Below are 72,089 nucleotides of genomic sequence, written 5' to 3' on the forward strand. Positions count from 1 at the left end.
CCCTACAAACTATGGGCCATCAGTTTCATAAGATTCATAAGATACATTTTGTTATTTTATTTTATTTTATTTTATTTATTTTATTTTATTTTATTTATTTTATTTTATTTTATTTTTCATCCAAACCTCACTCTGGAGGGTGTGATATAACTGTGGTATTAATATGACATGAATCCCTAATTTGAAATGGAAACATTGAGAAAATCAACCCTGAGGCAATGAAGATATATATATATATATGTATATATATTTATTTTATTTTATTTTTTTTTCCCCATAAAAAAATTGTATACAGATTCTTTATCCCAACCAATGACTATGGGAGCAAAGGTTAAAAAGACATCCTTAGCTGGCAGGTGGATAGTTATGATCATTTAGTTGTTTCAGAAGTCCACAGGATACTCTCTTTCAAGAAATATATTTGCGTTATAGAAATAGGCTGAAAATCAAGGACACTTTAATATGAAATTTGGGGTACTGCTACAATAATGTGCATGATTATTAAAAATAAAGTTAATAATTCAAATAGTATTTACTAATGGTGGATTAAAAATAAAAACTTAAGAAAAAAAAATCTTAAAAAAAAAAAGTAATTTATAAAGGATAGGTAAAGAAAAGAAACATTATAAAATATCCATGACCTGGATAGTGGAAGTTTTGTTTATATAAAAGTTCTTCAATACTTTAAGTGTTTGAGAAGTTAAAAAATAAACATTTATTAGTTTCTTAAAAACTATTGTGAAAAAATGTCAGAATGAGTCTGTCATAATTTGTGATCATTGATCTGTCCTCACCTTTCACGTAAATAACATCTAATGATCTGAAGGAGATGAACACTTTACAAATGTTTAACTATCCATCTGTGTGATTTTAATCCTCTACATCTCAAACAGTTTCCATTTAAAAGCAGAAGTTAAATTCAAAATTTCGCCTCTCCTCTCCTCTCCTCTCCTCTCCTCTCCTCTCCTCTCCTCTCCTCTCCTCTCCTCTCCTCTCCTCTCCTCTCCTCTCCTCTCCTCTCCTCTCCTCTCCTCTCCTCTCCTCTCCTCTCCTCTCCTCTCCTCTCCTCTCCTCTCCTCTCCTCTCCTCTCCTCTCCTCTCCTCTCCTCTCCTCTCCTCTCCTCTCCTCTCCTCTCCTCTCCTCTCCTCTCCTCTCCTCTCCTCTCCTCTCCTCTCCTCTCCTCTCCTCTCCTCTCCTCTCCTCTCGTCTTCCTCTTCCTCTTCCTCTTCCTCTTCCTCTTCCTCTTCCTCTTCCTCTTCCTCTTCCTCTTCCTCTTCCTCTTCCTCTTCCTCTTCCTCTTCCTCTTCCTCTTCCTCTTCCTCTTCCTCTTCCTCTTCCTCTCCTCCCCTCTCCTCCTCCTCCTCCTCCTCCTCCTCCTCTTCCTCTTCTTCTTCCGCCTCTCCATTTAATTTTTCTTTGGCTTGGAACTTGAGGCAATTTCGTCTATCACTAGTTACCTGTGAGAAGAGGCTGACCCCCAGCTCCCCAAACCTTCCTTTCAGGTAGTTTTAAAGAGCAATAAGGTCTCCCTTGAACCTCCTTTTCTCCAGACTAACAATCCCAGTTCCCTCAGCCACTCCTCACAGGACTTGTGCTCCAGGCCCTTCACCAGCTTCTTAGCCCTTCTCTGGACACTCTCCAGGGCCTCGATGTCCTTCTTGAATTGATAGGCTCATTGATGAACACAGTACTTGAGGTGTGGACTCACCAGAGCCAAGTACAGGGGCGTGATCTCCTCCCTGGTCCTGCTGGTTACACTATTCCTCATACAAGCCAGGATTCTGTTGAAGTAACATGTACCCATGTGAACAAGAAGAAAGAACAAGAAGGAGTAATTTTGGCTGAATGGTCTAGATAGAGCTAAAATACAAAACCAAAACCAAAAACAAACAAACAAACAAACAACAACAACAACAACAACAACAAAACAGGTGTATTTACCAGATACTCACAGCCTCTCTTACTCTCTTTACTACACAAAGTTTCTTTTCAGAACAATTATTTCTGTACAGCCCATATAATGAAGAAGATGGAGGATGCGGAATTAGGGTTATGCATGCAGGATAGATACGTATGCATATGCAGGTCAATCAAAGCAGAGGTATACCTGGAGGTATGCCTGTTCTGAGGATTGTGTCCCAAATACTCATCCTGCTTTGCATGTAGGTTACAGATTCCAAATTACAACAGAAACTGAGAAAAAGCCATTATTCGCCTGAGGACTAGAATTGCTACTAGATGTTAGGAACTTCTGACTTACTTTTACTTATGAAATTCTGAGTCACTGAAAACAAACAAACAAACAAACAAACAAACAAAAACTGAAAGTCTGCCTTTTTCTAGGACTCTTTAGAAGCCAGATGACATGTATATATACATTCTGAGGTTACAAAAGAAATTCAGAGAACATCCAGATGAGATAATGAGACGAGGATCTGTCTGCATCTAAATAAAGTATAAAAATTCATATATTGCATTGAAAATGCACTGTTATAAATGTATAAACAGCAAAGTGAGGAAATATGAATAAAAGAAGTTAGTTTTGCCCATTTTTGCCTCTTTCTTTTAGTTTTGTTCCTTTGTCTGTCTAAAAGTTGTTTACTTGCTTGTTTGTTTTTAATAAAGCACTTATTCTCTGTAAGCCTCATGAATACATGTTTAGAGATAAATTGTATGACAACCTCTGCAGCTGACTGATAGCACTAATAACTCCTCCATGCTGGATTCCATGTGTTTTCTTTGCAATTCAACCTCATTTAGTACCAAGCTTTCTCAAAAGACACAAAATGCAGAAGTCTGGTAAATGCATGCATATGTTGAGATGTAAAAGAAAAGGGAGAGCAAGACATGACATTTATATAAGTGAGGGTAGGCATACTTTGTTGTCATATGGTTCATATGGTATGCCTGTGCCAGTCCAGAAAATAGACAGCACCATTGGCATAGATTTTTTTCTCAGCTAATAAACCCCTCCTCTCAGACAGCACAGTGCTGCCACTTGGCTCCTGGATTACAGCCAGAATCCACCAACCCAGATTGGAATGCAGGCAAAGCAATCTCATATTACACTGCACCTGCCTATGGAGACACACTGTCTTCCCAATATGTGTGTATATTCCATTCTCTCCATGTCAGTAGCTGACATTTGAAGATGTCAGCCAGATTGCACTGAAGGCAGTCACAGTGGAAAATGTTTTTTGATATGAAGCTCAAAGTGAGAAATTTTATTCAATGTTTAATTTTTAAATACTTTTAAAAATATTCAAACAAATTATCAGAACCTACTTCAAACTGAAAAATTAGCATCAGAGAATCTCCACATACTGGCAAAAATCTTAATAGATATAAATTGTAATAGCTGAGATATACATATACATATATTTCTCTGAACATTTATACCAAGCTATTTTTATTTTTATTTTTATTTATTTTTATTTTATTTTTATTTTTATTTATTTATTTTTTTTATATCTATGTTTGGTCTGTTTATTTGTTTTATTATATACTTTTATTATATGCTTTTCCTCTTCCAGATGATCAGAGTTAAGGCATTTGAATAATATTGATACTTGCATCAAGTATCCTAATAGAATAAAAACATATACTTCCATATATTTCTGCTGTGACTAAAGCCTGAGAACATTTTTATAATATATATTTACTGATGATAAAACTCTTTCAGATTGCTTCCAGGGGCCTACAGATTTAACCAAAAACACAACTTCATTTATAAAAATGGTGTTTTGTGCTTAAATAAATAAATAAATCCAGGTCCATTAGTTTCCAAGGAAACTACAGTAGCTTCTGCATTTCTGCATATCTTTTGACTAATACATTTTTTTATTTAAAAAAAAAAAAAAAAAAAAAAAAGTTAGCATGACTTTGAATATGAATTACAAATTCCTCTTCCATTTTGTAGCAAAATATTTCACAGATTCACTGCAACTTAGAAAACACAGAATGGTTTTGTAAATCAGCTTAACACACAGAGGTCTCTTCCTGCAATAATTTGTAAAAAGTACACTTATACTACTATATTTTTTTACCAGTTGCATTTACAAAGAAGAAAGTTTAGAATGACGGCAATCAATCAGTGAAACAAACAAACAAAACCCACCACCAACAAATAAAGTTTTGAAAGTTTCTGGTCAAAATAACAGAATAACAAGCCCCCTAAATCTGGTTGAGAGGTATTTAGTTTGAGTGACAGAGTCTTCTCACACCTTGGGGAATTCTTTATTCATTTCCAAGTTATTTCTGCTGAGGTTATATACACCTGCTAAAAATCTTATCTCATACTAGAGCACCAAACAATCTAGAAAAACATTCCAGTGTTCCAGCCCTTGTAAGGTTTAAAAAGTAAGCTAATAAACCTAAACTGAGGTAGGTAATGAACTAATGAATACAAATCAAATGCATACTTTATATTACTGGAAAAAGTTTGCATTTGCCTGTTCAGGAACAAAGATCACTTTTTTTTTTTTAATCAAAATTTTCCTTTGTAATGAGCAGTAGAAAAAAATATCTATATTAAAGGAATAAGTCTCTACAGTCCTTAGATTAAACACAAGTTAGGTGCTTTAATTTAGCATTCTGATTCTCTTCCATACATTGCAATTGTTTACTTGCTTATGTAAATGGGGTGGGGGTGGAAAATAAAAATAAATAAATAAAATTTTATATTGGCAAAACTACACTTCATCTCTAAATGAAATGAGAATAGAGAACATAATAAATAAATGAATATAACAGATAAATTAAGGTACTGTAAACATAACAAAAATAAGAAAAAAGAGGAGGATAAAGTACTACTGAATCTTCAGTTTTATACTGATACAAAAATAATACAGTTCTACTGCAGATATATCTAGAGAAGTCATTAATCTTCAAATATTAATCCTAAATATGCATGCAAAATGTAAGCACTATAAATATAACTTACAAATAAAATTCAAAAAGATTGTAGTGGTTTGATGATTCAAGCCAAAATCTATTAATTTGCTAATGAAGTGAGCTTTAGATGTACTTTACCCAAATCCGTTAACCTTCCCTTCTTTTACAAATTAATTGGAATAGCACCAATCTGCTGACTCTTGAATTTCCATTGTAGTAATGATATGTTGATTTTTTTGAATAGTTAGTGATGTCAGGTCCCTCAATAAAGTCTGATTGCCTGTGACTATTTATAGTTCATGCTATAAATAAATGACACTTATTACTGAATACAGAAACAGCTGCAAAACATCTAGTGTTTTCACAGACAGTAGGCTTATTATTTAAATTTTCTATGGTCATATACCTTTTGTTTTGACTGCACTGAACATAGAGTAAGAAAGAAAAAAACCTGCTTGAGAAGTAATTATCTAGAACTAAGCTTTCTGTCTACAAAATCTTCCAAAGTACTCATGTTACAACCATTCAAATATGTTTGAGTATTAGTACTTTTTTTTTTCCTAAATGTGTTTTTATCAGCTACTTTACATATATTTACATGTGTTTGTGTGTGTGTATTGCTTTTGAAAAATTTGAAATTGAAAATGTTAAAATCATGAAGGGGCATTTGGCTGTGTTGTTTGCAGAACTCACAAGTTTGGTATGAAGCAAAGGACAGAAAGTTAGAGGCAAGCTTTGGGATCTGTAACAACTAGTGTACTGACCAGAGCTCTGTTGCCTGGATTTTAGCATCTTTCCTGGAACAGCAATCCAGCCTCATTTTTCAGTCTGGGATTTTGAGTTTCATAGTCAGTTATATGCTTCATGGTATATATCATTCTTACTTGTGAAATGAAGTTTCAGGAATGAATATTGACATGTGTACTAAAGTCTTTGAGAATCATGGAGACTGTGAAGAACAAGGTGCATGAAAGACATTTGGTTCTGTAAGATTGTTGATTCTGGTGACTGCTTCTTTCTGTGATGTCTTATTTTATTCAACAGTTACCTAAACAGCCTATGATCTCAGGAAACTATTTCCAGCTGAATGCCCCATACCTTCTGGGGTGGAATTATATGTGTGCACAAGACATAGCACTTTAATGTCATAGCTCAATAAATGCTTAGATGTTTATGCAACAATAAAAATGAAAATAACAGTAATGAAGAGTGGTAAGTATTATGCTAGTGTTTTTATTGTGATTCAAATTAATAGGACAGAGGACTTTTACTAGTTAAAAAAAAAAAAAAAAAAAAAAAGGTTCCATTAGTGACAGAATTTTACAAGTTTACTCCACTTTCTCAAAAACAAACAACAACAACAACAAAACACTTTTCAAAGTAGCAGCCCAGTCTCCATTCATAAGTGCAATAACTGCAAGCATAACTGCAAGCAATTAATAAACAACATCTAATAAAATGAAAACTCAGCTTCAACTGTGATACAGCTAATTCAGTGTTGAGAGAAGACTCTGTTTTGTCTTTGATGGGTCCTAAAATGTGATTTAATTGGTAAAAAGATTCTAGATTCTAATATGTGTTCTCACTGTTAAAAAGCAACTTTTTGTTCCACCTTTGTTCTACAATAACTTCTATGGCTGAAATCAATCACTTGAGTCCTGTACTGCTCAAAATCAATCAACCCTGAATGTATTGAGTGCATTCAGAACTGCAATTCAAATATTAAGTAAGAATATATATACCACAATAATTTCTCTCTGTGACCATTTACCCTATAAAATGCATATAAATTATCCTGACTCCTGTAAAGAAATAAAGAGCATCTTTCCACCTTATAGGGAAATTCAAGTTTTTCTTAAAATTGACAGCACTGTTATTTTTAAGTATTATATAATATATTATCTTGCCCATAATGTCTACTGCAACTAATAGAACTAATGTGTGTGAATCAAACAGATGATGCATCCCTCAATAAGAAAAAGAACACTTTTATGTTAATTTTATCAGACTCAGGCTAAATATTTTGACCTCAAGATAGCAGTCTAAACATATCCTAGAATCTTTCATGTTCTTTTTCCATAATACATGATTTTTTAATTTTTTTTTTTTGTAGTAGTAGCAATGTTTGTGGAATTTTTGATTCTTTTACAGAAGAGTCTGATTTCTCTTACAATGATTATTATTGAGAAGATGTTTACTGGAAGCTCCTATTTTCAGTTTAGTTTTGGTACTGAGAAAGAGACACCTTAAAATGCATCTGCCTTATATTTTTATCTCAGGGCAGACTGAGTCACAACATGAAAATGCCTAATTGCCCCCATATGCAGAAGTAGACTATGGAAATAATCTGATTTTTTAGGAAAAGAAGCCTAGCTTTCATAAAGTAAGATTATCTTTTTTTTTTTTTTCTTTTTTTTTTTGTGTAAGAAAAATAAATATAAAATTCAGAACAAAGAAGAATGACAACACAAAACAAACAAAATAAGCTATTTACAAGATTTACAAGTAAATAGAAACAAATTACCAGCAATTCTTCTATTTCCAGCTCACTAGACTCCATAAAATGTTCCCAGTGGCACAATCTTCCTTCTCTTGGACATTCATGTTATTTACTTGGACATCATGAATGATTGGGAATGATTGGGATAGATTGGGAATATGATCTGAGCTATGGAACAGCCCAACATTTAATATCAAAACAGATTTTGAATCTTGAATTGATTTTCTATGAGTATTGGAGTGCTTGGAGTTTGATATGAAGTAAAAACAGTTAATTATTTATTCAATGAAATTTGATAATCAAAACATAAGTCCTTATAAAGTTGTAGAGAATGAAACAGCATGACTCAATACTTCCAATTTGAGACAGACAGCAAAAGGAAACAAACATACAGGTAAGTTAGTGCATTATAATTGAACCTACTATTATCCAATGTTATAAAAAAGTCTGAAGTTACAGTTTGTTTAAATGCATCTTTTATCGGCACAAATAAAAGTGCAAAATTAGGAAAGCAAGCTTTTTTTTTTTTTTTTTCCTCATTATTGTTGTTGAATTCAACTTTATTAAATGTTTCAATGCATATTTCTTCTGAATCAAGTTTGTCTGAGGTTCCCTCCAAAGAAGGATGCTAAACACAAATCACCCTGAAAACAGTATTTCCAAAGAAGTTTCCTTAAAGTGTATTTTTAAAGTGTATTTTCCTCTTCCTCTTCTTTTTTCTTGTTTGTTTGTTTCAAATTCTTTTGAAATATTGCAGTTTACATAAGAAAAAAATATCAATCAATACATACTGATCACAAAATATTTGCCCCCATTTTATAAAAATATTATTCAGGCAGTTCTCTAAAATGGATTTCATTTAAGAAAAATGAACCTGGACAGGTTGGATTGATGGGCAAAAGCCAATGAGATGAGGTTCAACATAGCTAAGTGAGAGGGCCTGCACTTTGGTCACAGCAACTCCATGCAGTGCTATAGGCTTGGGAAGGAATGGCTGGAAAGCTGTGCAGAGAAAAAGGATCTAGGGGTGCTGATTGATGCTCGCCTGAACATGAGCCAGCAGGGTACCCAGCAGTGTTGTTGGCATCAGCAATGGCATCCTGGCTTGTATCAGCAATAGTGTACCCAGGAGGAACAGGGAGGTGATCGTCCCCTTGTATTCTGCTCTGGTGAAGCCTCATCTTGAGTATTGTGTTCACCTTTGGGGCCCTCACTACAAAAAGGACATCAAGGCACTGGAGCATGTCCAGAGAAGGGCTACAAGGTAGGTGAAGGGCCTGAAACACAAGTCCTGTGAGGAGCAGCTGAGGGAAATGAGGTTGTTTAGTCTGGAGAGGAGGTGGCTCAGGGGAGACCTTGTTGCTCCCTCCAACTACCTGAAAGGAAATTGTGGGGAGCTGTGGGTCAGCCTCTTCTCACATGTAACTAGTGATAGGACTAGAGTGAATGGCCTCAAGTTGCACCAGGGGAGGTTTAGATTGGAAATTAAAATTGGTCTTTTCCAATCTTAATGATTCTGTGATGCCAGGAAGTGCTTAGATAGACAGATAGCTATCTGGCTATGTATTGATCTACTTCCTGTAGATAGATTTCATTGACACCACATTTGTAAAAAAGAAACTAAGTATATATGTGGGAGACATTTCCTTTCCTTGTTTTTAATTTCTATAGATTGATATCATTATTTATTTTAGGACCTTAAATTGAATAAAACTGCAGAAAAGAAAAACTGCAGAAGTCTGTTATGCAGAAGACGAAAACAACAGCAACAACAACATACATTATGGTGAACTCTGTAATGTCTCATGCCTTCAAAGCATAATAAAATATAAGTGAGATGAGAAGAAATGACACATTTGCCATTCAAGGATTTTTAATAATTTAAAAGACAGATCAGATTTTAATCGATTAAGAGCACTCAGAAATGAAATCATGAAAATTCCTCCTTCCACTGTGTATACAAGTTCATGTCAGTGTCAAGCCTATATTTTTTAGCTTTTTTTGATCACTTAAAATTGACCAAAAAATCCCACAAGTGTCTTCTTTCTCTAAACTTTCATAATAGGAACTAAATACTTAGTCTTATCGAATCTTGAAACTATAGCTTATTGAGGATGTCTTCATTATGCTCTGAAATACACCTTAATACTCACTGTGAAAATTTGCCAGTGTTCCCAATTGTCAGTTTTAGCTTTGAGAAGCTGCTGAAACACTAATTTTTATACCATTTTAATATATTGGTTTTATTATACACCAATAGATTTTGCACTGCACCATATTAAAATAGTTTTCCTTGCAGAATTCTGCTGATCTTAGACCACTTTCTTACTTCCTTGTTTTTCCTTGGGATAATTACAATTAAAATAAGTCAGCAATGGTATTTTAATACTGCTTGTTTTTGTTGTTGTTGTTGTTGTTTTCTTTCCCAAGGATGATTCCAGTTTTTACTTTCTGTGAAAATCTGCAATTTTATAAGCACAGAATGTAATCAGGAATAAAATACTTCCCCTTTTCAACTGCCATCAAGAGCTGGAAATGGGAAATTGAATCATCTTAAACACAATGCTAAAACAAGATATAATTTGATTGGGACTCCTTAGAATATCTTTTTTATGATATATATTAGATGAAAATTCATATTAATTTTACAGGAGGGACAGTATTTGACAAAGAGGTGTGAAGCATGCTGATATTATGCCTCTTTTGTGTCTGCTCTTTTTGACCACTTTTATTATATAAACAGAAGGCTCATCTAAAATTTCATACTACTGCTAAAAATATAATAAACAGAATAGAACAGAACAGAACAGAATAGAATAGAATAGTATAGAATAAAAACACCAAACACCTGTCAGGACATTTATCCTATCTATTAATGATTTAAAACCAAATATTATAGTTCCAAAGTATTTTGCTCAAAATTCAAAATATTTAAAAAAATACATATATATATTTATATATATGGGAACTTTAAAATGAATGTCAGTTTAAAATGAAAAAAAAAAAAAAAACAACAACAAACAAACAAAAAAAAAACTTTGTTTTAACATTGTAAATGTAGTTTAACTTCAAAATGCAATTGACAGCATAACATATACATAACTGATCCTTACACATACATAACGTAGACAACTGATCCTTAAAGTAATGGTACTTAGTAAGATAAAACTGTGCTTTTAACGTATCATATATACTGTGTTACTGCTGTTTTGTTGTTGTTTCCTTATTAGATTTCATGGATTTCATGGATTAGAACCCTTCTTTCTAATATGAAATTACTTAATCTTTACATAATTATATTTCTTCCTTTCAGGGAAATTTAAAAACAAACTAACTAACTAACTACCAAACAACAAATAAAACAGAAAGAGAGAGAGTTTGGGCTTAGGGGAGGAAGGAGAAGGGTAGAGATGTGAATAATTACTGTAAACACTTTTTTTTTGTCTTTTTATTTTTTAATCATTCCTGTTGCACAAAATCTCATAAAACATCTTTATGCTATTAAATATATATATATATATAATCAACATTATTAGCATATTAAAGGTGAAAGAATTCCAAAGTGCCTTTTCCTTTTGGTTTGTGGAATTCAACATGATTTCATTTTCAGTACTTACCACTCACTCCCTGTTCCAACCTATGCATACTCAGATAAATCTATTTTCTTAGATGCTTTCTAACCTCTAATTGTGCCAAAATTCACTTTCATTTTGGCACAGAATTCAAAGTAGCATTCTGTGCTCAAACATGCAATACTGCTGTACAATAGCAAGCAAGCAGAGTTTTTAAATTCTTAAATGTTCATGATCATTTAATATCCATGACTGTCTGTGATTCAAGCACTACTAACCTCCTGAGATTCATTCTAAGAGTACTGCTAGCTACCACAGCAGATGCTGCAAACTGACGATGAATGTCAAAACATTAGTGCATTTCTTTTGCTGTTCTTACTATTAATGCACATCTCAAAACAGAGAGGGTTTTCTTGTTTGTTTTGTTTAGATTCTCCCTTTCCCCTCTTCCCCTCCCTCCCGCCCTCCCTCCCTCCCTCTTTCCTTCCTTCCTTCCTTCCTTCCTTCCTTCCTTTCTTTCTTTCTTTCTTTCTTTCTTTTTCTTTCTTTCTCTCTCTCTCTCTCTTTCTTTTTCTCTCTTTTCAGGTTAATGTCTCCTAAGGTACCTCAAATTTTACTACTCCAAGCTATTAATACCAGACATTTATTCAGAAATCAATAGGCAGACAGAATAAGGTGGTCAGTATTAGAATCACACATTCAAAAAATCTTGCCTTTGAGAGCAGTAAATTTCTCAGCTGCAGCATGTTGCTCAGGACTGTATTCAATCACTAAGGATGGAGACTCCACAACCTCTATGGGCAACCTGTTTTGGTATTCCAGCACCCTCACTGTAAAATAAATAAATAAATAAATAAATAAATAAATAAATAAATAAATAAATATTTTTTTTAAATCACAGATTTAGAAGGAAATATCTGTTTTTCAGGTTGTACCTATTGTCTTATCCTTTTCACTGAATACTACTCAAAAAGAGGATGACTCCATCTTTTATGCTCATCCATCAGATTTTTATAAATTTGTTAAGATTCTCCTGAGCCTTTGCTTCCACAGATTGAACAGTCCCAACTTTCTCAGCCTCTCCTCTTTCAGATGCTTCAAGCAATCATCTTTGTTCTTTCACTGAACTTATTCTGGTATATCCATGTCTATCTTGTACTGAGGAACGCAGAACAGAATGCGGTACTTGAGGTGAGTGCTGAACAGAGGGAAAGGATCACATTCCTTGTCCTGCTGAGAATGCTGGGCTTCTAATGAGCCCCAGGCGCTGTTCTCTTTATTTGCTGCAAGGACACATTGCTGGCACATGGTTAAATTGTGCAACAGGAACTGCAGAGCCTTTTTCTTCATTCAGTTAGCTCCCAGTTTGTACTGGTGGATGGATTATGTAGCTTACAAACTCAGCACATTGTTTGCAACTCATGTTTTGAGTCAAAATACACCTTTGTAGAGGTATGAATTTTAAATGTTAAATTCACACACATCTCCAGAATATCTGTAAAAGAGGTATGAGTTTGGTTACTTATTTTTAATAATATTTCTTTAGATTATTAAGATTTTTAACAATTACCGTGTAGATATGAAAACTGTTAATGTTTTACTAGGACAAATATTCAAATCAGACAGTAAGAGATTTCTTTCATCACATTAATAAGACTCGTATAAGAATAATTAACTAAAGAGATTTTATTTTTTCTTTAAAAAAAAAGAACAAAAAAAATATAATATATTATACAGATGAAAATTAAACCTGCTCACTTAAGGATATCTTGGGGCCCAAATGTTAAAAGTTTTAGAGAGATATTTATTTATTTTTTTTGTGGCAATTTAAAAATAACCTTTTTTTCCTCTGACCATAACTGTGTAGAATCCTATAGGGAAGAAATATCTTTATTGATGATTTGGATGAGGAAATTGAGTGTACCCTTAGTAAGTTTGCAGATTACACCAAGTTGGGGGGAAGTGTTGATCTGTTGGAGGGTAGGAAGGCTCTGCAGAAGGACCTGGACAAGATGGATCAATGGGCAGAGGCCAATGGGATGACGTTCCACACGGCTAATTGTTGGGTCCAGAACTTTGGTCACAACAACCCCATTCAGCACGACAGTCTGGGGCAGAGTGGCTGGAAAGCTGTGCAGAGAAAAAGGATCTAGGGGTGCTGATTGATGCTCGCCTGAACATGAGCCAGCAGGGTGCCCAGATTTCCGAGAAGGCCAACAGCATCCTGGCTTGTATCAGCAATAGTGTACCCAGGAGGAACAGGGAGGTGATCGTCCCCTTGTATTCTGCTCTGGTGAAGCCTCATCTTGAGTATTGTGTTCACCTTTGGGGCCCTCACTACAAAAAGGACATCAAGGCACTGGAGCATGTCCAGAGAAGGGCTACAAGGTAGGTGAAGGGCCTGAAACACAAGTCCTGTGAGGAGCAGCTGAGGGAAATGAGGTTGTTTAGTCTGGAGAGGAGGTGGCTCAGGGGAGACCTTGTTGCTCCCTCCAACTACCTGAAAGGAAATTGTGGGGAGCTGTGGGTCAGCCTCTTCTCACATGTAACTAGTGATAGGACTAGAGTGAATGGCCTCAAGTTGCACCAGGGGAGGTTTAGATTGGAAATTAAAATTGGTCTTTTCCAATCTTAATGATTCTGTGATGCCAGGAAGTGCTTAGATAGACAGATAGCTATCTGGCTATGTATTGATCTACTTCCTGTAGATAGATTTCATTGACACCACATTTGTAAAAAAGAAACTAAGTATATATGTGGGAGACATTTCCTTTCCTTGTTTTTAATTTCTATAGATTGTTTAGTACTAGATATTACTAGATAGTACTAGAATGAATGGTCTCAAGTTGCACAAGGGGAGGTTCAGGTTAGAAATTAAAAGGCATTTCTCCTCAGAAAGAGAAGTCAGGCATTGGAATTGGTTGCCCCAGGACATGGTGGAGTCACCGTCTCTGGGGACATTTAAGGAGAGGTTGGATGTGGTACTTTGGGACATGGTTTAATGGGTGATGTTGGTAGTAGGGTGATGGTTGGACCAGATGATCTTGAAGGTCTTTTCCAACCTTAAATGATTCTATGATTCTATGAAATGTATCTTCATCATTTAAATTAAAACATATTTAAAATTTACAAAATAACTTTTTGTCCTGCCAAAGTTTAACTTAAAACACTTTTTTTCTTTTTCACAAAAGTTCATAATAATTTAATATATATATTCGAAGAATATCTTCGTTTTTTCTTTTTTACCACTAAAAATTCTATCATCATCCATTGAAGCATCTTTTCCCCCCAGTGTTAGGAAAAGTTCTGCTTATCCACAGGGCAGACATCTCTCAATATATCTGTTGAGACATAAAACATGAACATTTAAAAGAAAAAAAAAAAAAAAAGAGAGAGAGAGAGAAAAAAAAAATCACCAGTTTTCAGAATTCCATTCTTTATAGTTAATACAGAACTGGTTAGTTCCTGGACTGCTATTAGGAAAACAAACACCATTTTCCTTTAGAAGGCTCATTAGTACTGTCCTGTTGCAGAAAAAGTTCAGTGATGACTGAATTTAATGTGGGATTTATCCAAACACAGATATCCTTTCCAAATTAGTTATTTCAACCTCTCTTTATAGTCATTCCTGAGAAGAAGGGCATGTCTTCTCTGACCTATTTTAGACATTCTTCGGATTATGTCCAAAACTTTTTTTTTTTTTTTTCTCTGCTGTTTATGAAGAGATCTGAGAATGAATATATCATATGAAGATGTTCAATAGATGTGCATAAGTGATATATTTTAGAAAACAGGGGAAGACAAAGATAAAGATGACTGGAGTGCACAGTATTTAAAATTGAGGTTTTCTCTTCAATTGAATATTAATATTACATTATACTCAAAACTGCATTACCATATGGCTGTCTTAATACCCCTTAACAGTATTTTGTATGAATTTATTGTGCTCTTCCAAAGGAAAGACATAGAAGAAGGATGTGTCAATATTAATGCTAATAGAGATTAAACAGTTTTCATTAACAAAATGGATTCCTGCTCAGAATAGGACTGTCTGATCAGCAGGTCCCTTCTTTTCTTCTTGTTCCTCCCATGATTTCATTTGCTTCCACTGAACACTGAAAAAACAGAGAATGGGAAAAGTCTATTCTGTCACAACCAAGCATTCAAAAAAACATATTTTTTAATAGGATAAAGTAGAAGACATAAAGAAATTCAAAAGAAAACACATTTTCTAAAATTAAAAATAGAAAAAAAACACATTTTTGTAAGCTTAATTAAATAATGAAAGTGTAATATAAATTGCAGGGCTTATTTATTTATTTATTTATTTATTTATTTATTTATTTATTTTATTCCCTTGATTTTTAATCTAATTTTTCTTTTGGTCTTGACCTCATTGAAATCATTGAGATGCTTCAGTAATCATAATTTGTCTTAATTTGTTAGTTAACTATTTACATTGTAGAATCATAGAATCATTTAGGATGTAAAAGAACTCTAAGATCAGATCATCTAGTCCAATCTTTGCATTAGTCCTGCCAAGTCCACCAATAAACTATGCTACTAATTTATACATTCTACACCTACACGTTTTTTGAAGACCTCCAGGGATGGTGACTCAACCACTTCCCTGGGCAATCTGTTCTAATGTAGAATAGACTAAAGGTCTAAGGTCTTCCCTGAGCCTTCTTTTCTCCAAGCTAAACAACCCCAGCTCCCTCAGCCGTTCCTCAGTAGATTTATTCTCTAAACCCTTCAGCAACTTCTTTGTCCTTCTTTTGACATGCTCCAGCACTTTGATGTCCTTCTTGTAACGAGGAGCCTCAAACTGAAGACAGTATTCAACATGCAGCAGAATACAAAAGGCCAATCACTTTCCTAGTCCTACTTGCTACACAATTTCTGATACAAGCCAGGATGCTGTTCACCTTCCTGGGCACACTGCTGGCTCATATTCATCTGGCTATCAACCAACACCCTTACGTCTCTTTCTGCAAGGCATTTTTCCAGCCACTCTTTCCCCAGCCTATAGTGTTGCATAGGGTTGTTGTGCTCCAAATGCAGGACCTGTCACTTAACCTTGTTGAACTTCATATAATTGGCCTCAGCCCACTGGTCTTACTGTGAAATGTGTTCATCTGATTTGTATCAATATGGAACAATGCTAGGACCACATGGTATGATGAATGTGACCTTCTGTCCTACATACCCTTGTACAACCACAAGTCTAAGAAAAACAGAGTGATTAATGTATATAGTTCTTATATCTTTCAAAGGAATAGTCCAGCAATTTGTGTCAATAAGGGATAAGAGAACAAAGGGGTTTCAGAGTAACTGCTAACTATTATGACTATTGCATGGGACACTATGCAAGTCTCTGATATCTGGCCAAGAGATTAAGGAGAAGGGGAAAGCTGAAGGATGACTAAAAGACAAAGCTTGCAGGGGATGCTGCACAAGTCTCTGACATCCAGCCAAGATGGACAAAGGAGAAGGACAAGAAAAAAAGCCTGGGAGGAAGACTACGAGCCTTCAGCACAGGAGACCCCCAGAGGGACCACCGGAGACTGATATGCATGTGACAGTAGGAGGGTTCAGATTCCCGGAACTAATTATGATAACTCTGCCTTTTCTAGAAGTAATAATGAATATGCAGGAGCCTAGGAGCATAAAAACCAGCCACCTGATGTAACTTGTGTGCATCTTGGTGGAACAGAGACTCCCAGCACACCCAGCACTGTTTGCTTACCTCTATTTGTTTAATAAATTGTAAACTTTGACTGTAACCCTATTTGGGACTTAGCCATTTATTACATTACCTATCCAGTTACCTTTGCAGAGTCCTCCTACCCTCTAGCAGATCAACACTCACACCTAACTATGTGTCATCTGCAAACTCACTGAGGGTGCAATCGATCCCTTTGTCCAGATCATTGATAAAGATACTGAAGAGAACTGGCCCCAATACTGAGTCCTGGGGGACACCACTAGTGACTGGCCTCCAGCTAGATATAACCCCATTCAACACAACTCTTAAAAACCCACCCAGTTTCTAATCCAATGAAGTGTATACCCCCTTTCAAGCCTTGAGCAGCTAGTTTTTTTTTTTTTTTTTTTTTTTTTTTTTTTTTTTCTGGGAGAATGCTATGGGAAATGGTATCAAAAGCCTTACTGAAGTTTAGGTAGACCACATCAACAGCCTTTCCCTCAACCACTGAGCGAGAGCGGGTCACCTAGAAGGAGATCAGGTTGATCAAGCAGGGCCTGCCTTTGATAAACCCATGCTGATCAGGCTACATCACCTGGTTGTCCTGTAAGTGCTGCATGGTGGCACTTGATAACTCCATGAGCTTCCCTGGCACTGAGGTCAGACTGACAGACTTGTAGTTTCCTGGATCCTCCTTCCAGTCCTTCATGTAGATGGGCATCATGTTTTCTAGATGAGTAGAAAATATTCAGTCATCATATTTTCTAGACAACTAGAAAATATTCAGTCGAGTGGGACCTCCACTGATAACCATGACTGCTGAGACATAAGGGAAAGCATTTGACGAGCACTTCCACCAGCTCCCTCAGTACGTCCTGAGGCAGATACCATCTGGTCCCACAGACTTGTATACATCTAAGTGCAGTATCAGGTCTCTAAGCATTTCCTTGTGGATTATGGGGTCTCCCTGCCACTAGCTCAGGGGGCCAAGTACCCAGAGAACAACTGGTCTTGCTACTAAAGACTGAGGCAAAGAAGGCATTAAGCATTTTTCTCATCTCTTGTCACTATGCTTCCCCCCCCCAGTACAATAAAGAATTGAAATTCTCCTTGGTCCCCCTTTTCTTGAGCATATATGTATATATGCATATATGTATATATACATATATATGTATGTATATATTAGCAGCAATAACCAAATTGAACTCAAGCTCAAGTCCAGCCTTCCTGGACTCCTTTGTCCTCCAGGACTGCCTCTCAAGGTACTCTGCCAACCAATTTCCTAAACAGGCCACAGTCTGCCCTCCAGAAGTCCAGGGTGGCAGTTCTTCTAACACCTCTCCTTACTTTTCCAAGAATCAAAAACTATTAATTCCTGATTTTTGAGCCCAAGATGTCTTCTAACCTTCACATCACCCTCAATTCCTTCTGTATTTATGAGCAAAATGTCCAACAGGGCACCATCGCTAGTTGTCTCACTCACCATCTGTGTCAGGAAGTCATCTTCCACACACTCTAGAAACCTCCTACTGTTACCTCTCCACTGTGTTTTAGTTCCAGCAAACATCTGGTAAGTTGAATTCCCCCATGAGAACAAGGGCTAGTGATTTCTCCCAGCTGTTTGTAGAATATTTTGTCTGCCTCTTCACCCTGGTTAGTTGGTCTATATCAGATGCCCAGCAGGACATCTGCCTCATTAGACTTCCCCCTTATTCTTACCAATAAACACTCAAACATATCATCTCCATTTTTAATCTCAAATCAATCCAAACACATCCAAACATACAGGGCTACCCCACCACCTCTCCTGCCTAGCCTATGCCTTCTGAAGAGATTGTAGCCATCTACTGCAATGCTCCAGTCATGCAAGCCATCCTACCATGTTAGTGATAGCAACTACGTCAGTTTTCCTGCTGTACAATGGCTTCCAGCTTCTCTTCTTTGCTGCCTGTACTGCATGCATTGGAATAGATGCACTTCTGTTGGACTAGCAGAAATCCTGGCACCTTTTCTGGGGGAGAAGCCCTAATTCCTGAATGACCATTCCCAGGCACCTTTGTGATTTCTAACCTGTCAAGGTCCTTTGTGCCTTTGCTGTTGCATAGTTCTCCATCCACTATCTCAACAAGGGTGACAGACAGATGGACCTCGCTAGCACATCATCCCGTAAACATTGTTATACCACCCCTGGGTTTGTCTCTGTCAAGCCTAGTTTTATCCCTTTTTGCCTTCAAATCTACTTTGAAGCCACACAATGAAATAAAATGAGCTCTGATAACTCCTGAGCAAATATCCTTTTTTCTTCTTAGAGACAGGTGATCCCTTTCCATTGCCAGCAGGTCTTGTGTCTTGTAAAACGACCCGCGATAAAAAACCCAAAGTGCTGCCTGTGAAACTAGGCTTGGAGTCAGATATTGATTTACTGGCTCTTCCTGTTCCTTGCTTTGTCAATTCCTGCAACTGGAGGGATAGAGGAAAATTCTACTTGTGCTGCTTTCCCCTTAACTACTTGTCCAAAGGCCCTGAAGTCTCTTTTGATTGCTCTCAGACCTTGCCTTGAATCTTCTTCATCAACTACCTGAAAAATCAATAACAGGTCCAAGGGCTGAATGAGGGCAGGAAGTTTTCTCTTCACATCCCTAATGCAAGCCCCAGCAAGGCAGCAGACCTCCTTCTGAAGTAGGTCAGGACTGCATATTGGGCCTTCTATTCCCTTCAGAAGGAAATCTCCCACAACAAAAGTCTATTTTTTTTCTTGGTGGGAGCTGTTTTAATGCAGTGTCTACCAATGTGACCTTAGCATTACCTCCAAGACAGATGTACAGTGTTCCTCAGTATTGTTTAGATCAGCCTGCAAAGCTTCATACCTATTGTGCAGGGGCACCTAAGAAGGTGGGGAAGTCCCTTAGGGAACATGTCTGTAGCACTTGGCAGGGACTTGTTGCCATTGCTCCTTATCCCCTAGGTTAGTGCTTTCAGCTGGGTGAAGAGAGGGAAACCTCTCTAAAGAGCATCACTTCGGCCTGCTGGGCCTGCCTCAGGGAAGGCAGGGAGTGACTCTAGTAATCTGTTTCCTTCTCAGACTCCCAGATATTCCTCACCCCATGCACCTCTGTTACTATGTGGAGGAGTGCCTCCACCTGGGTGCCCTTCCTACAGGTGTGCTTGCTCCTACTGTCCTGACCTGGAGTAAGAGTAGGGCACACCCTGCGGCTCAACACCTGGGTGGCAGATGTGTTCCCCCTGGGGCTCTGCCTGGAAGGCTGTGTTGCTTGTGCTGAGCTCTGACAGGCCCTGGCCTTCTGCCAGGTGGATGCCATTGCTCACTGATCAAGCTGGCCGAATTTCTATGCCCTCCTGCACAAACTGCTATGCCATGCCCTGACTGCAGCACCTTGCCCCATTTGCCCATCCCAATTGTGGTGCCCTTGGTCACTGCGCTCCCTCAGGGCTGCTTTTGTATGATGAAGTGAAAGGGGGTGAGGTGCTCTTGGTTCTACCCAAGCTTTGTCAGCCACCCTTGTGAAGGCTGCCAGCTCCTGGCATCTTCCTCTGCTGCTTAGAGTTGTCTTAATGTAGGAAACCCCCTGCACGCTGCAATCCCCCACTCTGCTTCAGAACACATCTGACTCAGAGCAGATTGCCTCAGTGAGACAGATGCACCACAGTGGCATAAACAATGCCATATAACCACTGATATTACAGTTGAACACCAGTGTTTAGTATAAGGGTGATTTATGTCAGCATTACTATTGTCTTATGCAAACAAATTTAGCTATAGAGTGTCTATATCTGTATACATTTTACCTGGCATCTAATCATAGGTTCACATAGTTCTATTTGTTTTTCTAACAACAACAACAGCGAAATCATAGAATCAACCGGGTTGGAAAAGACCTTCAAGATCATCAAGTGAACGAACAAAATAAAAACAAAGACTTCAATCTGATTAAATACAGGTATATGCACAATAGGTAGCTAGGGCACTTACAAGGTATCACAAGGAAGACAGAAAAGAAGTTTCGGTCTTGCACAGAAGTTGAGTAAAAATTATGAGGAAGGTGGAAAGAATAAATTTATTATTTAAAAAACATTTTGATTTACCATCCATATGAATTTCAAAGTGGAAGAAATATCTGCATGGGAGAAAGGAAAGAAAAAGTTACACTACAGAATTCATGGGCAACATTCCAATGAAACCGGAAAACTCTGGAATGAAAAGACCTGATCTCATTTCTCACTATTTCTGCAACCTTTTTATCATGGATAAGTAATTTTTCCCTACAAGAATATAAGTTCTTCCAACCTGTCTGTAATATGATGATGTTACAATGCTTACTTAAATTACTTTATTCAGTTATTCTGTATAAACAAAAACTATAAATTACATTATTATATTTTAAAGGACTACTAATTGGCTTTCTCGAATGAAATAAAATTTCCATACATAGTAAAGACACTGTGAGTTATTTCCTGTATGAAGAAATGGAGAAATATTGAATGTAAGCAGAAAGAAATAACAGTATATGTGAGTGTAAATTTTAAGTATTGTATTTAGTTTGTTCTCATAATTATCAAAAACATAATGTGGAAATACAAAACTTGTTTGAAAAGTATATGGACAGTTTCAAAACGAATATGAACATTTTTAAGTGTTTGAGCTAACGTAAGTACTAAAAAGTAATAAGGAATAATTCTAAGCTGTAGGGAGTGCTAGTCATCAAACATGTAAACATATATGAAGTTATGCAGGAAGAAAACTGCATCCTGTGTACCTGTGTAACTACCAAGAGTACCCGTGTAAAGGTTTATGCCAAAATGAAATATAGATATTTGCAAACACTGCTATGCCTATGCAAGAACTCTGTTGTAGTCATAACTTTTTTTTTTTTTTTTTTACTTTTATTTTTTTCCCCCTAGGCAATAATAAACAAACTATTCTAATAGTTTATGAAATACAGCCCTTTCTCAGGTATGACATTTCTAACATATTTCACTCAAGATTTCCTATTTAATATAGTTTCAAGTAATATAACTTTCATGCATCAGCTGAAAGTTAATCAACCTGCAGCATGTGCATTTGTCAACATTCAACATACTTTCAATAGAAGAAAGTCAGAAAATCTGGTTTTCTGAGATACAAGTAACATTTCTATTCTGGTTTTACCTTCTCGGAGAGAAAAAAAAAATGTTTTAAAATGTCAACTCTCAACAAAACATAGTACAATCACTTTATTCTTATAATCATAAAAAAAAAAAAAAAAAAAAAAAAAAAAAAAAAAGAGGTTGAATGCAAACACACAGAGACCCCAAATAAATGAAAATCTGTGTTTTTCCAGCTGCAGGGAAAGTAATATGCACAGAGTGACACCAGAGGATACTGCTCATTAACCAAACAATGTACCCATCTCATTTCACTGTTTTTCAGTCTGACACAAATAAGTTCTTCCCATGCTACTTTGAGCTGTCCAAGCAGGATCACAGTGTAAAACTTGTGTTGTGTAATCACAGGGCTATGTGTGAGTTACTAAGCCCTGCTAAAAGACTTTGGAGACCTACCAGACAGATCTGAAGTACTGCTCTGACCATAAATTCTCTTTCAGGAAGGAACCTTTGTTTATAAGTCTCATTTATGTCATATAAAATCAGATGGCTTGTGCAGATCCTAATGAATGCTGTTTAAGGAAAAAAAAAAAAAAAAAAAAAAAAAAGACCCTCAACAACAAAATCCAATGATTTTTAATAGACTATTCTGTTCTTCAAAAAATAATAACTTAAAATTAGCTACTATACAGGTGTTGTTCCACTGAAGAACTATTGAAATTCTTTTCTAAATTCTTTGCTTAATAGGCCTTACCAATGAGAAAATGAGCTGGAAACTTGGTTCACCAACTAAATGTCATTAACCAGATACGTATTCTTCAGACTTAATTGCACATTACAATATCAAGTGTTTGAATGCCCAAAAGATAATAAAATGTAAGTGCCACTACCATGAATGTAATAACATCTTAATAACTTAAAATACATTACATGTGAGAAATTACCATCAGGACGTAAGAATCTACAAGTAGGGTAAATTCATGTATTTGCCAAATGACAAAATGACTTGTATGAAAACACAATCAATCTGTTTCTAACTCTTTTCCCTTTTAGTTTCTACACTTCTCTTTTAATTGAGTATTGAAACTCACTCTAATTATTCTGAAACATACAGGTGACTCCCCATTTTTATAAAAGCATATTTTAGTTATTTTTTAAATCTGTGAATATTCCTCCAACTGTCTACCTTTGTAGAACAAAGCTTAGACTATCAAAAAAAATTTATAGACAACTGTGACAAAATCTCTGCTGTGTATCATTTGTAAGGGTAAAATTCTTCCCTAGTTCTATTATAAAATGTTTCCATGACTCACCTTCAGCAAATGGATGGAATAACATCATTTCTTAAGATGAGTGTGAACTGTGTTTATGTAGATTGAATACATGAAACTGGGTGAAAAGCTGTTTGCCCCAAATTGATCATCTTAAAGAGGAAAACAGCCCTTGGACTGATTAAGCCATAACCAGCAAGTTACAGAGGCTTTTGAAGGAATGAATGAGGCAGCTGTGAAAGAAATCTAAAGAAAGCATGAAATTGCAGGCAGGGGCAGGGGAGAGACCTTACAGTGGAAGCAACATCAGTCAGACCTAGTTTGACACTGCCAGATGCTACCCCTTGGCATCAAAACTCCTGCCCAGGCTGGGCATAGCAGCCTCTTCACAACTTGAGCAGCTGTGTTCCAGCTGGTAGAGTGGCTCTGTGGGGTATAATGCGGGGGCCAACAGCTCACCTGGGTGTTTTGCCTCATGGGAGACTTGCTCTCCAGCTTACGCATTAGCAGGTTGTAGAGTTTACCTGTACAGCTACAGGTAGAGGCAAAGGTGGAGTATCAATGTCTTCCCCCAGGGAGAGGGAGCACACTGTTCTCCCAGAGTGGGTGTTAGCAACTCACAAGGCGTTTGAGAGAGGGGGTATGCATGTAACTGTGTAAGTGTATGTGTGTGTGTGTGTGTGAGGCAGGGAGAATGAAAAAATTGGAATTAGTTATAGAAGAGTGTTTAGGAATTTGATTAATTTATTAACGTTTTTACATGTGTCTAGTATTTGGTTTATCTGATGTATTGCTGATATTGCTAATTACATATTGATAAATTAATAAACCACTTCAATCCTGATTTATTTATTTTACTTGGGGGGGAGAAGGGTAAACAAGGTGAGTTAAGTAGTTCTACTTTGTAATAATCATGTGGTAAGATAAATAAATACTATACAACACTAGTTAGTGAGCTATCAGCAAATAAATAGTATTACTTCTACAAAAATGACTGGTCATGACTCACACTATGTTTTAATTACTTTAAAGAACTTTCACTGGCAAAATTGATAAATACAAATCGTCTTAAAAAATTAAGCACATATTATGTAACCCCAGTTAGTCACCTTAAATTTGATATATTTTAAATCACAGAATCATAGAATCTTATAGAATACTTTGGGTTGGAAGGGGCCTGCCATAGGTAGGGATACTTTCCTCTAGACCATGTTACTCAAAGACCCATCCAGCCTGGCCTTAAACACTTCCAGGGATGGGGCACACACAACTTCTCTGGGTAACCTGTTCCAGTGCCTCACCACCCTCACAGTAAAACATTTCATCCTAATATGTAATCTAAATCTACCCTCTTTTAGTTTAAAGCCATTATCCCTTGTCCTATCACTATACTTCCTGAAAAAAGAGTTTCTTTCCAGATATCCTGAAAGCCCTCTTTAGGTACTGGAAGATCACTGTAAGATTTTCCTGGAGCCTACACTTCTCAAGGCTGAACAACCCCAGCACCCTCAGCCTGTCTTCATAGGAGCTCCAGCCATCATGGTCCTCCTCTGGACTCTCTCCAACAAGTCCATTTCCTTCTTAAGTCAGAGGCTCCAGAGCTGAATGAAGTACTCCAGGTGGAGTCTTCATGAGAATGGAGTATCAGCGGAGAGTCACCTCCCTTGACCTACTGGCCATGCCCAGGATATGGTTTGCTTTCTGGGCTAGAAGCACATATTGCTGGCTGATGTTGAGTTTTTCATTAACCAACACCTACAAGTCAGTCTCCTCAGGGTTGCTTTCAATTAATTCTCCGCACAACCTGTATTTTGCTTGGGATTGTCTTGGCTCAGATGCACTTGGCCTTACTGAAATTCATGACATTTGCTTTGGCCCAAGTGTTGGACTCCTTAAGGTCCCTCTGGATGGCATCCCTCCCTTCCAGTGTGTTGACTGTACAACTCAGTTTGCTGTTGTTGGCACCAAACACTAAATATCTCTAGAGTCTTCTAAAAATACTTCCAAAAGTTTGTAGAAGAGAAGTTTAGCACAACTTGCCAATACTGAATCACCTTTTAAGATGAACATATAATTACAGAATCCCATCGTCTACCAGATGACTTAATTGGCTCTTAATTGAAATAGGTTTTTCCAAAATAGAGATTTAGATTCACAGATTATTAGACCAAAGATGTTGAACGATGTACTGCATTATGGGTTGTATTGGTCTTATGGGAGAAAGCGAAATGGCAAAGACTGCTGAGACTGATGTATCTGAGTTATTAATGAACTCAATGACATGCCATGTCACATAGTGTAGTAACATGGTCTCAAGAGAGAAATTCTTTGAAAGGGGAAGAGGCTGAAATGATTTTCTATTCCAGAATGTGCTTTACAACTTGACTTACTTTTAAGGACTGACTCTAAGTTAAGGGGAAAGTATGGGGTTCTTACTAACATCAACCCATGGAAACCAAAACATTCCAAGGACTTTGAGTTTTTAAATTATTCATGAAATTATTTTCCTTGGAGATTATACAGTTTATTCTATTACTTGAGAACAAAATTAGAAGGATAACAGGAATGCTGCACAGCGTAAAGACAAACTTTAGGAAACTGTCAGGTATAGATGAGGCAGATGGCAACAGAATCCATTAAAAAATGCAATTTATTTGAATTTCTCCTTTGCTTGTCTCATATTGGTGATATCATCATGTCCAATTTCATGCCAATTTAGCCATAGTTTTGTTCTTTTCCCCACTGATTTTTGCATGTTTTCATAATTTTCATGTAGACTTCTGTATTCTGTCTTAGCAGAAGATTTCCACAAAGCCCTAAGGTCCAATGTCATCTGCAGATACTTGCTCCTGTTTCATAGCATCAGATAATTTTACCCTCATGTTAAGTAGGAACAGAAAATATCCCAGAGGATCAAAAAATACACAAGTATTAGCCAAAGAAAGTAAAACAATCCTGCAATAACTCATCACACGGTAGTTCTTGCCTGTAGGAAAGCCAATGGATTTTTCTGTAGGAACAGATATTACTCAGGAGCTTTCCTTCTCTAGTCTGCCTGATCTGAGGGCTAAAAACATCTAGTAGGATCAGATTCTTCCATATTTCCACTCCTAGTGTTGACAGAGAAGTGCAAAAAAATGCATCTAACCACCTAGGTGTCACTTCATCCAGCCCATACTTGATGCCCATGTGGTATCATTATAGTTTTCATTCTTCAAGCACCTACTCAGTCCATCTGGAGTTACTAGTGGGGATAAGACATGTCAAAGCAAATTGTACTGCTTCCTACTGTGGTGCAATTCCAGCCTCCCACTGTGGCACAGTTCCAGTGGGAGCTTGTCTTCAGAGAAGTTCTATATGCCTCAAAGGCAACAAAGAGCTTCAAATTATGCTTCAGTATAACCAGTAGGCTATGCAGACTGGATGTTTAGCTAGTATTCTTTAGATTTATTTATTTATTTTTTTTTGATCATCAATATTTGAGAAAAAAATCATGCAGATATACAACTTATCTTCTCTGATGATAAAGGTATCAGATCAAATAACTGCCCTTCTGATCTTTGAAAACTGTGCAAAAAAAAAGCTTATGGGTTTTGTCTCTACTTCAGAGATAAAGCCTACAATTGTATCATAGAACTTTCATGTTATTGATTATTGGAATGAAAGTGGGAAGGTACAGAGCTTAGTTTTATATAACATTGATTTAAACAATATTTCCATAAAAATCTATTTTCATGTTTAAACTTTCTTTTCATAGATATTTTTTATTTTTTTTTTTATTTATTTATTTGTGTGTGTGTGTGCAGATATAGAGCTGTGGATGGATATTACATAGATAAAGATATAGATATAGATAAATAGAGATATATGCCCTTGGAGACACAAAGAAAATAAAAGGAAAAAAAAAAAAACACAAAGTTTTTTAGCTTTTAACAAATGAAAATAGGCACTGTCCTTTAAAAATATGGTGAGGGGAGGGCACATGTAAAGAACTGAGGAATTCTGATAGCTGAGGCATTTCAAATAGATGATTAATTTACTGATAATATTTATCCAGAGATTTAACTGAAAAGGGAATAAAGGTAAATAATCTCACATTTATAATAGAGGAATGATGCTCACAGTAAGGATTTGACTCTAAGATAAAAGACAGGATAAAATGTTCATGAGCAGTATGCTAACTATCCAAAACCACTGAAAAAAAAAAAAAATATTGGCCATCAGAGATCACTTTTTCAACTAAGGTGCTGATAGGTTTGCTAATACAAATAAGATTCCTGTCTATGTAAGTTTTAGCATCTCCTACTTGAAAAAAATTTAATATACTTGCTCCATTTTAACTTGTGCATTTTAGCTCATAAGGTCAAAGCAACCCTCTTATCAGCCAACAGCAGAGCCACAGCAGGAATAGGAGATGCCATCTTAGATTAATGCAGGTGAAAATTGCCTCCAATTTTTCATACTTCTGTCTCTTGTGTGCACTTTAAAGTTTCATTTTTATCTCAGAGTATTCTCGGTCACACATCTCCTTATATTTCAGGAATATATTTGAATGAATTTTTACTTACAATTATTTTTTTTCCAAATTTTGTGTCAGAATATGAGAATAAGCCCCAAGAATTATCTGTGGATAATGTAAAAATTTAATCTCTTACCTTAAATATACTTTAAAAATTACTATATCTTACATGTGAGATTTACTGTCATAGATGTCAAATCCATGGCAAAGTGTCAGCCATGCTGGGTTTCTGCTATGCTAGAAGTACAGTCAGAAGCTTTCTGATACCCTGATCATTTATGGAGAAGATATTTTTGAATTATGCACGATGCTTGTATATTTTTTATACTGCAATGTACATTTCATAGCTTGAAATTTCTTCATATCCTCATATCTCTCTGGCAATTTGCATTGCAGCCTCCAAAAAGAATGCATCATTCTTTTACCAATTTCAACAGACTACACCATCAGTAAGAAATCCAATATATGGAGGCTTTCGTAGTGCCGCATAAGAGTACTGTCATTAATTAATTTTGCTCAATTTTCAGTTTTGGGGAAAAAAATCACTCCATATGGGAAAGTATAGGAAGTTTATTTTTTTTTATTTTCCTACAAGATTTTTAAGAAGTATTTATATATATATGTATTGCAGTTTACTGTAGGTTTAATTAAAGGTTAATTTACTAATGATCTCAATTGTTGCGTTTCCTCTGTCTTTTCTATTTCTGCTGTTAAAGTGAAAAATTCTTAACACAGACAACTGCACATTAAAATCTACACTGATCTTGTGTTTACTCCCGACTGAGGAGACATTATTCTTTGCTGAACAAAACCTTTTAACAGATTACTGTCTTGTAACGAAATTGTTATTTCAAAAAAGTTACCAGTTTTCATATTACTAGGGTTGGAATGTGAAATATACTCAGAACTGTACCTGAGACATGCCTGTTTCAAATGATTGTGTACCTGAAAAATGTGCACAGTAATAACAATTGTTTTTGTCCATGCCGCATCTCATTAAAAGGATCTTTCTGTACAACCATGGAGGATAACTGTATCAAGCCTAACACCTTCTGAAGTCAGCATAGTTTGAGGCAGTGATAATTTAGCATAGAAGCTACTATTAGCCTGTATAAATTATTCATATTTTTAGCAAAATTCTCATGTGGAAAACAAGAACCATAAAAAAGAGTTAGACAATGTGAAGAATACCAAAGTAAGCGAGTCCAAAGTGCTTGACACAGTCACAACATCATAGGAATATTGTACTCACTTTAAACAACATATGTTACAAACAAATTCCAAAAGAATATTTTTACAATTGTCTTTAAGTATCCATTAAAAAAGTAAGCATAGCTTTTATTATCTTGTAAGGTTGAATTGTTTCCACATTAGAGAATTTTCTCTCCAAAATAGAGATTTAAATGCAAAAACTTGTAGTGTTTTTCTCTGGAACTGAAGGGTAGATTTTTCCCTTATGAAAATGCATTTCAAAGTATTTAAATAATATGTATATGTATAAAAAGTATCACAACAACATGAGTTTCTGGTGGGTTTAACATTGCAAGCAGGTAAGCTCTACACAGCTACCCAGTCACTCTTCAGTCTCTCCCCAGCAGTGCAGGGGAAGAGAGTAAAGAAGATAAAACTGATAGAAAACTTGTGGGTCAAGATAAAAACAAACAGCTTAATAAGAGGAAGGAAGGAAGGAAGGAAGGAAGGAAGGAAGGAAGGAAGGAAGGAAGGAAGGAAGGAAGGAAGGAAGGAAGGAAGGAAGGAAGGAAGGAAGGAAGGAAGGAAGGAAGGAAGGAAGGAAGGAGGGAAGGAGGGAAGGAAGGAAGGAGGGAAGGAAGGAAGGAAGGAAGGAAGGAAGGAAGGAAGGAAGGAAGGAAGGAAGGAAGGAAGGAAGGAAGGAAGGAAGGAAGGAAGGAAGGAAGGAAGGAAGGAAGGAAGGAAGGGATTCACTTAGAGCATCCCTGCAGAGAAGGACTTGGGGGTTCTCTTGGATGAAAAGCTCAGCATGAGCCAGCATTGTGCACTTGCAGTCCAGAAGGCCAACTGTGTTCTGGGCTGCATCAAAAGAGGAGTGGCCAGCAAGTCAAGGGGGGTGGCTGTCCCCCTCTACTCTGCCCTTGTGAGGTCCCACTTGGATTACTGCATCAAGGTCTGGAGGCCCCAGAAGAAGGATGTTGATCTGTTAGAACAGGTCCAGAGTAGGGCCAAAAAGATGATCTGTGCTGGAGCACCTCTCCTATGAAGAAAGGCTGAGAGAGCAGGGGCTGTTGAGCCTACAGAAGAGAAGGCTCTGGTGTGACCTGATTGTGGCATTTCAGTACTTAAAAGGGGCTTATAAAAAAAGATGGAGCTCAACTCTTTGCTTAATCAGATAATGACAGGAGAAGGGAGAATGGTTTTAAACTTAAAAAGTGGAGATTTAAATTAGAGGTTAGGAGGCAATTCTTCACTCAAACAGTGGTGAGGCACTGGAACAGGTTGCCCAGAGAGGCTGTGGATGCCCCAGCCCTAAAGGCATTTGAGACCAGGTTGGAAGAGGCCCTGAGCAACCTGATCTAGTGGGTGGCATCCCTGCCCATGTCAGGGATGTTAGTACTAAATGATCTTTAAAGTCCCTTCCAACCCAAGCCATTCTGTGACTCTGATTCTATGATACTGTAGAATACTTTGGCCAGAAATTAGAACACATTATGTTTAAGATTATAAAAGTTAATTTTTTCTTCAAATTCCCTCATATATTTCTCAAATATTAGTCTGATTCTTCTCTTATGCTTACAATTATTTTAATTTCAAATAAATTATATTTTTTTTATTTATGTAAATTAGAATCTTTCTATCCTTACCAATGTTTCAAAGCTTCATGTTATGCAAAATCAAATAGTTTTATTGTCTAACTTAACTTTTCACTTATTGATTTTATGTCATTAATAGCATGAGAAACCATGTGTTTTCCTCTGATAGTATGGGCCACCTTCTATACGTTTTCAGTTGTGTTTTTTGTTCGTTTTTTGGTTTTAATGTATTGTCATTTTACTTTTCTCACAATTGCACAATAAGCACAGCAATCATAACATTCTGCATTTCATCTCTTGGATACACTGATTTCTACTTATTAAAACTTAAGACTAAATGCTTTTGGTGAGCTACAGATGATAACAGTTCACAAAAGTTTAAATCTCTCTAATGTAATCAAAGTTTTCTTTTTTAATGCCTGCCCCTCTGCTCCCCTGTACTGGGTCTGAATACAATTGCTGAGTGTGCAATAAAAAGTGAAAACAAGAATAAGGGGGGAGGGGGGGTGAGCTCTCGTGAAAACGTCGGTCCTCCTCCCGAACACTGGCTACGTGCACTGAGGCCCTGCTTCAAGGATGTGGTCAAGCATCGCTCATTTGTGGGAAGTAGAGAGTAATTTCTTTCCTCTGCACTTCCACATAGCCTTCATTTGTTTTATTTGTTTGTTTTCCTCCCTTCTTTTCCTTTCCCCCTCCCTTTTCCCCTTTCCTTTTTTTTTTTTTTTTTCTCTTTAGTTAAATTGTTTAGTTCATAATAATCTTTCTTTAATGATGATGATTATTATTTCCCCTTAATTAAATTATCCTTATCTCAACCCGTGAGTTGTTCTTTGCTTTACTTCTTCCCCTCCTCATCTAAGAAGGGGGAGTGAGAGAGTGGTTGTGGGGTTTAGCTGCCCAGCACGGTAAAACCACCACATCCCCTCATGAAGAAGCTGCAGATGACCTTGAGGCCTCCTGTCAGTCTGATCTTGTCTAGGCTAAACAATCTAAGTGACCTCAGCCAGCCTTCATACGTCTTTTCTTCTAGAGTCTTCAGCATCTTTGTAGCCCTTCTTTGGACAGTCTCCAATAGTTTTATGGCCATCTTATATTATTGTGCCCCAAACTGCAAACAGTGCTCAAGGTGAGGCCAATCACCTCCCCTGACATGCTAACTACACTTTTGTATTGAGTTTATGTCACAAAGGGCTTGGTAGCAGGGAGCTGCAGGGGTAACCTCTGTGACAAAAGCCCAGAAGCTGCCCCATGTTAGATAAGGGCCAGTTTCAGCTGGCTCCAAAGGGACCCACTGCCGGTAAGAGCAAAGCCAATAAGCAATACTGTTTGCACGTCTGTGAGAGCAGATTTAAGAAGGGGAAAAAAAACTCCTGTGCCACAGAAGCTGAGTGAGAAGCAGCCCTGAAGACACCAAGGTCAGTGAAGAAGGAGGGCAGGAGGTGCTCCAGGTGCTGGAGCAGAAGTTCCCCTGTGGCCTGTGCAGAAGCCCTTGGTGGAGCAGGCTGTCCCCCTGCAGCCCATGGGTCCCACGGTGGAGCAGATCTCCACACTGCAGCCAATGGAGGAGCCCCTGGTGGAGCAGGTGGATGTGGCCTGGAGGAGGCTGCAGCCCATGGAGAGCCCCTGCAGGAGCAGGCCCCGGGTCAGAGCTGCAGCCCATGGAGAGGAGCCCACTCAGGAACGGGGAGCCTGGGGGGAGCTGCTGCCCATGGGGGACCCATGCTGGAGTAGTTCGCTCGTTATAGATGGACAGACCCTGTGATATGGACCCATGCTGGAGCAGGTCTCGAAGAGCTGCTGCCTGTGGGAAACCCATGCAGGATCAGTTCAGGAAGGATGGCATCCCATGGGAAGGACACCTTGTTGGAGCAGGGGCAGAGAGTGACCATGAAGGAGCAGTGGAGACAAAGCATTAGGGACTGACCACAGCTCCCATTTCCCATTTCCCTGCGATGCTTACCATGACAGGGGGTGATGGACATAGAAGAGTGTGGACTGGGAGAAGGTGTTTTTAGTTTTCTTTTGGTTTCTCACTGTTCTAATCTGCTATTGATAGGTAATAAATTATATTAATTTGCCTATGCTGAGCCCATTTTGCCCACGATCATAATTAGTAAGTGATTTCCCTGTCCTGATCTCAGCCCTTGAGCCCTTTCCATCATATATTCTCCACTTTTTTCTTTGAGAAGAGTGAGTGAGAGGGTGGCTGTGGTGGAGTTCAGCTGTGTAAAAGCACTACAACTGTGCTTAAGGCAGCCCAGGATATGGTTGTCACAATCATTAGTAGACATAATCATTACTAGAAAACAAATAACCAAGAGGAGAGACCTCTTAAAATTAGCTCTATTGTAGTAACAAGTTACTATTTGCACCTTCTTAGACACAAAGTTAAGCACCAGATAATTGCTAATCCATAAAATCACACATCATTAGTTTCAGCATTCATGGAACTGCTTACTTAAAAACTGCAGCATTACTTGCAAACAATAAAGGTAAATTAGGGTAAAATAATGTTAATATTTTTCTTCCTTTTTTTTTTTTTTTTTTTTTTTAATTTAATTAAATCCTTATTAATTTCCAGCTTGCTGACAACCAAATAGAAAATTTTCAGTTACAAGATTAGCTGAATCATTGAATCCTACCTGTTGTACAATAGAAGACTGTTTGTAATCCTGTTTCTATATTGTAACTTCTAAAATATGTCTTGCCTGGAGAGGGCAGTTTTTGGCTTGTCTGTGTGAGCTGCATACAGTACATTTTAAAACAGTGTCATCCTTACTGATTGCTTTTTCTGATTTGCCATTTCTTGTCTTCTGTTTATTATTAGCCTTGTTATTACTGAATGAACTCTTGTATAGTAATGAACCTACCAGCTATTTTTTTTTTTTTTTCCTGTGTGTATTTTTCCATTGTACAATGCTTTCCAAAGACTTAACAGTTTTGCATATTAATGTTTTTCCTTGCAGACCCCTAAGGGACTCATTTCTAAAAAGTAACACCAGACCCTACAGTATAATGCTTGACTTTTTCTATCAACTATTGTTCTATACCTACATAATCTTATCTATTTGTTGCTGTCTAGAGGATACAGTGTTGACCCTGTCTGCTCAATGTACCTCATGCCTTCAAGCAGTGAGGCTTTATAAGACTTATCCCTCCACCTATATCAGCAGTTTCATCTGCAGAAATACATTCTGACTGAGTAAGCCTGGGGTAGACAATGCTTAATTCTCCATTACAAAATCTTCCAGGAATAGAAGAGAGATTTAGCTGCAGGGCATCTACCCTGTCAGCACCCTATTATCATAACACACCATTTACTCTGTTACTGGTTTTAAGTTGGTCTTATTCAGTCTGATTATCATGTTAGAGCCTTTTCCTGTATCACTGTACACCAGTTTAGAGCATAACTTTATTCAGCTGCTTATTGTCTACCTATGACCAAATGCAGTTCAGATTTCCAACACTTAAATTAGATGTTACAAAGTCAAAATGCAGGCCAGTTGTAAACTGAGAAGGAAAATAACATGAAATGAAGTAAATCAAAGAAGAAATAGCTGTTGATAAAAAAGAAATAAATTATAGTTCCTAGATATACATATTTTTGTCATAACTGACAGAATAGATTTATTCTTTGCATTGATATGGAGTACAGCCAAATATAATAGATATCTATGTGTTGGATCACAAAGATCACACATAATTTACTCTTTTCCTCCATACGCTTTATCCCCCAAGGCGTCCAGCACCTTATAGTAAACTTAGCATAACAAATAAAAACATTAGGCCGCAGCATCAATATCCAGCAAAAAGAAAGGAGGAGGGATTAAGGGACTTAACAACCTATAATTTATTAAACATACCTCCAAATTTATAAAATCTTTTTCAAGGTTTTAAAACACTATTTGTCATAGAAATCTATTTTTTAAAAATCGTCTGTCACTATTCTGACTGCATCCAGCTGAAGCTGAGGGAAATGACTGTTTTGGATCTCAAAGGACAAAAAGGCAGAATAAGTACAACATAGAAACTCAATAAAAGTTTATAACTTAAATGTGTTTAGAAAAAATCATAATTCAGTTTATAATAATGTAGTTAGCATTTGGTACCTTTTTTTAGTGTCCAATTATATTCTTCTTAGAAATTATAGTTATGTCTTGAAGCTGCTATGGTGTTAGTTTTTCTTTCCTTCTTTCTTTATCTGTCTTTATCTTCCTTCCTTCCTTCCTTCCTGCCTTCCGTATTTTTTTTTTCTAGTTGTAAAACAACATAGAAATGTACCTAATGCTCTAACAAAGAGTTTGCTTCCAAATTACATTTTCTTTTTAAATTTAGAGAATATTAAATGTCATTTTAGCCAGATAACAGTTTGAAAAAAAAATAAATGGCTTGAGCCAATAAACCTTATGTAATTATGTAATCAGATATTGAGAAACCACTTGCCTGATTAAGATACAAAGATATGGTCTCTTGCTTCCTCAAAGTCGAAAAATAAAGTATCAAATTCTGAAATGACATTTTAAATTTATCACATATCTAGAACCGGTTTAAAATCTTAGAAAAATATCAATACGAAGCTTTAGAGTATTTCCCAGTCCGTGGTCCAAGAACAAGTGTTTGTGCCATCATAGGTTAATAACCATGTCTCGCAGTGCTGATCATGTCAGGCATTATTTTAACACCACCACAATATAGAAAATTCTGATGCCTGGGAATGTTCCTAGTACAATCTAATTTCTAAAATATGCATAATTTCAGTAGCTTCATAGCACTTTGTTTCGCATACTGTTTTACCTCATGGATGTTTCTCCTCATTAATCCTTGTCATTTATTTTACTTATTTTACTTTCTGAAACACTGTACCTATTCATCATTCTGATTTTATTGTTATTGTTGTTTCTTAATTTACAAAATAACATATTAAAAATACAAACATTTTATTTCTTGAAAATGTAAAGGGAAAGAAAATATTAATAATTTAAACATCTTTAACCTTTTAAAAGGAAATGAATGCTCCATTGTGTTTTTTTTTTTTCTGAAAGACTCATTAGTCACAATCTAAATTAAAAAACAAACAAACAAACAAACAAACAAAAAAAAAAAAACAGATTTGCTTCTGATGCCATGTTTACTGCATTGAATCATATTCTAAAAATAACCATTCTTTTTAATAAATACTTCCAGGGGTAATCATATCAGTCAATTACACACATAGATGTGGAGAGAAAAAAAAAAAAAAAAAAGCCTTTTTAAAATTAGATATCTATCCTTTTACTAGTGCCTGGCAGTGCTTCAATAATACATCTTATCTGCTGAAGACAGCCAAGTACCTTTAGTAGCATTCAGAGGATGACACAGAGAACCTTAATTAGAACCCGATTTAAAGTAATGACCTTTAAAAATATTTCAGCTGAATCATAATACCTTTATTCAAATACATTTGGTAAGTTATCTGTATGTTTGAATGGGAGTTTCATATGTTTCACAGTTGCAGCAGTTCTCCAATCAGTATTCAGACCAATAAGCTGGTTTTGAACATAGTCTTCAGCAAAATAACCAACAGATTAACTGACCTTCCCCCAAAATTGAATAGATAGATTTCTATTTCGCATAGTAGAATCCAATTTACAAAGGTATGGAGTGCATTATTTCAATAGCAGCTAGTCTACTATGCAGGCAGAAAAGCAAATGTGTGATGTTGAGCTGAGAGCAAGTAAAAGTAAGCTCACATGGTTGTTCGGGTGCAACATAAGGGTCAAGAAACTTCTTGACTACTTGACAGCACAGAAATTGTAACACAGAAATGATCATTCTATACGTTTATTGTTTTTTATTCTCTCCCCACAGCATTAGATTCTGCCTATTGTCAGAGAACAAACAATGGTTTATTTGGTGGAAACCAACGTGCTGTGAGTTTTTTATATATATATATATATATTTGTTTGTTTTTCTGTTAGAAAAACTTTTCATCCATTCAGGTGTGAGAGGAGGAAGTCGTGGTTCCTATCACTGTTCCCTAGGTATCTTCTGTTTATATCCAATGGTAGTCTGACTGTAAAATGGGCATCTATTTCTCAAGAATAAAGTGGTTCTAACTGGGCATCTAGTGACCTCTGTGTTTTAAAACATTTACTATTTATTCTAAATGTCTTCTGGAATTAGAGATTCAGAAGACAGGGACTGAATGTCTACATGAAATCACTACCTTTGTGGTTTTCTGAACTATAGTTTTTAGATGAAGTTTAAATTTGATTATCTATGCGCACATTTTAAGTTAAACTTTTACACAACTCTGGACAAACTATCATTCACCTGCACAATGTTCACAATTGCTTTTTTCATGAAGCAAAATAAGGGAGGGTTACATTTAGTCATCAGAGTAATGATTCTTTGAAGAGTACAATACTGACTGTGAATATGATTGAATATGTGAATACTCCAGTAAATATGATTTTGAGCATTATTTCTGAAGGCCTTTTCTTAAATTTGTCTGGGGCATCATAGGTCTGAGATGTTTTTAGCTTTAATTTATTATAATGGTTCCTAGTGGTCAAATGAACATCCCCCTACCTGTTGTAATGGAAATCCTAGAAATACATCTACTAAATACCAGATGTCCCCAGCAAGTCAGTCAAGATTGAGATGCTGACCTGCAGGCTCAGACAGACATTGATTAGAAGGATTAATATAGCAACAAATAAAAGAGATTGTCGTTAATGATTTTTCTTCTATAGAAGCTGTAAGGACATTATTAATTAGGTCATTATATAAAGAAAACTTGGACTATTAATGTTAGTATTATTCCATTATACCGTGCTGTAGTTATCAGGTGCAGTAACAGATGCTTCTGATGAGTAAGTGTGGCAACACTGAATGCAAAATAAGTAGGAAATACTGTATCTGATACAGTAATGTAATTAAGTGTAAGTCTAATAAGCAATAAGCAATAGCAATAGAGAGGACAGCAGTGCTGAAGTTGTATTTTACCAAGTCAAAATCCTATGTATGTCAAAGGACTGAATTTTCTGCTTTCTACTTTACAGTAGCTCTCACATGATCTGATACACCTGACTAACCTCATCTCCTTCCATTACAAGATGATCCACTTAGTAGATGAGGCTGTGGATGATGGCTACCCGGATTTTAGTAAAGTGTTTGACATGGTTACTCACAATATTCTAATGGAGAATCTGACTGCTCTTGACTTGGACAAGTATGTAGTTTGGTCTATAAAGAAGTGGCTGGATGGCTGGGCTCAAAGAGCCACATTTAATTCAGTTCAATAAAGTTGGTGGCTGGCCACCTCCCAGGGCTCAGTACTGCGGCCAGTTTTGTTTAAAATCTTTATCAATAATCTGGATGAGAGGATCAAGTACTACCTCAGTAAATTTGTGGATGATACCAAGTTAAGAAGTATTGTTGCTCTGCTTCAGGGAAGGAAGGCTTTGCAGAGGGATCTGATAAGGTAGATCGATGGGAGAAGTCCAAATGCTTGATATTTAACAATGTTAAGGGCTGGGTCTTGCACCTGGGTCCTAACAGCATCATAGAATCGCAGAATCACAGAACTGAAGGGGTTGGAAGGGAACTCAAAAAATCATCAGGACCAATCCCCCTGCCAAAGCAGGTTCCTTGGAGCAGGCTGCCCAGGTAGGCATCCAGATGGGCCTTGAATATCTCCAGAGAAGGAGACTCCACAACCTCCCTAGGCAGCTTGTTCCAGTGCTCTGTCACCCTCACCATGAAGAAATTCTTTCACATGTTGGTGCGGAACTTCCTATGCTCTATCTTGTGACCATTACTCCTTGTCCTGTCCCCGCAAACCACTGCAAAGAGGTTGGCCAAATCCCTCTGTCTCCCACACCTCAGGTATTTATACACATTGATGAGATCCCCTCTCAGTCTTCTTTTCTCCAGGCTGAACAGACCCAGGTCTCTCAGCCTTTCCTCATAAGGAAGATGCTCCAGGCCCCGTATCATCTTTGTCACCCTCCGCTGGACTCTTTCCAGGAGATCCCTGTCTTTTTTTGTACCAGGGAGCCCAGAACTGGACACAGTACTCCAGGTGGGGTCTGACCAGAGTACAGCAGAGGGGGAGGATCACCTCCCTTGACCTGGAGGTGCTGGCCACGCCCCTTTTAATGCACGCCAGGCCATTGGCCCTGTTGGCTACCAGGGCACACCAATGGCTCATGGTCAACCTGTCATCCACCAGAGCTCCTCTCCAGCAGATCATCCCCTTGCCTGTACTGATACTTCGAGTTGTTCCTTTCCAGGTTCAGGACTCTACACTTGCTCTTATTAAACCTCATTTGGTTTCTTCCTGCCCATCTCTCTAGCCTGTCCAGGTCTCACTGAATGGCAGCACAGCCTTCTGGCATGTCAGCCACTCCTCCCAGCTTTGTGTCATCAGTGTACTTGCTGAGGGCAGACACTATTCCCTCATCAAGGTCATCACTGAAGATGTTGAACAATGATGTTGACCCAGCACTGACCCCTGGGGAACGTTGCTAGTCACAGGTCTCCAGCCGGACTCTGCACTGCCAATCACCACCCTCTAATCTCGTCCAGTCAGCCAGTTCTCAACCCACCTTACTGTCCACTTGTCTATCTCACACTTTCTCAGCTTTGCTAGCAGGATATCATGGGAGATAATATCAAAAGCCTTGCTGAAGTCAAGGTAGATAGATCCACTGCTCTCCCCTCATCTACACAGCTGGTGATGCCATCATAAAAGGCAACAAGGTTGGTCAAGTACGATTTCCCCTTGTTGAATTCACACTGACTACTCATCATAACCTTCTTCTCTTCCAAATCCTTGGAGGTGGCTTCCTGAACAAGCTGTTCCAACACCTTTCCAGGGACAGAGGTGAAACTGACTGGCCTGTAGTTTCCCAGATCCTCCTTCTTGCCCTTCTTGAAGAGCAGAGTGACATTGGCTATCCTCAAATCTTCAGGCACCTCTCTCCTGTTCTCCAGGACCTTTCAAAGATGATAGAGAGTGGTTGAGTAATCACCTCTGTCAACTCCCTTAGCACACTGTCGTGGTTCCGCTCAAGTGGGCAGCTGAGCTCCACCTCAGCCGCTCTCTCACTCTCCCTCCTCAAAGAGGAATGGGGAGAAAATACAATGAAAAGGGCTCAAAGGTTGAGATAAGGACGAGAAAATCACACAATAATTATTGTAATGGGCAAAACAGACTCAGCATAAGAAGATAGTAAGATTTATTGCCTATTACTAACAAGCTAGAGAAGTGAGAAACAAAGGAAAGAAAACAAAAGAACCTTCCCCCACCCATCCACCCTCTTCTACCTCCTCCACCCTGAGCGGCACAGGGAAAAGGGGGAATGGGGGTTATGGTCAGTCCACAGCACTTCTCTGCCGCTCCTCAGTCACTCTCGTCCCTTGTTCTGTGGGTTCCCACCCACGGTATACAGTCCTTGATGAACTGATCCAGTGTGGGTTTTCCACAGGCAGCAGCTCTTCCAGAACTGCTCCAGATATGGGTCCGTACCACGGGGTCCATCCCTCAGGAGCAAACTGATCCATCCTGGGTCACACATGGGCAGCAGCTCCTGCCAGATCGCCTGCTCCTGCGTGGGCTCCTCTCAATGGGCTACAGGTCCGGCCCAGAATCTGCTCTAGCAGGGGTCTTCCACAGGATGCAGCCTCCATTGGTGCAGGGCCACCTGCTCCACCGTGGTCTCCTCCACGGGCTGCAGCATGGAACCCTGCTCCACCGTGGTACTCCATGGGCTGCAGGGGGACATCCTGCTTCACCATGGTCGTTACCGCAGGCCGCAGGGGACTTCTGCTCCGGCACCTGAAGCACCTCTCCCTCTCCTTCTGCACTGACCTTGGCACCTGCAAGGCTGTTTTTCTCACTCCTCTCACTCTCCCAGCTGCTGTGTGGTGCAGAGTTTTTTTCCCTGTCTTAAATATGCTCTCACAGACGCACAAAACAACATCGCTTATTGGCTCAGATCTGGAAAACAATGAGGCCCTTACCAAACATGGGGCAGCTTCTAGATCCTTCTTACAGAAGCCACCCCTATGGCCCCCTGATACCAAAACCTTGCCACATAAACCCACTACACACACATGGATGCATCCCATCAGGACCCATGGATTTGTGTGTGTTGAGCCCACTCAGATGCTCCTGAGGAGGAAAGCTCAGACATTTTATTTCTTGTATTAACTTTGCCATACTGTGGAACTTTCCCAGGAGGTGCTGCAGAAACTTGATGTTCAATAAAATCCAAAAAATTTTCAGAGAAGTTCCTGGAAGAATAAACTTTCAAGAGTTCTTAATACAAAGTCACAGTCTCTGGTTGAGAGATCCTCACAAGCCACTGAACCCCTTTATTCTTGTTCTTTTTCTTTTGTTCTTCCTTAGGAATCTGTTTTTGGATGTTGCTACTGTAATGAAACTTTGGTCTAATCTGGTTTGGCAGTCATTATTTCAAACTGTTATAAAGTTATAGAATCAAGCTCAGCCAATATGGAAGTGAAACAGAAAGATCATGGCTTAGTTAACAGATTAATCATTACTGTTTAGTTAAATTAACTTTTCAGTTTAGCAGTCCAAGATAGAATCCATTATATATCAAGGAAAAGAACAGTTGCTCCGATTAGGAAAAAGAATCACAACTCCGATAAGATGGTTACATTAGTACATAAGGAAATGATAACATAATTCATTCAATAAGAGTTAGGTAATGAATCTTTCTCTTACCATTTTGAATGCACTGAAAGACCCACCAACTAGAGCAAGCTTCACCAAAATTTATCTCTGTGACTCTAGTTGTTTTATGAGCTGTGAGTGTATTAACTTTGTTTAGCCAGGCTATATTCACAGTTCTATAAATGCTTATTCTTTAAACAAGCATTACTGAACAGTGCCTCTAAAACCTTGGGTCTTTACTTATGAGTTGTAGGACACTGAGATAAAGTTATCTTCAAAGCAAAAATATTTATAACAGTGTTTGTTTTTGTTTTTGTTTTGTGTGTGTGTGTGTCATACTGGCTGTCATAATCGAAAAAAAAAGGAGCTCTCAGTTCAAATGGTTTTGTAAATGACAGATAACATCAGATAACATGTTTGTTTTAAACTTTGCATCATTTGTTCTTGGAAGCACCCTTTCTCATCTAGTCTTGGTAATGGAAAATCAGGAGATGCAAAATTTGCTTGATATTAGAAAAAAAATGATTATTGGAAAACAAACAAACAAATAAACAAACTTTGATTACTGCAAAAAGGTTTTAAAAAGAGGAGGATTACATACTAGTATTGAAAACAGGAACTGATTTGGAGTCATTAAGAATGACATTAACAGATGTAGTTTCATTCAGGGTATGCAGTACTCATTGGATGTGGGAAAACAGTGGAGGTAACTTCATGGTTAAAGCAAGAAAGTAATCCATATGTACTACTCATACCAGTATCTCTTGCCTCTATTGCCAACACTGCCAGTGTGAAGTCATTCCACGTTAATGTGGTAACATTTACAGAACTATTATGTAGGAATGTGTAGGAATAAAACTATCTCATCCAATTTCACAGTTTGGTATTAGTTAACAAGGGTTTTTGGTTGCTTCTTTTTTTTTGTTGTTTTAATTGTTTACCCTACTTCTCCTATAGTGATGCAACCTACATTCTTAAAAGGGAAAAAGGGAAGTAAGTTTTTGTTGGAGAAGATAATCCATCAGACTCAGCTGTAGTTTATTCCTTCTTTTTGAATAAATTGATATGGCCTCAGAACTGATGGTCTGTATGAAAACTACACGTTATAGGGCAGATTAAAGATTATAGGGCAATGTCTGGTCTTCACTGAGAGTATTTTGCTGCATTTCAGTGATAAATTTTTGTGTGAACAAATCACATGGATCATAGACACATAGAATCATGTTGGGTGGAAGGGACCTCCAGACGGTCGTCTTATCCAACATCCTACTCAAATCCCATCCATTTAGAACAAGTTGTCTAGGATATTTTAACTATCTCCAAGGACAAAGGTTGTACAGACTCCCCAGGCAACCCATTGAGTGTCTAATCATCTTCAGGTTAAAAATTTATTTCTTTATGCTGAGTTGTCACCATTACCCCTCATTCTTTCTCTGTAGATGTCTGAAAGAATCAAGCTCTGTCTTTTCTCTGCTCTACCATTAAGAAGTTATAGACAACAGTAAGGCCTCTCCTTGGTTTGCTCTTCTCAACGTAGAACAGGACCTGCTTTCTTATCTTCTCCTTACGTCATGTATTCCAACTCCCTGCCCACTTGTGTGACCTCTGATGGATTTGCTCCAGTATATTCAGTCTTTCTGGTACATGGGAGCCTAAAACTGAGTGCAGCATTCCAAGTACAGTTCCACCCATGCCAAAGAGAGGGGGGTGAATAACTTTGTGATTCATATAAGTATATTTATTGATGAAAACAGTGATTTTGCAGGGTTCAACTGTGAATGAGACAGAAATGTAACATTTAGATTTTAAGTTCTAAGGGTAAATGTAGCATTAAGAAGATGCATGATGGCAAAGTCACTAGATTATTTACTGCACAGAGGACAGAGTCAGATTAAAAATGTCAAGGAGACCCTCATGTCGAGTCATGAGGTTCAGGATAGTGTCCCTTTTGCCATACAAACTCTGAGGAGTCTAGCCACAACCACACCCTATCCCAATCCCACACTTAAGGGTTTATGCCTAAAGGATTATATGCACAATCAATCCTTTATATCACTTAGCTGTGATTAGAAAGTTTCAGTACACTTAGCAAATTGAAAAGTTTCAACAAGCTAGCTCTTAGTCACTTGCTAAGTATCTGTCTCTGGTAAGAAATCTCTCTACCTTGAGGAATAACCTTGAGAGGTATTCCTGCTTAAGAGAAAAATCCTGACATGCAGCTTGCTGCAGTACAAGAATGTTCAATGGGCTCTAGGCTGTCCTCTATTTATGGGGTAAGATGACTACTAGTCATATTTACATACCAGCCATATTTTGTTGGTGCATGTTCCATAAAACCTTGGATCTATTTCCCCTGAAATGACCTGGAGTCTGGTTCAGCTATGATAACCAGACACATGTATCATGGCTGCCACTGACGGTTATTGCCTGAGCATGGTTACAGGTAAAATGTCAAGTTAGGGGGCCGAAGAGGAGTACACTACCACATACCAGCTCAAAAACCTGCCTAAAGTCAATTCACTAGCTCAAAAAAATGTGTGCACATCCTTTTGCTTAAAGATATACAGTTAATTTTGGGGGTTTTACTTAGATGAAACTTAAAATACACACCCATTTTCATGTTTATCATTCTTGAAAAAGAGCTACATGTAATGATCAGCAAATCTGGATGGAAATGGTTTTAAAATTAATTCAAGAATCAGTGAGAGAAAGATTTAGGGCATACCTAAGGTATTTTCATGGGACACTTATAAATTTTAATGCTTACAAAAAGAAGGGCTTGGGAAGGAAGACCAAATCTCAGAAATATTTCAATAGCAACTATGTAAATGCCAAAATACATGACTTAAATAGCACTGACGACATTGATATGTGTTCTCTTTTCAACTACTTTTTTTTTTTTTTTTTTTTTTTTTTTTATAAGTGTGCAATAGGGAAGGATAGCACATAAAGTATAAGGCCTATAATTTAAAAATTCTTTAAAAACATAATACCTTCAAAGTCTTACACCTATTAAGCATAGTTCAGGGGAAATAAAACTGTGTCTGGTCTGAAATAGTGCCAATTAAAGATATGTAAAAGGCTAATATTAAAGTCAAAGGCAATTCTACATGTTAGGTAAAGTTTCACAGGCAGCATCTGGAGAACTGTCTTCTTTTGCCATGGTCCAAAAAGGATCAGTTCATTGGGACAATGTTGAAAGAGAATTAACATTGTTGCTTGTCTGAGGAATAGACCCAAGAGAGGCAGAACGTTTGAGTGCTTCATGTTTTCCAATGACTCCCTTGCTGCTATATGAACTATAGCCCATTGCTTCACAACACCCTTATAAGGACTGCCAAGCTAATAAAGCAAAATGTTTGCATGTACTTAACCCACAGGGGGTTGAGAAATAATCTGGCCCTCAAATATAAAGAAAATTATTCTAGCAGGAGCAAGTAGTTTCCCCTCAAGGTAAAACAAAGACTACAATTAGAAGGAAATTTGAGAGGAGAGAAGGACACCAAATCTCTACCCAGTCCACTCCTTCCAAAATAGGATGACATGTAAAGTACTTAAAGGGTGTTGGTGTCTTGAAGGCTAGGTTTGCTTTTTTTGTTTTCTCCAGGAATAAGATTTGTCATAATGATATATATTTTGTAGTCCTACAAAAGTCTGTTAAAAACATGATGACAGAAGAAGTATGAAATTAGTATTGAATTTATCTGCAGAGAGGGATGTGGGAGTCCAGGTGGACAGCAGGTTGACCATGAGTCAGCAATGTCCCCTTGTGTACCCTTGTGGCCTAGAAGGCCAACAGTATCCTGGAGTGCATTTGGTAAAGTGTTGCCGGCAGGTCAAGGAAGGTGATCCTCTGCCTCTACTCAGCCCTGGTGAGGCCACACCTGGAGTATTCTGTCCAGTTCTGGGCTCCCCAGTACAAGAGGGACATAGAGCTCCTAGAGCAAGTCCAGAGGAGTGTCACAAAGATGATTAGAGCACTGGAGCACCTGTCATATCAGGACAGGCTGAAAAGACTGGGCCTATTTAGCATGGAAAAGAGAGGACTGAGGGGATGTATATCATTGAAGTGTATAAATACCTGAGGGGAGGGTGTCAAGAAGATGGGGCCATATTCTTTTAAGTTGTGCCAAGCAATTGGACAAGAGACAAACTGAGGCACAGGATGTTCTGGCTGAATATGAAGGGGCACTTCCTTGTGACTACTGTGAGAGTGACAGAGCACTGGAAATGGTTGCCTAGAGAGGTTGTGGAGTCTCCTTCTCTTGAGATATTTAAAACCTGCCTGCATGCCATCCTGTGCAATGTGCTCTATGTGATCCTGCTCTGCAAGGGGGTTGGACTAGATGATTTTCAGAGGTCCTTTCCAACCTCAGCCATTCTGTGATTCTGTGATTGAAGATTGTTTAAAAATGTTAATTATATAAAAACATTATTTTAGAAATACTTTATATTATTGGCCACTCACGCATCAAAGTAGGAGTTTTTTTTAAGTAAATAATAATAATAATAGTAATTAGGTGTAATAGCAGTTAATAATGACATATAAAGGGATACCACCTCCAGAAGTCATATAAGAGTTGTAGTCTGATAAATGCACTACAATATACGCCAAAATTCGTTAACTACAGCCTTCAAAGTAACTTACAAACCAACATCTATAGCATAAGATTGATTTTTAAGCATGAGGGAAAGAGAGAGGAAAATGAATACTTACAAAGAATAAATCATTTGCCCAAGATTTCACAACAGATTAGGACTATGATGTGCTAAAATAGGTTAAATAGGACTGAAATAGCAATATAAGAGCAGAAGTATTTGGAGAAGTTTGTATTCTTTAGAATTAAGGATGCTCATAAATGGCAAACAAGCACCTATCTTTGTCTAAGGGCATCTGAAATGGAGTAAACAGGCTTTGTGGCATTTCAGTTTCCTAAGAAGATTGATTTAGTAATCAATGATGTCAGCCCTTGAAATTTGTGATGCAGTGACAGTCTTGTTTCTTATATAATATATCTGTGTTTAGCATACTCACCCTAGAAGTAAACAAAATGCATGGCACTTCTCTCTTTCTAATTGTATTTGAAAGAAGAGTTCTGTCACCTCAAACACTTCTGCTAAATACTAGACTACTTGTCTCCCTCTGAAGTATCTGTTGACTTCTGTACTAATATTCTTTGCTTCTTTTGTACAATATCATTTACTTTTAACTCTTAGCTCCTCAAATAGTATGCTTTGAACTCCTGTTATAAGCTAAAATTTGACATATTTAATGTGTCTATCTACATGAGGATTGCAAAGAAGATCATATTCACTTGCTTGAAGGGACAGGCTTCACAAAGAAAGCTTAAGGAATTGAGAAAATAACATCAGAGGACAAATATTTCCTTAAAATTGTCAGCCTCCACACTGAATCAATATGTTAAATCCAGTTATCTGACCTTGACTAAGCTTTAGGCATAGACGCATTATCTAAGTGTACCCTTACAATGTGGAGTGCAAGGACAGGATTTGAATTTTACTTAGGTTGTTAATAATGTAAACATTTACACTAGATTTTTTTTTTTATATACTGGTGTTTGTTGTTGTTGTTGTTTTTCTCCATTGACTCTAAAGTCTAGACAGTTAGCTTAGAAGTTAAAACTACCTTCTAGATTTTTAAGTATGCTGAGATAAATTCCACCTGGATATTGCAATCACACCATTTTCTGTTCCTGATCTGTTTACCAGTGCCATCCTGTATCACTCTTCCTGTAAAGAGCTACCCACTTCAGAATTGTTACAAAAAAAAAAAAAAGAAAAAATCTCTCAAAACAAAAACAAAAACAAAACATCTTGAACAAAGCATTTTCCACTTTCCTTTGTTTAGCATTAGACTATTAGACATGCTGGTTCTGACTTAATACACTTTGTATTCTAAGTGATCAGCTCCCAAATCCAAAGTTGGAAGGGACCCACAAATATCGTTGAGTCCAACTCCTGGCTCCATACAGTATCACCCAAAAAAATCAAACCATATTTAAGCACTGGTCAAATGCTTCTTGAAGTCCAGCAGACTCAGTGCTATGACCACTTCCCTGGAAAGCCTGTTCCATTGCCCAACTACCTTCACAGTGAAAATTAATTTATTGCCAATTAAAATGCAATTACTTATTTAGGTAGCATGAAACAAAAAGTCAAAAATATTAAACCAAGTACTTTCCTCCCCTCTGTCCCAGGCTTCACTCCTTCATTCCCAACTCCTCTACTTCCCTTTGCCTACCCTCAAGCGGCACAAGGGGAATGTGTGCTGCAGTTCTTTTGGGAATATCTCTTTGGTCTACCATGGCCCCCTCCAAATGTAGCACTCTCACTCCTTCTGCAACCTTGGAGTCTGAAGGGTCTGAAGGGTCTCTCACATTTTTCTCAGTCCTTTTCATCTTGTGCTCACCATTTTTAACCCTTTCTTAAACACACATTCCCTGAGGTGCTGTCATCTTGACTGATGGTTCCAGCCATGCCCTGCGGTAGGGCTGTTGGAGCTGTCTGGAACAGGCTGTGTCCAGCACAGGGCAGTCCTGGCCTCTCCTCACAGAGGCCACCCCTACAGCCCCCTACTGCCAACACCTGGGCTCCTGCATCCAACACAACTATTGTCTATCCTTGAATTTTGACCACTTTGTCATCTGCCTATTCTTTGTTCAACCGCACTGCTGAAGAAGTGGGAGTTATGACAGCACCAAATTCAGATCTCATTCATGGCAATATGTCTCAAATAGTCACCATACTTTCTAAAAACTTTCAAAAGGAGTTTAAAAATAACTGTTTGGCTATCAGTATTGGTCGAGTTAAATTTGTGGTACAGAATCTAAGTAAGTGAAATAATGAAATACTGTTAAGAATAAAATGCTCTATGGCATATACTTAAAGGAAAGATGCCAGCAGAAAAGCCTTGACAGAAAAGCTGTGTTTTCCTTAGCTTTCAATAATACTTATTCACTCCCTCTTTTTTCTTTTTTCTCTTTACCCTGTGACAGTGATAACTTCCCTGCCAAATGCAACCACTGCCTCTTTAGATTGTAATTTTTGTCAGCAGACAACTCATTTCAAAATATCTACATATCTTACGGTTTTGGTATCTGGGAAAGTTATGTCATTAATTCATTACAGGACTTAAGGACAGGTCCTAAATTTTTTTTTTTTTTAAGGTCCTAAACCTCTGAATATAGAGGTTTAGAAATATAGAAATATTTATGCAACAAACAATATGAATCCTGTATTCTTTTTACTTTACTTTTTTTTTTTTTTTTTTAATTAAAAGCTTTGAATTGAATTTATACTGATTTTTTTTTTTTCCAGAATTCTATGTATATCATAGACTTGACAGAAATACACGAGAACCACATCAACCCCATTAATCCTTTGTGTTTGCCAAATACAAAAGTATCCCAGCACCATGTTGCTGGTCTGGTTACATGTCACAGAAGCTGGAGGTTTAGTCACTGACTTCATTTAAAACAGCATAAAGAAGTCCCTAAATGCATATTTGATAATAGACTGCAGAAGATCAAGGACCTGCAAACAAAACATGTTAAGCATAAAGAGCTAACCCAAACGAAAATGTCTCATAAAAATATCTATGTTTATCCTTTAAAGTATGCAGAAACACTATGGAAAGAGACAGACGTAGCTTTCAGGCCAGATGTACAAGTGAATATTGTCTGTTAAAATGACCATGAGAAAACCTTGTTGAAGGATTGTCTGGGTTAAGTGAAATCTAAGCAAAGAAAGCACATACTGTTTTACTTCTCCTGGGTTCAGGGAGACAGTGTTTAATGTTTTTTACTCTGTTCGTAAGCAAGTAACAGCCCTTATTTTTAATTCTACTGTGAACATCTGTGATTCTGAACTATGAGAGCCACTCAAGTAAAAGGAAAAGATGTATGTGGGATGAAATAAATCCTAAAGGAGAATGAAACATTTGAGGATTTTGAAGTCAGATTCTGTTTTATTCAATTTCAATATTATCATATTTCATAAGCTATCTCTTGGATTTTGGTAGCTGAATCATAAATCATGGTGCTACTGAAATGAAACAAGGATGACAAAACGTAGCTTACAGTAATTCTTATAAAAGCCTATCATATAAGCAAATGCTTCCCTTTCTGCTTATATTAAATTGAAGTATAATTCATTTTCTCCTTTGTTAAACACAGATTCACTTCCCCATCTTCAACAGGAACGTTTTTGTGAATTTTGTGAATACTAAAATAACATGACCTCACTGGACAGTATCTGGGTTACAAGAAGCCTGCTAGCATGTTACTGGATGCTGTGATGCAATGTTATAAGATTTATGACTGAAACAATATTAAAAGGGGACATAGAGGGTATTTTGTCTCAAGACTATTTCTGCCATAAATCCATTTCCTTTGTTTATAAGATAAATTATTTAAAAATCTTATTGCACGCTGAAATAAGATGCATATAGTTTACTTGTCAGTGTATTTCCTGAAAGAGAGAAAAAATATCTATTTCTCCCTTGTCTCTTGCCTGTTTAATTATCATATTCAGGATGCAGTGAAATTCTTGGCATTGTTGAGAATATTTTTTTTGTTTGTTTGTTTATTTGTTTGTTTGCTTTTATTCCCAAGGGAAAATATTTTTTTTCAAAAATGATTAACAAACACTATTGCTTTCAGAAGCCCATATTATTTCTGATTTTGAAGCGTACGTGTCACATTTTGATGCATCTTGTCAGGTTTAATCAATCAAGTTGATGCATGTGAGACATGATCCAATTTCACATGATCAGAATTATTTCATTTGACATACCAGCATGTGACATTTAAGGTCAAAGTAAAGACAAACAAACAAAAAATTGGCAGTGTCTTAATAGATTTTAAGAATAAAGAACTAACCTCTTGAAGCCACATAAGGTATTTGTGTTCAGATGTGAAACACTTGTACTGTAAGTATCTATAGTATTTTGGTGTCCAGATTAGATTTTCTGCCTTAATAAATATATCCAGTACAGTTTGTCAACACAGAGCTGGAACCTGAACACTCTAAGAACCTTTATTTTCTGTTGATAATTCATCTGTAAAGACTAATAGAACAACCCAATACAGAGAAATAGAAAATGCTTACCTTTTTGTTTTTGAAGACTGGGTAGAGAAAATACTAAAGTATACAGTACATGCTGTTGTTATTCCAACAACATCCTCTGTCTTTACATATATATTTTATGAAAAAGCAACTGAATAACAAATACAGAACTGATTTATTTTTTTCTTTCTACTATATATATATAATATATATACACATATGTTTACTACATTTGATTTTAGTTCTGTGATATTTGTTACTAGGCAGTAACTAAACAGGCAAAATCAATAGGGAAATGAAATTGGTTTATGAGTTAATATAGCCCAAGTTGGAAGTAATAATGGATTTGTTTACTATTATTTGTGTTTTTATCCCTACTGAGACAGTAAGAAAACCATGGCAAAGTGTATTTGTGATTCCAATTTTCCTGCTACAGAGTCTTGTAAGTACATAGTAATAACTTAAAGCTTATTTTGGCTGTATCTTTAGAAAGTTAAAAGAAGACAATTACCGGTAAAATAAATAATCTTTTAAGATTCCTCTGTGGAAACGTGGAAAGTTGAAGCACAACAGAAGGGATTAATACAGGTTATACAGTGTGGAAGTCACTTTACTTGGTATAAACCTCAGGGTAAACTTGTCTTCAAATACTACTGAAGGTAGGATTTTATATATTAATTTACCCAGTGGATACTTGACATATTACAAAATAGACATACTTTTGAAGAGTTAAAATAAAAGGTATCTTTTATTGGCTGTGTTAGAGCAGATTTTTTTATTATTATTTTATTTTATTTTATGTACAAGAATTGCCATGAATTATTGTGAACAATTTTGTTTGAAAGTGTTTACAGTCACTGTCCTCCTTCAGCTGCTTTGCAATCTACTATTTCAGTTTCAGGTGTGATGTACTGAGTTAATAATTTTTTAATTTAAAAAAGTTTATAAAATACTTGTCTCAAATTCTATTTGAACTTAATTGATATTTTTTTAAGAAGTTCTTTATCAGGCAAAACTAAAAGGAGTGATGGAACTGACTATGTGTTGCTGAGGAACCTGGACAGTTTTATGTGAAATATCCCTTGCTGAAAGTCTAACCTACCTCATCTTTTGTATATTTAGAATTTGACAGAAAAGCAACAACTAAGAAATAAAAAAATTACCAATCTGAAGTGAGCTAATGCCTAAAATAAACATATTTTCTCTGTTCATTTGTCTTTAGTTCTGAAACTGATATTTTAAACAACTGGCATATTACCTAGGAATGCCATATAAGGATATAATATAATGCTCATTCCTAGCTCTTAAAACAAACAAACAAACAAACCAACCAACCTCTTGGGAGACTAGTTAATTTGTAGTAAAGATCTACAGAAAACAACTTTGTCTCATAGACCAAAACATTTTAATTATACATGGAGAAACAACAAAAAGATGAAAGCCTAAACAAACTGCCCCCCCCCCCCAAAGCAGTTTGATATCCCATTTAACGTAGTGCTCTGTTGCAATGGTGTTCTACCAGGTGCATGTGTCCAGGTGCTGGTGGTGGGGTTCTGCATGGCAGCATTTGTGAGAAGAGACCGGGGCTCCCCTGGGCCAGTCACAGCTTGTTCCAGCTCCAACAGCCCCACCACCAGGTATGACTGGGCCCAGCAGCCAAGATGGTGGCTGTCACATCAGGGGGAAACAGTTAAGAAAGGGTAACAGATGCTAGACAGACAGAGGAAGAAGTAAGAAAAGAGTGGAGAAATAAAGGTGTGAACACCAAGGTCAAAGGAGGATGTGCATTGTGGCACCAGAGCTGGTAGTCACTGCAGCCCATGGAACATCCGCACCAAAGAAGACATATACTCCTTAGGGGAATGTGGCCCATAGACAGCACACCCGAGAGCAGAGGAAAAGTGTAAGAAAGAAGCAGCAGCAGAGATGTCATGACCATAAACACTAATTAATTATCATAACTTTTGACCCTCCTGTCCTCCCCTGTGCTTCTTGGTGGGGGTAGGGTAGGGGAATGTTGTGGTTTAACACAGCAGGCAGCTATGCACCACACAACTGCTGTCTCACTTTTCCTAACAGCTAGGATAGGGGCAGAACCACAAAAGTAAAAGTACGAGAACACAGGGGTTGAGATAAAGACAGGCAAAGCAAAAGCTGTGCATGCAGTCGAATCAAAAGAAGGAATTCATTCACTACTTCCCATCAGCAGGCAGGTGTTCAGCCACTTCCAGGGAAGCAGGGCTCGTCACATATAATGGTTTCCTGGGAAGACAAACACCATCACTGCAAAGGTCCTCCCTCTTCCTCCTCCGTTACCCCACCCACCCTTTATTTCTGAGCGTAATATCATATGGTATGACAACACAGATGTCTTTATATGCACACCCAGACTCCCTACTGGCAGGGCAGCATGAGAAGTAGAAAAGTCCATGGTTCAGTGTAAGCACTGCTCTGCAACAGCTAGAAGTGTCAGTGTGTTATCACCACCACTATCCAAAGCACAGCATTTACAAAGACTTTATGAAGCAAATTAACCCTATCCCATCCAAAAACATGATAGGGAGTCTGGAATGAAGGAATAAAGTTGAAACTGAGAAAGGAGGCAGGAAAGGTGTTGTTTAAATGTTTGTCTTTATTTCTAATTACACAAATTAGTAATTAAAATTAATTTTAATTGGAAATAAATAAAGTTAACTTTCCCTAGTTGAACCTGCTTTGTCTATGATAGTAATTGTTAAATGATCTCTGTCTTTATACTGACCCATGAACCTTATTCTGTTTTCTCCCACTGTCCCACTAAAGAGGGGAAGTATGTGAATGTCTGGGTGGGCATTTGACTGTTTTCCAAAGCTACCATAGATAAGCACAATTTGTTGTTGTTGTTTGTTTTGGTTCTTTTTTAAGCGTATGATATAGGAAACGTATAAGTCGGAATAGTAACTGAATAGTAACTGTTCCTGTGTCCACTGAAAGAGGTTCTGTGCATGTGAAATGAAAAAGAAAGGAGGTCAAAGGATGGTTTTGTGACATATCCATATTTGCAAAGATAAGTATTAATTTGAGGAAGAAAAAGCTCGATTTTAAACATTTTAATAAAGCAATAAAGGAGATTTATGTCTGGTAAAACATTGTCTGGTAAAAAACATTCTGAAGAGAGGCACCCAATATCTTTTGAATTAACAAGATTAGTTTCACAGCTCTCAAGTTAACTTGACCATGTTTCTCTGTATATGCCCAGGGATTCATGGCATGGTGATGAGGTTATTAGCCTATACTACAGCATGATATCTATGCATTACATATATAAATGTATACAAATATTAAAATATCTAACATAAAACTTTACAGACATGAAGCAAATCTCCAATTACATAAAGCTGCTTTAATCAGTGGGGAATGGATTGGGGTGCTGAATTTTAAAATTAGTAGGATAATAAAATAAAATAAAATAATAAAATTAATAGATAAAAATAAAAATCCTACAGAAGTAGGATTAACATGAGTCAGAAGAACATTCCAGCAAATTTACTAGGGATTATTTTATGACTCAGTCCATTCTACTCAGGAGTATATTACTATTGACCTACAGCTTGTAAAAGCAAAACAGCAATGCAATTATTAATGAATATTCACAAATAAAACACTAACAATATATTTCCATTTCTATTGGTAAATTTAAGCATCATGTTCCTTCTTTCCTCCCAGATGTTATTTTCAAAAGGTATTTAATATTTTATTATTGCCTTAGTTACAGAATTCAGTCCTAGAATAATAATTAAAGGTAGCTTCTGTCATTTTGATGCTGCTCAAGCATAAATTAGGAAGACTGACATATCTCCTCCCAGAGATGTATATATCACAAGCAGATGCACATCTTTATAAACTGAGTGAGTAACAGAGAGCAATTTTCATATTCACAGAATACAGGGAAATAGTACTATGATTTGTACTTTGGGAATTATTAAATCTTCTGTTAAAGTCTGATTGAGAATATGAGGTTTGATATTTTATTTTTTTTAATATCCTGTTAGCTCAGGTCACTTCTGCAACCTGATGACAAATGTTTTTACCAACATAGTCTGAAAAAAATTGAGGTCAGTGTACATTTTCTCATAGCCTTGCTCTTAGATTTCTTCCATGAACTGCAGAAGGTTTCAATTTACTGAAGCACTGAAGTAGGTAAGATCCAATCAAAGTAAAAGCAGAATCAATAAAGGCTCGCCTCAGAGGGCTAAATAGTAGTGACATCAGACGGGGAAAAGTTGTTCGCAGATCCAAAATACTATTGTTCCGTACCCAGAAGAAAGTGAAAATGCAGCTGTTTTTATATGACTTGTTTACTGAGATGTATTTAACATGTTTGGCAACCAACAATGTGGATTTTCTATGTAGGATAGGAATGTACCTATCTGTTTTGGCAAACACACAGGAAATAGAGGCAATTTGTGGAAGCCAGTTGGAGACCAGTCTGAATTCTGCTAATCTTAGTAACATATTTATGATTGCCTTATCACCTAACATTTAAGGGTTGATGTATGTGAATCATATATTTTAAAACACTATGATCAATAAAACATGCATAAAGTAGTCTCATAAACAGTTATGTGTTTCACTGGATATGTGAGTCTTGTAAAAATGAGTTTTACATCTGTAGAGCTCAATTCTCTTTGGAAATAAACTAACTACATGTAATTGTGTACAATTATTTGAAATAAATTCTCATTTAATGGTAGCATTATATTATATAGAATATATGATTTAAGAGGAACAAAAGTGTAATCTTTCGTTATAGAATAGTTGTATAAGCATGTTTATATATACTTTTAATCTTGCTTTTAAGAAAAATTATTTTTTTAGCTGAGTATCACTTAAACTGCATTATACTCAGTGCAGCGCTGTTGTATCAGCAGTCATACAAATTCTTTTTCAGCATTAACTGTGATTTGCCTTTCCTGACTTCATCTATTAGAAAATAGAAATCTGAGGTGGTTTTTTGTTTCTTTGTTTGTTTGTTTGCTTTTGAGAACATAACAAACCTATGAGATGACTTTTCAGTATTTATTGTTTGTAGAATTTTCACAAATGACGTCTTAGTCTTGTATAAGGAAGTTGCGTGAGATGTTATGTTTATTTATTTGAATATCTATTTGAAATTAGTCTAATTAATAAAAATAGAAAACATAAAATAAAGAAAACACTGTAACACAGAGTTCATATATGAACAGGATATGACTTCAGTTACTTCAGCCCACAGTACCTGATAAACTGCATTCTTTTTTTTTTTTCTTCAAGGTAAATAGATTATCCTGTTCCATTCAAAGAACTAATCTGGCAGAAATCCTGTCTAAAATAGCTAATATGGTCCTGCCTAAAATGGCTTTTACTGTGCTTGCTCAGAAAAATTATGGAATAAAATGGTTGCTGCCAGGTCTATGAATTTGTGGTAATGTCCTGACTTTTTTTGGAGCTTCTTGGGGTATGAGCTGGAGAAAAAAAATGCCAAAAGTCCTCTGAAAATATAACATCTGGCCGTTCTTGTTCAGACTAATGGTTTATCAGGTTAAATATACTATTTCTAAAATTGTAGCTGTTTTGGGAAGAAAATAAGATCAAGGCAAGCATATAGCTATGTTTCCGTGTATTCTTTCCTATCTGAAATACATTGATCCCATCAATCTGCAAAATATAGGACAAAGAAATATGTTTTTTTGATATAGCATTATAACAATATGAACAACTCTGCTGGGAAAATGGCACTAAATGCGTAAACACAAGTTAAAGCTCTCCATATTTCTGTGAATTAAAGAAATATTTACCCTCCCTACTGTGATCACTAAACCCATGATTTCAGGAAACATCTTGGGGAATATCCTTTAGATATCATCATATTGATGACAGTAGCATAGTGGTCCGTGAAAATTTACAGCACAAGTAAAATAGCAACTGTAAAATCTCTTTTTCTTTTCTTTTTTTTTTTTTTGAAATCTAGCTGTACCATGACATAAACTAGTATATCATAATTATGGAATATTTCCTAATAAATTTAGTATATTTTATAACTCAGAATATTTGAAACTTTTTTTTTTTTATTAATGTTGAGCATAAAATCACACAAATATGACACTTGAATGCATCATAAAAGACCACTCAATACTCTTTTATTGACGTACAGTGGAACATAACTTGACTACAAATATAACCAGAGATAAGTATATATTCAGTTATTAAAAAAAAAAAAAAAGTATTCTATTATATATTTGCTAATGTTACCACATTGTTCACTGCCTTTATTATGAAGAAGGTTTTTCTTCATATTTAACGTAAAATCTTTCACCAACAAAATAAGGAAACCAGGTGATTGTCCATTTCATAGAAGTGTCTTTAGTCAGCTAAATAAAGTAAAACCAGTGTCTATGACCTTTCCTACTAACATATTTTTTCAAATTTTCTTGCCTTTGTTGCCATCATTACCTGTTTACAATTTTGACTATAATTTTCTTTCAAAGTAAGTCCACATGAGACTGAAACTTAGGAAAGAGAAAATATAATCTGAATTTAAAACACATGGCTTTCTAAATTACATATATATATATATATGTAATTTATATATATATGTAATTATATATATAAATTATTTATATATATATAATAAATATATATATATATATATATAAATATATAAATAATTTATTTATTTATTTTTCATAAAAAGAGTAACTTTCCCCTTGTAGTTAATTTATAGACCATTGTGGTCCTCTAAATCTTTTGAGATGTTTAAACATTTTGTCAAGCATAACAGTGTCCTACTGTCAAGCAATGCTTGCCACAGATTTCAAATCACCTTTATCTTGTCAATTTCAAATTCCAAACTTGTAATGTGTTTGTAAATGCTCTAACTTGATTTCATCAGATTTGTTGATACCATCAATAATGTTTGGAATTTCCTCTTAAGTTCTACCAACTAACTAAAATGAAACTATTGAACAAAATTACATCCAGACCAGAAAACTTACATACTACCCAATCAAATAAATAAATAAATAAATAAATAAATAAATAAATAAATAAATAATGCCAGCTATTGATTCAGCATGAATTTCAGTCAGTTGTGACCTGTCTCTGAAGTATCTGGCTATTCTCTGCTTTGATTTTGAGAATGTCATCTTAGACACTATAAGAGGTTTTTTGTTTGTTTGTTTGTTTGTTTTTTAAGTAACAAAATTATTTACAGTGTTTCAATGTCATCCACTAGGCTAGTTACTCTGTCAAAAAAGAATACTCGATGATTATGTCCCAATTTGTTAATGAGACTTGGACTCTTTAGAATCGCATACTGAAAATCAATGATTAATATAAAAGGCGCTGGAGGTAAAAAACAGCTTATTCACAATCATAATTCTTCCTTCATACAATCTGCTTTTGTCTCGTCAATGTCAGCTGAATATTGATAACTTCCAGCAGCAGAATGTAGACTGTTAATTTTTCAAGCACAGAACAGACAGCTAGCTCAGTGCTCAATGAACTACTTTTATATGCTAAAATTCTACATTTCTACTTTTTTGTTGTTGTTGTTTTTTTTCCTTAAGCTGTTCAGGTTTCCTATAGTTCCTGTAGGAATACAGAGAGGAGTGTAATCCTTTATTTTCTTTGACAAAAAATGCTACATAATTTTTTATTAATATTATACACAATTCATTTTTTTTTCCCCTGACAAAATTCAGAATGATTTCAGCTGGAAATCTATTGGAGAGCTAAGGCTGTCTTGGTCCTAAAATATGAACTAGTAAAATCCATTCAGTATTAGAGTTATCTTTTTTTTTTTTTTTTTTTTTTTACCATTTATACAATGGACATGAAAATAGTAATTAATGTTTGCTTTCCCACAGCCATTTTAACTAGTAAGACATTTTACTAACACATCAGTACTGAATACATTTAAAATTACATGTCTCAGAGTCTCAGTCTCTGAAGTTAGGAAGGACAGTCATATTACCTGCTTATATAAGACCACGTTAAGCATACAATAGAAGTACTGCATCCCATTCAACAAGCATAAAGACTTATGGAAACTTAGGATATATATTTAAATATATGTCACATTTGATACAAATTAACATTTTAAAGTGCTGTTAAAATAAAAATCAGAGGATCCAATTCACCACCACATTTGTATATGTGAAAATATGGTTTAGTCCCAAATAAGAAATAATATTACATATTATATACAAACATACTTTTAACATGTAAAGTAAAAACTATGGTACCAAAGCAAAAGCAGCACATGGATTAGGAGTAGAAACTGCATACAGTATCAGGTTTTTTTGAGTTTTGTTTGTTTGTTTTAATAGATTTCCTTTACAGCAGCATATTTGTTTAATACTTGCATAATATATTACTGCTAATAATATAACACATGCAGAAGCTGGAAACATCATGTGTAAATAAAGCAGGTGATGTTCAGCCAAATTTCACTCTTCTTTTTAGGATGGTCAGTGAGGGAAGATTTTGAAAACATTCTGAAGTCATAAAGACATTAGTGTCTTCCTTTCTCTTTGCTGCTATTGTTTGTGCACCAAGCATAGCATGACACGCATACCTGAGGGTATAATCACTGTTATATACAGCGTTTCTGTTCAGTGAAATCTTCATTTGAGATGCAGAATTGGTAAATGGAAGAAGGCTTTGTGGAATATTAAAAATTAAAAATAAAAAAACTAATATAAAGCTAGTCAAAGGGCATTTCTGGAAGATCCAGTGTGTCTGTTCAGAACTCTACTTAGCACAACTTATTATTTATTTATTTATTTATTTATCACTGTGCAGTCCATTAAGGATAAGTAATTTCCTTTTTCTGTGTGTATGTGTGCATATGTGTATAATAGAACCATAAACGCATATTAAGAAAAAAAAAAAAAAAGTTAGAGATTGCATTACAGGTGAAATATCAGCTAAGTCTGTAAGTCTAATGTCTGTAACTCTATTAAAACATATATTTTTTTTTTTTCCCAGAATTTTTTGATACAAATTCATGCCTGGGTTAAACCTTGAAGCAGTGGCATCTTCTTTCATTGTAATTAAGGTAAATCAGTTAATTTCTAGTTGATTAATGCCATATATTTCTTCTATAATATCTCAAACAGTGGCAAATAAAATGCCTATCATATCTGAATAAAGCAAATCATAAAACACTGTAAAACACATACCATTTTAACAGCAAAGGTTGCTGTTGCATAGTACCTACAGCATCTTGCTACAGATCTACAACTGCAAGCTTAAACTTTGCTCTGGAGTTGAGTTGAAACTGTAAGGAATGTTCCAGCAATTTGTGTCAATAGAGGGTTTGAAGGGTAAACCTTGAGTCTCTAATATCCGGGGATAAGAGAATAAAGGGGCTTCAAAATAACTGCTAACTATTTTGACTATTGCATGGGATACTACGCAAGTCTCTGATATCTAGCCAAGAGATTAAAGATAAAGGGGAAACTGAAGGACGACTAAAAGACAAAGCTTGCATGGGATGCTGTACAAGTCTCTGATATCTGGCCAAGATGGACAAAGGAGAAGGACAAGAACAAGGCCTGGGAGGAAAACTATGAGCCTTCAGCACAAGAGACCCCAAGAGGGACCACCGGAGACTGATACTCATGTGCCAGTGGGAGGGTTCGGATTCCAGGAACTGATTATAATAAACCTGCCTTTTCTAGAAGTAGTAATGAATATGCATTAGCCTAGGAGCATAAAAACCAGCCACCTGATGTAATGTGCGTGCACGTTGGAGGAGCCCAGACTCCCTGTGCACCCAGTGCTGTTTACTTGTCTTTTATTAACCCCATTAAGCTTGTAAAGCTAAATAGACTCGGAATTTGTAACAATTTGGTGACCCCTATGTGATCCTCTTGGGTTCCAAGGCTGTGAATGGCTAAGGGAGGCTCCCCCACCCTTGTTTAATTGTGACCCTTTTCCAGGAGCAGTACAGAGCCCAGCAGGATTATGAACATAAGAGGCAAGTAAAGAACAAAGAGCTCTCCCCTCCTCTGGTTTAAACCTGTAATTCTGTGCACGAAGATCTGAACGAAGATTTATCATTTCATGAGTATGCTGTTTGGTTGGGTGGATTCAGTTGTGTGACTGTGTGTAAGGGTGTGATTGAGACAGAGCTCAGTTCTGAAACAAGTGTGGAGGTCTTCTGACCGCAGTTCCAATATCCCATGAGGGACTCGGCTGGTGAAGGACCAAAGTGATCGTTCTAAGTATTTGTGGGTGGGATAATACTCACAAGATACCTTTAGATACAGGCACAGCCATGAGTTTCAGAACTTTTGTTGTATAAAAAGATGTTCCAGTAACAGGTCAGGGACAAAGCAGATCCTTAGACTTGGGAGGTTCAAGAAGGGGCCTTTGGTTAAAAAAGGGGGAAAAATTACCAGCTGGATAGTCCCTTAGGGCTAATGTTAAGATATTGGGATAGTTTTAGAAGCACTAAACATAAGGATAAGGCAAGAATAATTCAATTTTATATGGTTAAATGACCAAAATAACCCTTAAGACAAATATTTTGGCCAATATTTGGGTCCACAGAGGACTGGGTCTGTCAGGCTTTGAACATTTATGTTGATAGTAGAATACCTATGGATCCAGAAAATAGCAAGTATGTTGCAGCCTGGTTGGGACTAATGGAATCGTCCGCAACTCATATATTTAATTTAATTACAAAAAGGAGGATGAAGAAAATAAGGAGGAGTGGGAGCCCCTTGATAATTTGCCTCCTCCACATAACCAACCTTAGAAAATGTTTAAAGAAGATTAGGGGTGTGAGGGGCTATACTTTCTGGGGACCCAAACATCTACAGAGACCTTGATAAAGTTATTAATAGGTCCCCACAAAGATGAAGTTCGGTTTCTGGGCCAAAATACAGGGGCCAAAAGATCAACTATTCAGAATATACTAGGGAACTCAAAAAAGGGAAAAAGCAAATGTCTGTGGTAGGGGCAAAAGGGAAGTCCTTCCCTGTGTCAATACTGCTGGATGGCAGAGAGATACTGCCTAAGAGTCAAGCAAAGAAGTTGCTATCTTGGATGCATTTCCAAACCCATTGGAGGACTCGAGCACTGAGCGATCAGTTTTTAAAATTTTATGGGTGCATTTGGATATATGAGATTGCTCGGCAAATTACTCAAGGGTGTCTAACATGTCAGAAAATAAATAAGAAAAGTGTGAGGCAAGCACCTACTGGGGGACAGAGGATTGCATATAGGCCATTCAGGTTGATTTCACCAAGCTACTGAAAATAGGACGACATAAATATTTGTTGGTGACAGTGGATTAACTAACCCATTGGGTAGAGGCCTACCATGTGGCAAGGGCAACTGCCACTATGGTAGATAAAATTCTGATGGAAAATATAATATCGCGTTTTGGGTTATTCCATATCATATGACGTCGTGCTGAAAAATTAATATGAAATGGCTGACCAGGGTGGAGTTGACCACTTCTCAGGGATGGGATGGACATCAATTAAAGGGTGGCGAGCAATTGTGTTTTTCGTCACTTGTTTTGTACACATTATTATTTTCTGTCCTATTAAACTTTTATCTTAACCCACAAGCATTTACTTTTTTTTTTTTTTTCTTTTCTTTTTTTTTCCTAATTCTCTCCCCCATTCTGATAGTGGGAGAGGGTGAGCGAATGGCTGTATGGTGCTGAGTTGCTGTCTGGGTTAAATCACAACAGTTTTTGATCTATTCCTTCCTGTGTAAATAATTCTTCTTATATTACTTAAATGAAGATTACTTCATTCTCATTCTTGTAAATGTATGCCAGCCTTCTACGTACATTAATATAGTATACACATAAGAACTAATTAATGCTTTTCAGTTTAATTATGTTTACAATGCATGTAGTAAACATTAACATCTGCTTTAGTGTATAATGTATGTACTAATGAAGGCTTTCACACGCTGTGGCATATTCCCTTATTTTCATATTTGAAATGTCACTTGGTAATTGACATGTATATAGTCTTATCAAGGTAATACTCTATATTTCTTAGTCACTGCATACTCAGTAATAAATTATTATTCAAAATATTTTTCATTTTTCCTATCTCTTTAGATTAATTTCATAGTTAAATATCTACCTTGACTTACAGCAACAAAGTAATACCATATATACTGTATTTAGACCTGATTTTGAGATTCTGTTCTTTCAAACCTCCCAAAAGACCCATAACAATGAAATGTTATTGTTTTGAACTATGAAGAACACTGAGATCTTTACCCTTTTGTTGTTTGGTCATCTGTTCATAATGTTGAAATATTCAGACTACAGTTAACTCTCCTGAACTGTATTATGGGTCTCCAGGGAATGTCAAAGTATTATTCTCATTTGCCCTAAAATAATAACAAAAATAAGTCAATTGAATTTACTTATTTTTTAGACTATCCTAGCAACACTCAAGTTCAAATTGTTTTTATGTATTTGATTAGAAAATGATATTAATTTGAATTTACTTTCAAACATTTTGGCACTTCAAGCTCTTAGTTGGCCCTGTTAGGGTTCAGATGTGTTTGCAATTGATTTTATTACCCCTAGAAGAGTAACTTGAATATCAAGAACTGATAATAATCAATAACTTGAAAATCAATGCTGGAAAGATATTTTTATATAAATTTCTTTATGAAAAAATATTGGAAGTTTAGAGCAATAAATGCCTATTTCTAGGCTGATTTCTTGACACTGCTGACATGCTGTTAATGGTGGTTCTGAGCTTATTCCATATTACACCTCCGCACAGAGGACAAAACTAGAAACCATCTACAACGCCATCCATAATTCAGGTCTATAAATAGAAAATAATATAACAGCAACCAAAAAGCTGCAAGTGATGCTTTCTCCTCCCACACACAAATGTCACGGCCTGTGGACAGCTACCTGGTATATTAATATTCTGTGGCTGGTTTCTGTCTCTGAGTGAAATATCTGTCAAGTGAGCAGAGGGACAGTTAGTTATAGGTCCCTCTGCAGCTTACAGCTTATAGGTCCCTCATACAGCTTAACTAGCTGGATGTTGATTTCATTTGAATGTCCGTATTGTCTTTGCTATTCTGCACTATGTCTGTTCAGTTTAGATTGATTTGCATTTTCTAGGATTCTCATAATTTGTCTTTTCTATGTTAGGAATACCACTTTTTTTACGACTTTTTTTTTTTTTTTTCCAATACTAAATGCAGTTGACCCAAATACCCCTGCATAGGTCAATATTAGGCCTAATAAGCCATCAAAAAGAAAACAATGATGTATTTAATTAGATGATTCCATAAACACAAACTCATATAGAAAACATGTCATGGATATGTGTAAACAATGACTTATGCAAAGAGATAACATAGGTAGTAAGAGACAGTGTGACACATTATTTTTTAATCTTATGAGCTTTTTAAAAAAGAAATTATAGTCATTCTATACATAATATCAGGATGGGATTCACATATAACTTAAGACACCTATGTAGTGTCAATTAAAATACTGCATAGGTGTCCTTGTGTGAGCTGGATGTCTGTTTTTCCACTATTGTGAATGGTGATATGGTCAAAAGATGTCATAGAACACTATTTAGTTTATCCTGCAGTAGCCTTCTACATATTTCTATATACTCTCTTGATCATACTGATAAAATATTTGAAACACCTATATAGAGCTGGGTGTTACCACATAGGTAACTGTCTTTTTGAGAAGGCACCAGAACCAGGCAAAACACCATAAGCCATTTCAAATGATACTAGACGAACATGTTACTCAATTGAAATAAGCTTCAGATCTCTAGTAACTAAAACAGAAGCCATACATAAATGCCGTTATGTAAGTGTAAGTGTACAGACTTCCAACTTTGAGGTAACTGATCATTACAGCTCATCTTCATACAGTCTACATGTTTGGTGAACAAAGGACAACAGTGTTTCAATAGACCTAATCATCTTGCACAAATACAAACAGATGTCACAAAATTCCTAAAAGTTGACTGTAACTCTATTTTTAAAAAAAGAGCAATCTGGACAGTATTGTTCTACTTGCAGCTACTACAGTGTTCCCCTGCCACCCTCGCACCCCCCTAAAAAATATAAATAAATAAATAAAAAATGTTCCTGATGCAAAAATGTTTATTGCATTATTTCTAAAGTATACTACATATACTATGATTTATTTATTTATTTTTAATCTGACCTTAACAGTTTCTCTTAATACTGGAAGAAAATCTTATTAATTAAACCTTACTGTGATATGAGGAAACTGAGTGTAATTGATCCTAAACATCCCTTTCAGTGAAAATATGTAGTGAACCTTCAGGATTTGCCTGTATTACTGTTTAGTTTAGATCAGGAGTGAGCTTTAGAAACAAACTCCTGATAGTTATTTGCTTTTGATGATTGTGATGAAATTGCATTGTGAAATGGTCTCAGGGTCCGTGAACTAACTTCCTTTCAGGTGAAACTAAACTAGAAGATAACATCCAGGAGCTCATTTAATATACTTTAGCCTCATTCTGTCCATGGAATTAGACCAGACCACTCTGAATTAAAAACAAATAAACAAACTACTAATGTCCAATTGTATTTGTAACACAAAACTCAAGAGGTCTTATCAGCTTCTTATATATAAAATTTACATATAACTTTTTTAAAAAAAGTGTTTTTACTGTTTCCCTATAAGAAACCAGTTTCTTTAAATGATTGGTTTTGATAGGCTTCTAGTTGAATGAATAAGTGATGCTGAGAACAAGTTTCCAAGGCACAAAGATAAAAGAAAAACAGAATTTACTGTTGGCTATATACAAGCAGATATATTAAAAAAAAATAAATCAGACATGACAAAATATTCAGGAGTCAACTCTATGGTGTGAGGTACAAAGGAAATGCTGAAATATATGTACAACACATATTTAAAAGCAGGTATTAAAATTTTCAGAATATTTTGTCCATGTATCTGTACTTGAATTGACATAGAGAAATATGTATCTGTCTTTTCATGTTTACTGATTTTCTTTTGCACCAGACATCAATAATATTTTTCGTAATATATAAACACCTTGTTTTTCCATTGGCAGTATTCCCAGGAAAATATTCAGCATCATATGTTGCTTTATCAACCGTGCATATAATGAAAGACAATAACTGCTCTACCCCAACTGGATTTTTAGTTTTGTTTTCATTAAATCGGCTGGATCAGTAGGAAAACATGATTTTTTACAGCATTTCTGGTTTTATGCCCAATAATATTTGCCACTAGAAAAAACATATATTCTATTATCTTTGTTACTATTTTGTAAAACTGATGTGTACAGATCCAATTACACCTCAGATGCAGTGTAATAACAGGCATTCAAATACAGAGTAAAGAATCAGTTGCTGATCTAAAGATAGTTATGTCAGATAAGGAAAAAATAAAATCACAGTATATAATAATAGATAATTTAAGTTATCCAGCATACATGAAACTATTTTCAAAAAGAAAATTACCTGTAAGTGGATATAAATCTTAATTTATAATTGTTTTGTACAAATTCTGGTAAGCACACTGGACTTTCATATTTTTATTGCTTGGTAAAAATAACTTAGAATAGGAAAAAAAAAAAAAAAAAAGCAGACAATACCACTAGCACCTGAAATACACAGACTGAGGAGGAAAAAAGAAAAAATATCTTCAAATGAAAGTAAATAAATAAATAAACAGGTTGTTTTTCAAATTGAATAGTACAATTGCCTTTTGAATAAACTGTTTGACAGTATTTTCTAAACTGCTGACATGCTGAGTAATAGATACATTGCCAATACTATGATCTACTGCTAAAAGTCCTCTATTGTCATTTCCTGAACTCAAGTAAGGAGAGTGAATATGGAAACTACTACTTGATTAGCAGCAGTTAACAAAGCAAATAAAGGTAATTATTATTAAAAAATGCTTGAATTGCCAGAGGATCGATGTGTTTTTCTCCCTACTATGTCATATGTATCAGTTTCTGAGCAAGGGGTAATTTCTGATATTCTTTAGCTCTGTGGGATTTTTATTTGGAAGTTATATCCATACACATCATCCTGTTGTTTTTCCATTGTCTGCATTAAAGGAGTGATAATAATCTTCAGGATTTAACAATAACGGCACTGAAATTAGCAAAGAATTTTGTTCTCCTGGTTAATAATCTCATTTTCTTGACTGGATTATTTATTTTTGAATCTTCCTACAGGGACAACGTACTGGTCTTTATGGGCCACCATTCATTTCTCCTATAGTTCACTATAACCCTTGAATACCAGTGACACAGCCATAATGCTTCTGGCTGGCAAGAACTGAAAGGTAAACATCTTCAGAATCTTCTAAAATTACTTTTTGATCAATGTGGAGAATTGTTGACTGAATTTCTGCTCTGTTTCTCCTTCCCTGATGCTCAGAGGCTAAGCAGATTACCTCTACAACACTCACCACCTTTGTAAGCCACTCCTAGAAACCCAAATACATGCAGAGCACAAAAACTTTGCAGAGCATAATACAGATCAGGAAACATCTGATTTCCACCTTTTATTTATGATACTGTATGTATGTGGGAACTGGAGAAGTAATCACTAAACTTTAATAATGGAAGCTAGAGTAGCCATTGTTCCAGCCTTCATGAGACAAAATGATTGGAACTACACCCTACTTCACAGCCTCTTGTAGTCAGGGTGTTTCATTAAGGCCTTTCATAAGGACAAATTAATATAGATACATAACAGTTATGTATGCATAACAACATGAAAAGACTAGCTGCTTTTAAGAAAGCTGGAGGTTAAACTGTCATGGATTAACTTTAAGTGAAAAAGTTTGTGTTTGCTTTTGTTCTGAGTTTCTCTTTAGCACAGCAGTGGGGAAGGCTGTCATAAATTCAGTTGTGGCTCCCTGATTCTTAGGGCAGAACTGATTTCCAGTACATGTTAGAGAAGCTGGAAGCTGTTCCATTTCACACCAGCTCCCTGACATTTCTAAAGTGACATTGATAGTAGGGTGATGGTTGGACAAGATGATCTTGAAGATCTTTTCCAACCTTAATGATTCTGAGATTCTATGTTTTTAAAGGTACCAGACAGGATTAACTAAAGCATGGTACAATCCATCTACACCTTTTTTATTTATTTATTTATTTATTTTTAACTCATTTAACTTGCTTCACTAGAATGGGTGTGACTGCAGCCACCTATCCTAAGAAATGATCAGTTGATTCTAATAACTTTAACCCATATGATTTCGAGACACATCTGTGATATACCAACTGCATGTGCTGAAAGATTCCCCAATGTCTATTTTCTGTGTAATAGCAATCAATAATAAAAATCTGTTTTAGAAGAGAAACCTATGTTCAGTCACACCTTGTTGTAATGCTTCATCAGGACATCCAGAATGTAGCTGTTCACAGCTGTCTGTAAAACTTTTCAAGTCCTGAATTGTTGTTCATAACATGGGACTTCATCAGGATTTCTAACATACCAAAATACTCTTAGTTACAAGATTAAACAGATAGATCCACAAATGTGGAATATAACAGTCTGATTCTTGGCCATCATATTCTTTCTTACAAAAATGAATGGCAAATTAATGCAGGGAACTCTGAAAACACATGCATACTGGGGATATGATGATAAAAAAGCAAGTGGCTAAAAACAAACTCAATTATTTGAAATTGATAATTACACTTAATTGGTTGTAATCAAGGTGGAGAAGAGGAGAACTTAGAAATGTTGTGGTGAATTGTGTATAAAATAGTCTAAGTGAGAATCAAAGATTTCTTAGTGTGGTGAAGACCAGACTGTGGTATAGAAGAAAGTGTAACAAAGAGAATACCAGACTGCAACTGAAGGATTTAATTGTAGCTAAAAGTATGACAGTGGATAAAGAATATCCGATCTGATACAAATGGGGAAACTAGTTAACATGGAACAATTACTTGAAACAATAGAGAGAACAGTGGAATAATGGTCTGCACTAGGTTGCTAGCTGGAGCAAGAGTAAGGAATCTAATTAAGACAAGACATTAAAATCATTATATCCAGTTGGTGGCACAGGAAGTAAGTTTCATAGAATCATAGAATCATAGAATCACAGAATCATAGAATCATAGAATCATAGAATGGCTTGAGTTGGAAGGGACCTTAAAGATCATGTAGTTCCAACCCCCCTGCCATAGACAGGGATGCCACTCATTAGATCAGGCTTGCCACATACTGGGGGCCCCAAACCTGGATGCAGTATTCCAAGTGAGACCTCACCTTCCTTGACCTGCTGGCCACACCTCTTTTGATGCAGCCCAGTACACAGTTGGCCTTCTGGGCTGCAAGCACACACTGCTGGCTCATGCTGAGCTTCTCATTCACCAGAACCTTCTCTGCAGGGCTGCTCTCAATGAGTTCTCCCAATCTGTACTCATGCCTGGGATTGCCCCTGCTCAGGTACAGCATCCTGCACTTGGACATTTCCTATGCGCTAGTCTTTATTGTTGCCACCTTCAGTCAAACCTGAGATTACCACCTTAATTCTGTTCCCTGAATGACTAAATGCTGAGCTTGATTCTTTCCCTTCGGCTTTGCTTTCCTCCCTTTCCTTCTTTTATGCCATCTCTCAGAAAAGTAATATCTAGCATTAGACATTGATTAATTAAACACACAATTAATTTGATACAATTTAAATGAGACAGAAAGTTACACTTAAATTATACTGTTTCCTAATTAAAGTTTTAAATCATGATGATTCTTCTGCCCTTTATTAACATTAAAGGTGTAATAATGAGTGATCAGTGTTTTCAGAATTACCAAATTAAGGCAGTTTCACTTTGAAGTGAATGAAGCTATTAATACTTGAGTATCTGATCCTATATACAAAGGCAGAAGAAGTAACCTGTGTATAGATAAATTACTAGAAAAAGCATATATACACTTTCAAATGAGTAGATTGTATATATTTTGGAAAATCAGCTGTAATCCAATTGAAGACATTTTTAATAAAACCTGCAAGCAGTTTGTTTCTCTGTTTGCTTGTTTGATTTTAATGTTTTACACATGAATATAAGATAAAAATATATGTTGGTATACACCTTTCTGAGTGATAGTTTGGATTTCAGATTCTTTGAAGAAAAAAATCATCTTTAAAAATAATGGAATTAGAATTCCTTTGTACTCAAAAGACAGGATTTTTATTGTTTATTCAAAAATTGGAAGAAACACACTGGTGAGGGGTCTGGAGAACAAGTCCTATGAGGAGCGGCTGAGGGAGCTGGGATTGTTCAGCCTGGAGAAAAGGAGGCTCAGGGGTGACCTTATCGCTCTTTATAAGTACATTTGAGGAGGCTGTAGCGAGGTGGGGGTTTGTCTATTCTCCCATGTGCCTGGTGACAGGATGAGGGGGAATGGGCTAAAGTTGTGCCAGGGGTGTTTTAGGTTGGATCTTAGGAAGAACTTCTTTACTGAGAGGGTTGTGAGGCATTGGAACAGGCTGCCCAGGGAAGTGGTGGAGTCACCATCCCTGGAGGTCTTTAAAAGACGTTTAGATGTTGAACTTAGCAATATGGTTTAGTGGAGGACTTGTTAGTGTTAGGTCAGAGGTTGGACTTGGTGACCTTGGGGGTCTCTTCCAACCTAGACAATTCTGTGATTCTGTGACTATAATATAGAGAAAATATATCATGTTAATGCTTTGTTGCCTTTTTGTAAAAACACCTTGTCATGGTTTAACTCGGCCGGCAGCTAAACACCACACAGCTGTTCACTCACCCTCCCCCCTCCCTCTCTGGGATGGGGGAGAGAAACGGAAAGTGAACCCCGTGAGTTGAGATAAAGACAGTTTAATAAGACAGGAAAATAATAATAACAATAATATTAATAACAATAATAATAATAATACAATGATGATAATAGTACTACTAATAATAATATGTACAAACAAGTGATGCACAATGCAATTGCTCACCACTCGCTGACCGATGCCCAGCCTAACCCCGAGCAGCCCGGCCCCCTCCCCCCAGCTAGCCACCCCTATATATTGTTTAGCATGATGTCAGATGGTATGGAATACCCCTTTGGCTAGTTTGGGTCACCTGTCCTGGGTCTGTCCCGTCCCAGCTCTTACTGCACCCCCAGCCTGCCCGTTGGCAGGACAGAGCAAGAAGCCAAGACATCTTTGGCTTAGTATAAGCACTGCTCTACAACAATTAAAACAATGGGGTGTTATCAGCACTCTTCTCATCCTAAGCCAAAACATAGCATTCTACCAGCTACTAGGAAGAAAATTAATTCTGTTCTAACTGAAACCAGGACACACCCATTCACTAATGTGTTACTTTTGAATATTGTAGACAAAATGTCATGTATTATTATAGTTTTTAACTCAACTGTAAACTTAAACCAGCCTCTATCTTTCTATAATAATTAAAAATAATGAAAAGTTTTCATAACTGATTGTGAAGTTCTAAATGTTTATAATCTTTTCTATTTTGTAATGAATCAAATAGTGATATACAATTAAGTGCAATACAGCAGAATTCTTATAAAATTCTTGGAAAAAAAATTGAAAGAGAAATACATTTACAAAATGTGTTATATAGCGTGAATTAAAGCTAATAATGTTAAAATAAGCTAAATATTAATAGAAAACTAAACACAATCAGGGTTCATTTAAGGACAGAAAAAATAAAAAGTATAAGAGTATTGATATATCAACTACTTCTGGTCACAAATAGTTTTCTTCTATATTCTCTATAGCTCTGAAACTTCTGTAATTGTTCATCAATATTGTCCAAAGCATACACTGTCTCTGGATTGAGTGAGGAAGAAAATGTCCAGGAAAGGTCAATAAATTATGATATTATCATTCAGGATATTATGATGAATAATAGTAAAATGAAAATATAAACATCTCTATTAAGTCCAACTCCTATAAGTGCAAATATCTTTCATGATGTTTTCAGTATCTTATGAATGTCCTGAATTGAAATGATCCAACAGCTCAAGCACAAGCAGTAGACACATAGCAGAGAGTAATACTTATGTAGTAGTGTTTAGAGGAAATTTCACAGGTGATATCTGAAGCTGATCTTGATTAGGATGCTTGTCGGCTGAGAAAAGGAGATTGTAATGTTTCTAGTGATATTGCACCCCCATTTTGTTTTGTTACAGCATCTGATCACATCTGCCTAGTTTGGTCCATAATTTTGGAGTACTTTTTTGATGTCTTACCATTGGTAACACCTCACATAGCAACATCTATTTCTACTGTTGTCTATACTTTGTTGGAAAATAGTGTTCCTTATTCATGCCTTTGTCCCTTTTGTTGGTCTCCAATCTGGCCTACAGCTTGAAATAATTCTGTAGCAGGCCTTAGCACAAATCTCAATTCCCTGAGAAAGGGAAACTCTTAAGAACAGAAAATAAGATCACAAGTAACACAGGTCTTTCATAAGTACAGGTTGGGGTAATAAATAAATAAATAAATAAAAATAACATGGTTTGGGTTTAAGATTGCAATTGCTGCAAGGGAAAATAGTACCAAAGTTCCTATATAATAGCTGATTAGATGCCAGTTGTAAAGTAAGCTCTCATTTGAACCTTCATTGTCATCAAGGAATTCTAGATTTTTCTTTTTGTTGTCTTTTCAACAGTTTTCCTAAATAATGTAATAATTCTATACTTCTGCAAAAAATCTTAACAACAAAATACTTAATAACGAACAAACAAAAAAGGTTGTTTAAGAGGGTCCTCATCAGGGCTTTTAGTGGAAACACGAAGTGTGGAGTTGATACCATGATTTCTAAATACACAGAATACCTTGCAAGAATTTGTCATGTTCTATAAGAAATGAAAACTTTCCACACAGTCCACACACACACACATAGAATGAGATTTATTTAAAATGTCAGGTTAAAATGTTAGGGATATTTTAGGACCTGTCTTTTG

This window comes from Anas acuta, chromosome 1 (assembly GCF_963932015.1).
Source record: "Anas acuta chromosome 1, bAnaAcu1.1, whole genome shotgun sequence".
In the NCBI taxonomy this organism is placed as follows: domain Eukaryota; kingdom Metazoa; phylum Chordata; class Aves; order Anseriformes; family Anatidae; genus Anas; species Anas acuta.